The sequence below is a fragment of the Perognathus longimembris genome, chromosome 13 (assembly GCF_023159225.1).
Source record: "Perognathus longimembris pacificus isolate PPM17 chromosome 13, ASM2315922v1, whole genome shotgun sequence".
Taxonomy (NCBI): Eukaryota; Metazoa; Chordata; class Mammalia; order Rodentia; family Heteromyidae; genus Perognathus; species Perognathus longimembris.
The window spans coordinates 62390420-62456935 of NC_063173.1; the positions used below are offsets into that span (position 1 = coordinate 62390420).

The 66516-nt window shown below is 69.2% G+C and overlaps 4 protein-coding genes across 32 annotated transcripts in view; 1 reads left to right on the forward strand and 3 right to left on the reverse strand.

Annotated features, from left to right (window-relative positions):
* Positions 1–9134: 9134 nt before the first annotated feature.
* Mrpl23 (mitochondrial ribosomal protein L23) lies at positions 9135–15429 on the reverse strand. The gene is made up of 5 exons (XM_048359912.1): positions 15374–15429; positions 13801–13923; positions 12866–12948; positions 12042–12115; positions 9135–9341 (listed from the first exon to the last, which is right to left on the reverse strand). The coding sequence occupies exons 1-5, from the start codon at positions 15388–15390 to the stop codon at positions 9189–9191; spliced, it is 450 nt and encodes a 149-aa protein (XP_048215869.1). The 5' UTR covers positions 15391–15429; the 3' UTR covers positions 9135–9188.
* A 15234-nt stretch (positions 15430–30663) lies between these two features.
* Positions 30664–44069, reverse strand: Tnnt3 (troponin T3, fast skeletal type). Of its 29 annotated transcripts, none has more exons than XM_048360104.1 (17): positions 44010–44069; positions 42235–42269; positions 42077–42090; positions 41681–41698; positions 40868–40882; positions 40731–40745; positions 39154–39174; positions 38962–38976; positions 37527–37545; positions 34710–34755; positions 33599–33715; positions 33431–33508; positions 33231–33344; positions 33011–33120; positions 32799–32889; positions 32249–32289; positions 30664–30927 (listed from the first exon to the last, which is right to left on the reverse strand). In XM_048360104.1, the coding sequence occupies exons 2-17, from the start codon at positions 42249–42251 to the stop codon at positions 30873–30875; spliced, it is 786 nt and encodes a 261-aa protein (XP_048216061.1). In that variant the 5' UTR covers positions 42252–42269; positions 44010–44069; the 3' UTR covers positions 30664–30872. The 29 variants fall into 29 exon arrangements, with proteins under 29 accessions (XP_048216061.1, XP_048216060.1, XP_048216059.1 ...); XM_048360103.1 differs by lacking the exon at positions 32249–32289 and adding an exon at positions 31789–31829 and having other exon boundaries at positions 40868–40885; XM_048360102.1 differs by having other exon boundaries at positions 40868–40885.
* Positions 44070–45474: 1405 nt separating this feature from the next.
* On the forward strand, positions 45475–49555 carry Prr33 (proline rich 33). The gene is given in 4 exon segments (XM_048360213.1): positions 45475–45884; positions 48142–48394; positions 48397–48668; positions 48670–49555. Coding segments are annotated over 3 exon segments (1146 nt in total). The 5' UTR covers positions 45475–45884; positions 48142–48148; the 3' UTR covers positions 49298–49555.
* Positions 49556–50007: 452 nt separating this feature from the next.
* Positions 50008–66516, reverse strand: part of Lsp1 (lymphocyte specific protein 1) — a 20240-nt gene continuing 3731 nt past the window's right edge. The window contains exons 2-9 of the mRNA XM_048360074.1: positions 53144–53317; positions 52306–52411; positions 51823–51915; positions 51617–51660; positions 51411–51492; positions 50865–50999; positions 50391–50468; positions 50008–50099 (exon numbers count right to left, since the gene is read on the reverse strand). Coding sequence (XP_048216031.1) covers positions 50010–50099; positions 50391–50468; positions 50865–50999; positions 51411–51492; positions 51617–51660; positions 51823–51915; positions 52306–52411; positions 53144–53317 — 802 coding nt within the window. The 3' untranslated portion in view covers positions 50008–50009. The remainder of the gene's footprint in view (positions 50100–50390; positions 50469–50864; positions 51000–51410; positions 51493–51616; positions 51661–51822; positions 51916–52305; positions 52412–53143; positions 53318–66516) is intronic.

Below are 66516 nucleotides of genomic sequence, written 5' to 3' on the forward strand. Positions count from 1 at the left end.
GGGGGAGCAGACCGCAGAGGTGACCAAGCGGCGCTGGGGGCACGGGGCCAGCCGCGGATCACCCACGCCCTTTGAGGACTCTCGCACCTGGTCCCAGACCCCGCGCGGCCCCCCCGAGAATGTTCCATGACCCCACGGCCAAACATGTGGCCCGGCGTGCCAGGCCGGGCCCGCCAGGCCGGCGCCGGCTCCCGACCCTCCCGTCCCTCCCGTCCCCCCACCTGTCCCTCGGCCCGTCCTCGGGGGCACCCCCCCCCCCGGGGCCGGCTTCCTGGCGTCGAGCGCTCCCTGCCTTTCCAGTGTGTCCTTGCAGCTTCTTAGGGGGCCCTGTGTGTCCTGCGCCTCCCCGTTCCCACGCGGCCCCTCCGTATCCCAGGCCCGCCCAGGCCTCGCCCCCCCTTCCCACACCGTCACCCGCAGAGCGGGGTCCCCACCCCCACCCCGGTGAGAGATCTCCGCGAGGCGGCCTCCCCGAGGGCCTGGGATAGCCGGGGCCCCGGGTGCGAGGGCCGGCGTGAGCCCTCTCGGTCTTTTCCTGAGGGGTGCGGCCTCTCCCGGGCCCGGGGGGGACTTGGGGGTCTCCCTGCGGGCGCAGCCGGGCGCGGCCGGCCTCGTCGTGATGGACGCCGGCAGCTGCGGCCGCGCCCGGCGCCTTCCATGCGGGCCGGGGCCGGGCGGGGGGCCGAGAGGCCTGGCGTGCTCAGATGAAGGACGTGCCCGGCAGCTGTCGGCCCCCCGCTCCCAGCACAAGTGGGCACGTCTCCCCAGAGCCCCAGAGGGGCCCCGGACGCATAGCTTTCCCGTTATGTGCGGGCCGAGGGGCCGGGGCGGATTTAGCCGGGGCGAGGCGGGCAGGGGATGTTCCGGGCGGGAGGTGAGGACAGGCCAGATGGGAAGAGCAGCTGCGCCTCGCCCCAGAGGCCCCCCCCGCCCGCCCCCCCCCCCCCAGCCCCGGGCCGGGATGTATTTTTAGGAAAGTCCTTCCCGAGTCCAGACGGCCTCATCCCAAGGGCGCAGGGACGAGCTCGGAGGAACCCCTCACCACAACACCCCAGACCCGGGGGGCCCTCGTGGACTCCCCCCCCACACCCAGTGTGGAATCCAGGACCAGCAGCCCAACTCCTTGGATGCTAACGTATGAGCGAGCCTCCCTCCCCACCCATGCCCCCTCAAAGTGTGCACTCGCCACGGACTCGGATCCCCCTCCAAGCTGCTGCTGGGGAGCAGGGGTCACCGTCATGGTCGAGGTCCCCAGGCCCCCAGCCACAGATCCTGGAGGCCGAGGTGGGGGGGCGCTCTGGGAAGGGGTTGGGAGGCGGCAGGGTTTGTGTGCCCCCCCCCCCCTGGTTCCTCTCCAGGGCAGCACCAGGCTCCGCACGCTCAGGACCCCACCCAGCGCCCCCTCGCCAGGCGCCGTGCCGAGGAGGTGGGCCGAGGGGGGTGGGAGCTCCCGGGACCCCGGCCCCCCCTTTCTGGGGGTGGGGCACCCCCCACCCCGGGTCCAAGGAGACCCGCCTGCCCGGGCCGCCAGCGGTCCCGGGAGCAGAGAAGCCCCGCGGTTGGCACCGCGGGGCTCCGTGCCCGGGCGGGCCCGACGCGCCACCTCGTGGCCGGGCTCTGGGCTGGCAGGACGGCCGCCGCCGGGGCAGGTGGACAGGCAGTCCACCGCGGCCGGCCTGCCGTGTGGCCACATCCTGCCACGCCGTGGCCACGGGAGGAAGGGACAGGGACGTGCCAGGCCTTCGTGAACGCCAGGACAGAAACGCTGGCCTGGCGAGGAGGACGGAGACCGCAGGAACCCATTCCCTGCTACCAGCCGGGGCCCCGTGGGTCAGCGCCCAGCTCAGCCTTCCCGCCACGGAACCGGGGGCCTCGGGGCCTCAGGGCCGACAGCCCGGGGAAGAAACCAAGAGCCACAGCCCTCTTGGCCCAGCTGGTCACCCTCAGCCACATCTTCCTTCTAGAACCTTCCCAGTCTGCTCAAACGTGTGCCTCCAAGTAGAGAGAAGTGAGGTGCTTGGGTCCTCCGTTATCTGCCAGCCGCCGGGGGCCGGGGTGTGGAAGAGCCCCGTGTCCCTCCCCCACGGCCGGCAGACAGTTCTGGGGGTCCCCCCCCCCGCCCCCGTGAGCCCTCAGACGGGCCCCGGGAATCGGAGGCCAGGCCCGGAGGGCCGGAATGAGCGGCTGGGGCGGGAGGGGGCTGGGCCCTCTCACCCCAAGGAAAGCAGAGGCCATTTGAACTGCAGACTCCGTCTGCGCCGCCCCGGCCGGGCTCTGCCGCCCCGGCCTCGTAATGAGCGCGTGTTTCAAGGGCCCTTTGATCCGGGCCGTTAATGACCACCTCCCGCCTGCGGCCCGGGACAGACTTATTACCCAGACCCGGTGGGCCCTCGGGAGCCGGCCAGGCCAGGCTCTCGCTGAGGTCACCTGGGCACCCGGGCCTGAGACCGTGTCCCCCTGACCCTCGAGCTCGGATCCCCTGAGGCCTGCTGGGGACATCGGCGCCACGCAGATGTGACCGTGGTCGGCGGGTCCCAGGGGAGTGACCTCGTCACACGAGCGGCCCGCCCACGCTCCCGGGCCAGGGTGCGCCCCTTCCCAAACGTCCCGGCTCGGTGCACGCCGGGGTCTCCCTGCAGAAGGCTGACCACTAGGCCTGCAAACCCTGGGCACCAGATGCCAGAGCCCGCCCGCCCCCCCCCGCGACCCCGGGACGCAGGCCGTGTCCCCCGCTGCCTCTGGGGGACGCCCGCTGCCCGGGCCCCCCCCCCCCCCGCTCCCGTGGCTCCTCCCGTTGGCTCCCAGGTTCCCAGCGGGAAAGCGGGGCTGTGTGTCGGGGAGCCCCTGGGCCCGGTGGGGAGTCGGCGCTCGGCGGGCCAGCTCCGGGGGCGACCCCCTTCCCCGCCCGCGCGCCCCTCGGTCACCCGCAAGCGCACGCGCACGCTCCGGGCGGGGGCCGGGGCCTCGGCGGCGCGCCCCGACCCTTCCCCTCCCCGGCGGCGGCGGGCATGGGGTTTTATGAGTGCTACAAATCAGATATCACACAGTTTGGGGCTGACATGGTTTCTGTAAGAATTCTTTAAGGCCCCGGCCGCTGGTGAAGTCCCGGGGAGAACGGGGCCCGGCTCATCCAGCTGTCGGGGCTGCGGAATTCCAGACACTTGGGGGAAAGTGCAGGTAGCGAGGGGAGCACCTGGTTCGGCCCGGCCGCCCGCCTCACCCCTGCCCCAGGCCCGGGGGATGCTGGGAGCGCCCAGCCCAGCCGGGAGGGGTGAGAGCAGGGTTGGCCGGCGCCCGCAGCCTTCGCTCGGGGCCCCTGGAGCGGAGGAGACGGACGGATAGACAGATGACAGATAGACTCTGTCCCGCCGACGCCGGCCAGTCCCGGCGCAGGCCCCCGGGGCCTGCTCTCTGTCCGGGTCAGGGAGGCCCGGAGGCCTTTCGAGCCGGCCCCGCGGGGTCGGTGGGCGAGCCTCCCCGGGCCTGGGCGGCGACGCGGGCCGGGTCAAAGCGCCCCGCCGCGACACCGGCGACGGATCAGCCCGATGGCCCGAGAGCAGCCCGGAGAGGGTCGCTCACGCGTCCCGGAAGGACTCGGGGGCGCGTGTCCGGGGTCCCCCAGGGCCCGCACGGCTGCCGTGCGTGGCAGAGGGCACCGGGCCGAGGCGGGGGGCCCTTCAGTCCGTCCCCCACCCCGCCGGGGGCCGTGAGCCTCCGCCATGGCCACCGGGCGTGTCTGGGCATGCTCAGCACAGCGCTCCGGAGCCCTGGGAACGCGGGAAGGGCTCCAGGGTGCGGGGCCAGGGCGGCAGGCTCGGCCCCACTGGCGGAGGGAAGGCGCTCCAGACAGGGCCTCGCCCCCCAGGTGGCTCCGCAGGGGCCGGCCTGGAGCGGGGCGGGAAGGGGCCCGGGCCACCCTTCCCCGGACGGCGGGTAACGTCAGGCCTCCAGCATCCACGAGGCTGGGGCCAATCAAAGCCAGATGTGGCAGCACACGGCAAAAAGAAAGCCCCGATTATTGTGACTCGGAAAAGCCCTATTTACAAAGAAATAATGAAGTGATGGGGGGGGGGGGCTGGCGCTGGGGTGATCTCAGGCAGGGCAGCGGATGGTAAAGGCAGGTGACGCGCAGGCTGCACACACGCGTGTGCACGCGTGCGCACGTGCACACACACACACACACACACACACAGAGGAAGCCTGCTCGTTGCTGGCTATCTCCAAGGCCAGGGGCTTGCAGCACCCCGCGACGTGTCCCCGGTCTTGACCTTGCGGCTGGACTGAGCTAGCGGAAACCTTGAGTGAGGCCCCTGGAGAGGCCGCCTCGCTTTCTTCTTGGGGTGAGGAGGGGGAGGGAGGACAGGAGGAAGGCCAGAGGTTGCAATCTATCTGGGCTGTGCTCAACAAGGAAAGGTAACGCGGACGGGGGCATCCCGGGGACAGGTGAGGGCCGCGCCTTCACAGAGAGCCAGTCTTCGTCTTGAGAACCTCCCCCGCCCCGCGTCCCCCCAGGCTGCGTAGCTGGGATGGCCCCCGGCCTCGGCCCCCTCTCACAGGGGACGGGCGGGGAGGGGGCCCCAAGGCCGCGTCTGGGGAAGGAAGCCACGCCAGCAGGGCTGGAGGACATGGCGACAGCAGAAAGGGCAGGTCCTCAGGAAAGCCACTCACTTGAGGAGCCTGGGCTCACACACACAGATGCGGGGTGCCGGCGGAGGCCGGGGGGGGGGGTCCACGGCTCAGGCACCCTGGGAAGGCTTCGGCCCACACCGTGACACGGGTGGATGGCACGGTGGGGCTCACTGCCTCTCAACAGAGCTGTTTAGAGATGAGAAGCGGCTGGCCACGGTGGGGGGAAGGAGGGGCCGGTGGTCCCGCGCGGGGGGGGGGTGGGGGGCTGACAGCCTCCTCACACTCACATCACGCGTGCCCAGGGGGCGGACAGCCTCCTCACACTCACATCACGAGTGCCCAGATCCCCAGCCGGGGTCTGCAGCAGCCACTTTCTGAACAGTCCCGTTCACAGTCTGAACAGTCTCTGTCCACAGAGCCGACTGGCTGAGCACAATCGTTCTGGAATTATCCATGCATTTGTACCTGTATGCAGCACAGTTGAGGGTCATAGGAAGGCTGGAGCACGGGGGTCCCCCGCCCCCAGACCCCTTGAAAGGGCCTCATTTCTGCTTCCTTCCCCCCTTTCCTCCCTCCCTCCCTTTCTCTCTCCTTCTCTCCCTCTCTACCCCCCTGGTTCTTTCTCCAGTCCCGGGACTTGAACTCTGGGCCTGGGCACTCTCCCTGAGCCTTTGTGCCCAAGGCTAGCGCTCTACCACTTGAGCCACAGCGCCACTCCCGGCTTCTTGTGGTTCACTGGAGGGAAGAGTCTCGCGGGCTGGACTTTGTTGACCAAGCTGGCTTCAGACCTTGATCCTCAGCCTCAGCCTCCTAAGTCACTGGGATTACAGACAAGTGCGCGCCCCCAGCGCCTGGGCAGAGACCGGTTTCTTTTGCTTCCTGATGCACTGAGAGCTGGGGGAGGCCGGGAGGGGCTCGGGTTACGGGTCTGCCGTAGTGCAGCAGGCTGGAAGCCATCCCGGACACCCTCTTTCCCCCTCCTGCATGAGGACAAACTTGGGGTGACCCAGCTTCGTGCTGCAGAAGTTGTGCTGGCAGTGCAAGGCAAGGAACAGGCCTCTCTGGTCACCTACAATGGGTCACGTAGCTGGCGCCATTGGAGGGGGGCCCACGGAGCCGAGGATGTTTTGGGTGCCGAGGCAGTGCTCTGTCCCTACGGGAGGGCTGGGTTAGGCCTGCGTCTGCACTCTGGGGGGGCCTCATTCACCCCTAGGGCTACGGAGTCGGGCCTGCTGTAACCCCAACTCACGAGCAGAGGGGGCCCCAGACCCTACATCCCACCCTTCCTGGGTCCTGTGGAGTTGCCTGGGTCTCAGATTCCCTCTTGTAAACAGACACCCCCCTGCAAGCCCCACCACAGTAGAGGGGAACCTGCTTTTGCCCCCAGGGATCCACTGGCCCTGTCGCACCCCAAGAGCTGCCCAAAGCCGGGGCCCGGCACCCCCGAGGCCGTCTCTCGCGGGTCAGGGCCTCTCCTGGCCTGCCCCGCCCCGCCCTGCCCCAGGATGTCCCGGAAAGGTGGACAGCCGAGGTGGACGTGGCCCTCGTCAGCCCGGAGATGGTTATCTGTGGGACAGAGGGCTGTTTAGGTTGGACGGGAGCCTGTCCAGGCATGCGGGGAATGAGGCAGATAGGAGGGAAGGCCCCCACCCCCAGAGCACCCCGGTCTGCACGTAGAGGAGCAAACACAGGTCACGGCAGGGGCTCAGCCTGCTGGGACTAAAGGTCAGACCACCATCTCCCAGTTGTCCAAACAGGACGGGAGGACGGGGCCCGGGATGAGGAGTGGGGGCCTGTCAGGTGCCCGCCCGCCCGCCCTCTGACGCGCCGGCCTCCACAGGGGTGTCCGGCTGGCCTCCCGCGGGGCCCACTCCCCACGGGGCTCCCGGGACAACCCCCAGACAGCGTCTGGGGACCCCCTTTCCCCAGCGTCCCTCACCCCCGCTCCACTGCGAAGGCCGCCCCCTCGGTCCAGAGGGGCCGTGCCGGTGCTCGGAGACCCCCGAGGGAGCCGGGAGCTGAGGTGTGCACATTCCCTCGCCCCTCCCTCACCCAACGCGGCACCCCATTCCTAAGCCAGGCCGCCAGCCGCAGAAGCACCCTCCTTCCCTCCTGCAAGCACCTAGCCACCCGGGGCGGGGGCTCAGCCCTGTCACCCGGCTCCCTCCACCGGGGCCAGGCTAAGAAGCGGGGGCGGGGGGCCCCCCCGGCAGAAAGGCCTCCTCTTGGGGCTCTCTGATGTGAGCCAGCTCATTTCTGGGGCCAGTGAGCCCCACGGAGAGGGGAGACAAAGGAGCCGCTGAGGTCTGGGCCCAGGTTCCCTTCCCCGGGCCTGCCCTCGCGTGCGGCCAAAGTGCCCCGGCCCGGGGGGCTGTCTCCCTGTGGGGGACCCCGTGCCCTCCTCTGGCAAGCCACCTCCCCCCCCCCCGGGGGCCTCCTGGGCCTGGGGTCTCCAAAGCCGTGGGCCCCGCCTCCCTCTCGGCTGGAGCAGAAAGGCAGCCGTCCCGGCCCGCGGTGCGGGGGGCGGGGGGGGGGGCAGGTGGCGGCCGACAGGCCCCGATGGAGGGCGGCCGCGGCCCAGGCTCTGCCCAGCGCCCCTGCAGGGGCCTCCAGCGGTGCCCGGGGCTGAAGGATGGATGCCTCCTCCCCTGTCTGAGTGGGGGTCCTCGGGGCGCCAGGGCCCCATGAATTATTTCTCTAAGGAAAATACAGTTGACTCCATCTCTCCTGCCCTGCTTCCTGACCCCCGTCCTCTAAATCAACAGTGAAGGGTGTGGCTGCCCAGGCCTTCGCCGTCCGGCTGGGGCTCCCGGGCCGGGGAGGGGGGGCTCCGTGGGGGGGAGGCCTGGAGCCCCCGGCGGGCAGGGGGCGGGGGGCGGGGAGAGGCCCCGCGGCCGTGCGGGCCGCGCTGCCGGACGCCCCAGCACCCCCCGACTCACACACTCAGATCTACACTCAGGCACACAACAGACAGACCCATCACAAACCTACTCGGCCGCACACACTCGTCGCACAGACACAGATGGCTGATACACCCGACACACGGACACACACTTGGACACACGGGCGTGCGGGCGTGAGCTCGCGGCCCGCCGGCCTTCCTAGCTGCCGCGGCCCCCGTGGCTTTGCTCCTGGCGGGCGTCACGGGAGGCCCCTCATGGCCGGTCCCCCGCCCCCGGGCCCCGGCCCCTCGACTCTCGGTGTCTGCTTTCCCCCCGGGCCTCCTCAGCCCCGGCTCCTGGCCGCGGTGGGGCTGGGGTCCGTCCACCGCGATCTGTCCCTCCGTCACGCACGACCTCCCGGGCGCCTGCAGCCGCCGGGGCAAACCGCCCCGCTATCTGGTGCCGCGGCCCCTGCCTGGCCGGCCGTCTGGGCAGACCCACTTTGGCTACACAGGCGTCCTTTGGGGCGTCTGGGATCGACGGCGGGGCTGGGCCCCCACCTTACGGCCTCCTACCAGGGAGCGAAGCCCCCCGTCCTGCCGGAGCCCTGACTGGGGGGCGGGTCAGTCAGTGGGTGCCTTGGCTCCGGGACCCCACGCTGCCCGGGGGGAGGGGGGGTCTGCACACAGGGCCCTGGCACCCGCGGCCCCGTCCTCCGGCGTGGTCAGGACGGGGGCTGCGAGGCTCACGCGTGCGCCATTCCCAGTCTGGATCTCAGGCTCCCTGCTGCACGCGGGCCCGGCCCCCCCCACCCCGCTGCCGTTCCTGAAGAAAAGCGCTAAACTGAGGAGGGGTCGGCGAGGAGCTGGGGGGGGGGGGGTCTGCGGGAGCGCATCTGCCTGGCAGATGCAAAGCTCCACGTTCAAACCCCACAACACAAGCGCGCCGCCCCCAAAAGACCTGGCGCCCACAGGCCTCTGGAGGCTACTGAGGGTGCCCAACCCCCCACCCCCACTCAGGAAAGCACAGGGCCCCAGGAATGCAGGCCCAGACAGACCCCAGGTCTGACTGGACACAAGGCCATCCACGTCAGGACAGGGCCTGGGGGCCAGATGGGAGGGAAAGATCTGGAACTCCTCCAGGGTGGCTGCATTGAAGATATGATGAAAGGCAGAGCCGGAAGGGGTCAGTCCCATGGCCTCGCGGGAATGAGGTCACAGGCCAGCCCGCCGTGAGTCAGCTCGCCAAGGGGCACCGCGCAACCCCGGCCTCCCTCTGCGGGCAGGACTGCGAGGGGGGGCCGGCACGGGGGCCCCGCCCGGCCACGGCGACTCTCAGGGTGCCGGGCATCTCGGCCCGGCCGTGGCGTGGGCACCGCCCCGTGCCCCGAGGCCCCAGCCCGGCCGCCCCCGCGGGGCGCTGCTCCCCCACCCCACGCTCGGGCTTCAGGTGTGGGGGCCAAGAACAGACCCCCGTGCCGACACGGGGGGGGGGGGGGTGGGGAGGGGCCGCCTGTGCCCAGTCCACGCGGGGAGGGTCTCCAGGCGCAGCCCGCCAGGCAGCCGCGGCCCGCCGGGGTCTCGAGACGCACACCCCGGGGCGGAAGGAAACGAGGCACCCGGCCCTTTTGTCACAGGGCAGAACGTTTTATTTAGCCCCGCGCCCACCCCTGCGGGGTCACAGGCCAAACCAGGAGGGGACGCCGCCGCGCCGGGGGTCGCTGCTCTGCCTGGGCGCTGCCGCCTCCGGGAGCCCGCTCAGCCCTTCCTCCGCTGGGCTCTGCTCCTTCGCGGGAAACAGATCCGGGAACTCGAAGGTCTGCCCGTGGGCCTGGGGGAGAGAATGGAAGCTCCGCTCGCCCGCTCTCGGCCTTCCGTCCTGCCCCCCCCCACGCGGTGCGCCTGGACCCTGACCCGCGGGGCCTGAGGGGCCACCGGTGTCCCGGGCGGGGTCCCTGCCTGGAACACACACACGCCGCCCGCCTCTCCCCAGCAGCGGGGAGCCATTCCCCGCTGGGCCCCGGGGAGCCCTGCTATCTCCCGCAAGCCCGTCCGGGGCTCCGCCGGCCTCGGCTCACTGAAAGCGGCCCAGCAAAGCCCCCTTCGCCGGGCCGCACGCACGCAGCCCGGGGACCTGGGGGCAGGAACCGGGCACGGAAAACCAGGACACGAATGACGTCCGGTGCCACGCTGCAGCTTTTTCCACCCAGGACACCTACAGGCCTCAGCCACACGAAAGGCGGCCCTGCTGCGGGCCGGAGCCGGGAAACCAAACACGCGGGGCACCCGAGCCTCCACGCGCGGCAGTCCATAAATCAAGGCCGGCTTCGCAAATTAACTGGCTTTACGTCTTTCCCTGGGAGCTCGGGGTGTGTGTGAGCGCAGCCACGTTCCGGGCGGGCCCCGTGCGGGGGGGGGGGGGGGCGGCACCCGCGTGGGCCCTCGGAAGGGGGCCCGCGCACGGCCCGTCGGCGGGCGGCAGTCACCGAGCGAGAGCGACGGGCAGGGGGGCGCCCCGACCCCCGGCGACCCCCGCCTGCAGAGCACGCAGACCCTAGGGGCTTTGGGAGACGGGCGGGGGGGGGCAGTGTGGGGCGCGGGGGCCGGGAGCCGGGCTTGGCAGATTCCCTCGCACGCAAGGACTCCCTCTCCCCCTCCGTAGGGCACCGAGTGGCAAGGCTGCCCGGCGCCCCCCGCCCCCGCCCCCAGCACGGGACTGGCGTCGGCTCCGCTGGGTTTCGCGGCAGGGGAGCCCGAGTGCCGCAAGATGGCTGCCCACGGCGCGACGGCCCACAAGCCTGTGGGGTGCGAGGGGTCTCCCCTGGGAATTCTCTCTAGAGAAATCCACCCTGGGCTGCAGAACGCAAAGCCCCCCCCTCCCCCCTCCCCAGGGAGGGCTGGTGGGAGCCCAGGACAGGAAGGAAGGGAGAGAGAGGTCACAGTGCCACGCGTCACAGCCCGCTCCGCGGCAGCCACCCTCCGACGCGGCCGTCCGGGCGGGCACGCGCCCGCGCCCCGCCCGCCCGCCCGCCCGCCCGCGGTGTTTGCTCTGCAGCCGGGCGGCTGGCGGCCCGGCCCCTGTGCTGGGCTCCTTCAAACGCCCCTCTGTGTAAACACGGTCAATGCGCTTTCTGTTCTGTGGGTAACGGAGGGCTCGCGGAGGCTCCCTCCTGGACTTGGGGCCGAAGAGATGTTTATCGGGTTGTCAGAGGAAAAATGTGGGACGCCCACCGTGTGGGGCCGCGCCGCCCGGGGCCCCGGCCGCCATAAATCCCATCCTCTAACTCGTCTCCCTGCGCCTCACAAGGAGCCGTTATGAGGTGCCGGGAGGGCCCAGGAGGACACGCGGGGGCAGCACCTGCAGAAGCCGGCGGGGGAGGGGCCCGGGACCCCGGCTCTGTGTGTGCGCGGGGGGGGGGGGGGGGCACAGGGACCCAGCGCCGGCCAGTTTCTGGGCTCCGCAAAGACGTGCGGGTGCCGGTGGTGGAGGGGACACACTGCACGTTGCACCTCGGGGACAAGAGGGGCCGGGCTGGCCCTCGGTGGGACCGACCGCCTGGATTTCACAGGGGGAGAGGGACGGGGGGGGGGGCGCTGCAGATTCCAGATCTAAGCACCGCTTTCAAGAGCGAGGCGGGGCCCGGGGAACACGCCGGGTTCTGACCACTCAAAAAGCCCACGGGCGGGCACAGGGAGGGGCGGACGGACCCACTCGACGCCCGCCCGCCCGTGCCGGCTGACCCGAGGCCCCGCGTTCTTGGGGTGCAGGGCAGGGCCGCTCGGGCTCTTCCTGGGGCACATGGTGGCGGGGTGGCCGGGGCTGGGGCCGCAGGCGGCCTCCCCAGGAGCGCTACTGCCATCTAGTGGCCGCCGCCGCCGCCGGGCCCCGCGGGCTGTTGACACTGAAACTGGAGCGACGGGAGGAAGGCCCCCCGTGGGCTTCACACGGTGGGGGGCTGGTTAATGGACCTGGGCAGGCCCCCCCCCACAGGACCCCCGCCGAGGCCACGCGGTCTGAGGGCGCGGAGGTCAGGGGAGACTCCAGCCCGGAGGGGCCCCCCAGCACTGGCTGCTGGAAGTCGGGGGGCCCAAGGACATTCTGGCAAGAAGACCTGCAGGAAGGCGTGGGTCTCCCCAACAAGTCTGCGTCTCAGCGACTCGGGCCGGGGTAGGGGGCTCTCCCGGAGCCCCTGGCCGGGCACACTGTGAGGCAAAGAACCCACCCCGCTACGAAGGCCTGAGGGCACCCGCCCCCCAGGGGCTGGCTCTGACCCCCGGGCACCCAAGGAGGGAGGCCTCCAGGGGCAGCGGCCATCCCGCTGGTGTCCGCCGGAGCCCACGCTGCGGGGCCCCAGTGGGCTGCAAGCACGATGTCCTCTGCTCCAGGAGCTGACCGCCCACTTGACGGAGGTGCCAGGACCCTAGGCCCTGCCTGGCCCTCCCCCCCCACCCCCACCCGAGGTCTGGGCCTCAGCCTCGGGAACTCAGCGCTGACACCAGGCAGGAGCTGGGCTGGGCTGCCCCCACTCACCAGCTGCACGTAGGCCACCTTGTAATCGGGCTTCTTGATCCTCACGTTCCTGTAGTCCCTCTTCCTGTTGGAGCCTGAGGAACAAAGGGACACGGCCCTGACTCCAGCTCCCAGCACAGCCCCAGCCCCGAGCCGCAGGGACCCCCACCACCGGGCGGAAGGGCTCAGCCTGCACCCACCAGGCAGCAGGCGGAGCCTCCCGGCCACGGCGGCTGAAACACCGCCCTGGAGCCGGTCTGGGTGTCAGCAGACATGACACGCCAAAGTAATAAAAACAATACTGGGGGTTCTGAAAGAACGGAAGAAACGTCCGCTCTCCGCTAAGTGTGAGTGGGGCAGACGGCCATTTCCAGACGGCACCAGGGCCTGTGGCCTCGGGCTCTGCAAGGCTGGCGAGGGTTTACAGCGTGGGGAGGGACGGGCAGCTAGGGGGAACACGGGGATGAGGGGGGGTACCGGGGGACAGGGCCTGGCCGGGCCCCACCGGCCGCAGGGCGGCACTGACCAATACGGGCTAACAAGCGCTCGGGGTGACAGAGTTGCCCCGAACTTCTGCCTTAGCACCTGCACGTGTCAAGTCCAGGGAAAGAACCTGGCAGCTGTGGGCCGCAGCCCGGCATCGCGGGAGCCCCCAGAAGCCCGCGGGGCCGCAGCCCGGCATCGCGGGAGCCCCCAGAAGCCCGCGGGGCCGCAGCCCGGCATCGCGGGAGCCCCCAGAAGCCCGCGGGGCCGCAGCCCGGCATCGTGGGAGCCCCCAGAAGCCCGCGGGGCCGCAGCCCGGCATCGTGGGAGCCCCCAGAAGCCCGCGGGGCCCAGCCCCTCACCGTGCTGCACCCGGGTCCGCACGGCGGCTACCGGCACGCTGTAGATGCGCTCCAGGTAGTTCTTGAGGTCCGTCCTGGTCATCCTGGGCGAGGCGGAAAGAAAAGGAAGCCTGCGCTGGGCTAACCTAAGAAACGGACGAAAGCTGCCCGCGCGTGGGGACTGCGAGGACGAGGCAGGCCCCGACATCGCCACGGCTGACCCTGGCGCCGCCCTCTCTCCGGACGCCAGTGCCGGGGCGGCGGGGCGGCAAGGCCCCGCTCCATTGCTTTGCCTCCCCTCCGCCCCTCCCCCGTGGGGCTGCCACTGGGGACAGAGCCGCCTGTCTCGTCCCCTCCCCCCCCCAGGGCTGCGGGCCTGCCCAGCTGGGCCCCTGCAGCCGTGGCCTGGAGGTGATTCCTACAAAGGACCACGGGGGGCCTTGGGGCCCGCGAAGTCCACATTCTCATCTCAGCAGAACACAGGGCCATGATGTGCTCCCCGCCCAGGGCCCTCCGCAAGGCTGGACTCCCCCCCCCTGGAAAGGCCTCCCCGGCCCCAGCCGGTCCCGGGCCCCAGAGCCGCACCCACTCTCCCTCGCAGGGTACGTGAACAGCAGAGTACAGCAAGAACTCGGCACGCACGCCCGGGAAGCGCGGGCGCCCAGCCCAGCCCCTGGGAAGGGGATGGAGGCAGGAAGGAATTCAGCAAGGAAGCACGAGGAGGCCAGTCCCAAGCTCAGGCTTTCAGTTAAGCCTTCCCCAGGTGGAGGGCGAGCCAGGAAGCCGGCCAAGAGCAGGCTCGGCTCCGCAAACCCCAGGCCTCCTCCGAGTCTGCTGAGCCAGCAGCTCGGCCGCCGGGGGCTGTCAACGGAGGAAGGACCTGACCTTGCTGAGCCAGGAAATGTGCCCCGGTCCCAGCCCGGGGGCCCTCCACCCCAACTTCCTTCGGGGCTTACTCCATGGGGATCCGGAACTGCACAGTGTCCTCGGGCTGGGCGGTGCCAGGCCGGACCAGCTGAATGAAGAAGTTGGTTCGGAACACGCGGAGCTGGGGTCCGCCCAGCTGGTACAGGGGGTACCTGCACAGAAACACTGCAGTGGCCACACACCCCCTCCCCCCCCAAGCAGCAGACCCAGGCCAGGCCGGACGCCCACTCAGTGCGGGCCTGCTCACTGTGCGGGGCATGGGGCAGGCACGGGGAGCCCGCGCCCCGGCTGGCAGCCCCTCCATACAGAGAGACTGGCCAGGCAACAGCCCGAGAAACAAGCCGGTACCCCGGGCCTGGGGTGCAATTCTGCAAAGCTGCTTCCTGCGGGACACAGGCCACACGCAGGTTCCACCCCAGGAAGGCAGGGAGACAGGGAGAGAAGTAAGAGCTGGTGGGTGATCCCCCACGGACAGACTGGCCATGGGATCTAACTGGGAGTCAGCAAATAGGCCGCCCCCCAACCCCCCAACACACACATACACCTGGGAGCAAACTCAGCCCCGACGCTGGAGTGGGGGCAGGGGGCTGGGGTGGCCAGCAACTCCCTGCAGGCGGCAAGGCACCGAGGGGGCCCCCACTTCCTGGAGGCTGGGGCCCAGGCTGGCACTGCCCCTCCGGGTGCCCACGCGGTGGGAAGGGCAGCGGCACCCCGTGTGCGCCCCGCAGGCAGCTCCCACTGCCAACCGCGCCTCCGACTCCCCGCGCCTGCCCAGCGGCCGGTCAGGATGGGGTCGGCGGGCAGGGCCTCGGCCTCCCGGGAAGGCGAGGGCCGGGAGAGGCTCGGGGGGCCCCAGGGGACGAGGGGGAGGCTGCCCCTAGGGCGAGCTGGGGGACCCCCCGCATGGCGGGAAAGGGGTGCGAGGGAGGCCGGCCCGAGGCCCGAGGCCGCCAACTGCTCTGGGCCCCGCGGCCTTTGGTGACCCGGGCCCCCTTCACTCCGCAAGCACCCCAAACTAGGCGTGCCTCCCGCGGACCCCCCTGTCCTCGGGGGCCCCCCGGGCCCTCTCCCGGGGCGCCGAGCACGTGTTCCCGCGACGCCGCGCCGAGCCACGTGGGCCGCGCGGGAAGGGGGGGGCGGGAACCTGGCCGGGCGGGAACGGGGGGGGGGGGGCGGGAACCTGGCCGGGCGGGAACGGGGGGGGGGCGGGAACCTGGCCGGGCGGGAACGGGGGGGGGGGGCGGGAACCTGGCCGGGCGGGAACGGGGGGGGGGGGGGGGGCGGGAACCTGGCCGGGCGGGAACGGGGCCCGGGATGGGAACGGCGGGCGGGAACCTGGCCGGGCGGGAACGGGGGGGGGGGCGGGAACCTGGCCGGGCGGGAACGGGGCCCGGGATGGGAACGGCGGGCGGGAACCTGGCCGGGGCGGGGCCGGGGGGCGCGGGCGGACCCCGCGCCGACCACGTGGCCGCCGCGCCGCGCCGCGCCGCGCGGGGAGCCCCGGCCTCCTGCGGGTCCCCCCGGGCCCCCCGGCCCCGTTCCCGCCCCGGGGACCCCCGGCCCCGCCCCAGGGGCCCCGGCCGCTCGAGCCGCGCTACTCACAACACGTTTCGCGCCATGGCGGCCGCGGTTCCGCCGGCAGGAAGGAGCGGCGCCCGCCCCGCGCGGAGCCCGCGCTGGCACAGCGCCCCCTCGCTTCCGGAGGCCGCGCCGCCCCGCCCCGCCCCGCACGGCCCCGCCCCGCACGGCCCCGCCCCGCCCCGCACGGCCCCGCCCCGCCCCGTCGCGCGCGGCCTCCCCCTCACTCCTCCACTACACGTGCAAGGCACATGGCACCCGCCCCTCGGCTCGGCCCTTCCCGGCCGCCCCGCACCGGGCAGAGCCTCCCAAGCCCACAGGGCACCGCCCGCCCCGCACCTCCCGCCTGCCGCCTCCTGCAGCCCCGGCCCCCCCACCCCGTGCCCCACCTGGGTGCCACGGGGAGACCCGGGCCTGAGGCCCCGCCCCGTTCTTTCTGTCCATCCCCCCAGGTCAGCCACCAGACCCCTCCCGGGGGACACGGGCCTTCAGTCCACCCCCCCCCCCCAGGTCAGCCACCAGCCCCCTCCCGGGGGACACGGGCCTTCAGTCCACCCCCCCCAGGTCAGCCACCAGCCCCCTCCCGGGGGACACGGGCCTTCAGTCCACCCCACCCCCCACTCTGCCCAGACTCCTCAAGCTCCTGCCAATACATGACCTGGCTCAGCAGGCTCCTGTCCCCCAACTCCTGTTCCCGACTGAGCTGAGCCCCCAGAATGTCCCGCACAGAAGGCCCCCAGTGGCCTGTCCCGGGCTCCCCCCCTGCAGCGCTCGGCCCGGCCCGCTTCCCTCCCTCAGCCGCGCCTCTCGGGGCCTTGCTCCTCGATGCTTGCCCCGCTGGCCCGTCTTTGTCCTTCAGAGCTGGAGACCCTCGGGGGAGCCACAAGGGCAGCTGCGGGGTCCCGGTGGACCCCCGGGGAGCAAGGAGGAGCCCTGGCTCAGCCGGCCTGCGGGTCCGTTGGGAGGAAGCCTGCCTGGGCGGGCAGGAAGGGGGCCACGGCAAGCAGGACGGCGGGCCCGTCTAGGCTCAGGTGTCAGGGCCACCACGGCCTGAGCTGCAAGTGGCCACGGGGAGGACCCAGAAACGGACGGCTGGACAGGCCTCTGCCTAGCCCAGGGTCAGCCCAGGCGGGGAGGGGGCGGGAGAGGGGCCGAGGCGGAGGGGCGGCGTGGGGCCGGGCGGCCACGCCACACGGAGAGGCGGCCCGGGGTGGCTCAGCGTCGGGCCTGCCACGGGGGGAGGGGGGCGACGGAATCCGCGGCGGGTCAGCAGCCTAGGCCCCTCGCGCCCAGCCCCTGCTTCTAGAATCATCCTCCAGCGGGTCCTCCCATCCTCCCGGGCAAGGCTTGGAATTCCTGAGCAGAGAGCCAGGCCTCTCCGCAATGGGTGATTGCTCTGGTGGAGCTGGAGAGCCAGAGGGGCCCATTCTCCTTCCCTCCCTCTCTGCCTCCCCCCCCCCCCCCACCTCCCCTCGCACACTAATCCCAGTGTTCTTCGCTAGCCCCCTTTCCTGGGGCCCCGGGCTGAGGTTGCCAGAGAAAATACAGTAAATATGAGGCCAGTTAAATAGGAGGTTGGGCTCAGCAACTACTCATATTTTTTCCTTCTTCTTTTTAAAAATAAGCTTTATGGATGAGAACAATTGTAGGCTGGAAGAAAATTGCACAGAAAGGAGTTTCCACGGCCCACCTCCACTCGCACCCCCTATGTTAACGTCTCCCAGAAGACAACATGGGGACGTGGGTGCTGGTCCTCAGGGCCTCTCTAGGGGTGCGCTCGGGGCTTGAGTTCGGGGCCTGGCTGCCGGCCCTGGGCTCCTGTGCTCAAGGTTAGCCACTTGTGGCCTCCGGTGGTCCCCTGGAGGTCCTGAGTGGCGCCCCGGCTCCCGGGGCATCCGGTCCCATAACCCCCCATCGCCGTGTCTTGAGGAGCAAGTGCAGTGCCCCCCCTCCTCCCCGGTCACCCCTCGCTCTTTGGCCCCTCGGTTGCAGGGTACGTCTTGGTCTCTCTGGGTCTCCACTCCTCCTTTGAGGGCTGGGTGCTGCCGCGGGGACGCGCCTCTGTTTGCCCGGTGCCTCCTGTTGCCTTCTAGAGTTATCGGGTATGGGTCGGAAGGTGCGGTCCTTCTCCTCCCCTCGCCGTCGCAACCCGCCAATCACCGTGCATCCGCGACTCCCGCCTGTCATCCTAGCTGCTCCGGAGGCTGAGACCCGAGGACGGAGGTTTGAGGCCGGCCAAGTCCGTGAGACTCTTATCTCCAGCGAACCACCAGAAAGCCAGCAGTGGAGCTGTGGCTCAGGCGGTAGAGCCTTGAGTGAAAAAGTGTAAGGGCTTGCCCCCAGGCCCTGAGTTCAAGCCCCAGTACTGGCACATGCTAAATAAAGAACAAGCAAGTGGCACACTGAGCGGAGGAGCGTGCTCTGTAGCTGGAGCTTCACCGGGCCCGGAGCCTCCAGAGGTGGAGCGCTCAAGGCCCAGGGAGCGCTGTCTGTTGTTGTGCCCTAGCCGGATGACAACAGGCCGGGAGACCCGCAGGGCCTGCCTGTGCAGGCCCTCTAGTCTCCCCGTCCTCCCTCCCTCCCTCCCTCCCTCCCTCCCTTCCCTGTCTTCCTGTGTAGGGAGGAAAAGACCCTTGCAAGAACAATTGCCCCAGAATCTGTGTCCCTGGCAGCCAGGTGCCCCAGTGGCACGTGGGGCCCCCAGGGAAGGGGCAGGGCTCACGGTGGCATTTGGAGGGGGGTTGTGTTCAGCTCATAGCCCCCACCCCGGGAAGTGCTTGGTGGTCTCCTGGCTGGCTGGCAGAGGCCGCAGGGAGGGGACACCGCAGCCCTTCGGCCCACAGGCTCTGCCCCACTTGGCACTTTGGGGCCCCTGTGCCCCTTGTCGGTGGCATGGAGCCTGGCTCTCGGCCCGTGCCCGCCGGGCTCTGTGAGAAGCCGCCCGGTCTCTTGGTGGCTGCCCGCTTTGCACCCCGAGTTCTCCCAGAGTTCCTGCTGTTCTGGGGCGGGGGGGCTGGCAGTTCGGTGTGGTCAGGGTTTGGGGTTTGGGGCGCTCTCACACACAGGCGGGCGGGGGCCCCCTTGTCACAGAGACACAGGAAGCGGAGCCACCGCCGCCAGCTCTGTGAGCGTGAGACTCGGAAGGGCCGGGGCAGGGCGCGATTCTCCACCTTCGTTCATTCTGCCAAGAGGAGGGGGGAGGCAGGGCCTGAGCGGGGGGCTGCGGACTCGGGGGTGCCCAGCAAAGGACGCAGTCCCGACACCCCGCCCACCCACCGCGCCTCCCCCGGCCGGGGGCGCAAGGCAGGGGACAGATGGATGTGTGCGGGGAGCTCTCCTAGCTCAGGCTCCCCCCAAGCTCTTTGGCCTCTGGGGAGAGAGGGGGTGCCCCTGGAGGTGGGGGGGGGGACTCGTAGCGGTGGCCGAGCAGCTTGAGTTACAGGCGTGAGCCACCAGTTCCAGGCTTGGAGATGAGTCTTCTAGGAGGTGATTAATTAAGGCACAAGGGGACCCCTGGGTCCTTCTAAGAGGAGGGGATGATGAGTCAGGCGAGACCCAGGGGCAACCGGAGCGCAGTCACCGCGACACAGACGCCACCTCCGTCCGTCCGGGGCTCCGGCCTCCAGGGCGTGAGAGAGTAAGCCGACTGGGCCTTGCTTAAGTCCCTGACCTGTGGCGCCGGTTCCGGTGAATTGCAGTGGTAATGTCTTCCTCATGCATTCCCAAGTGCGTCGAAAACGCTTGCGTTACGTTACCCTCGTCTGTCGGGTTTGACTGAAAACATTTATTTCCCCGCATCTGTCCTTGGCCTTTCCGTTTTTAAGACAGCCTTTTGTTTTGAAGTGTGATTTATAGCCCCATACTCCACGTGGACACGTTTGGCGAGTCCTAACCCAGGTGAAGACCCAGGAAACCCGCGCCAGACCCCCAGATCTCTCCTGCCGCTTTGCATCCTCTCTCCCGTCCTGTGCCCCCACGAGGGACTGCCCAGGAGCCTTCTATACATGCAGTTCTGTAGCATGGACTCCTTCTCCCCCCCCTACCCCCACCCCCCTTCCTTTCCTTGCTGGCGTCTCTCCCTCGGATGGATTCTCTTCCGCGGCCCATTCCGGCTGGGCTAGGCAGAACAGGATGCCCGCTATCTGTGTGCGGACACACCACCGTGGATTGGCCCACGCCTCTCCGATGGACGCCAGGCTCTTTCCAGTTCTCCACGGTTAACATTCCACGGCCGCTCTGCATTCCCAGGCAAATCTTCCTAAGAATGTACATTTCCGGATCTCCTGGGAAAAGGTCTGCCAGAGAGGCCCCAGGCCCAGAGCTCGGCCCGCAGCCTCGGTGTTACAGCTGCTTCCGGGAGCCGGCCACCGCTTCCGTCCTCGCCCGTTGGCCTGATGGACTTCTTTTCTTTTCGTTTTAATTTTAAGTTTAATGTGGGTTCTTAGCAAGCATGCATTCTAGTAAAACAGTGCTCAAGTCGGAAGGAACGAAGGGGGGGGAGGAGGGAGAGAAACGTTTCCTCTCCCCTCGCCGGACACAGGAGTACACATTTTCAATTTAGGCTTAACGTTCACCGTATCGTAGCTGGGCTGTGCCGTCGAGAGGCTTCATTCTGCATTTTCCCAGTGACAAGTGGGCCTGGGCCTGGTCTCCTCTGCATTTATGCAGCTCGCTGAGGGGAGAACTTTCAGGTCTGAGCCCAGGCTTTGGCAGTTGGGTTGTGTGCTTTCCTATTGCTGGATTGGGAGAGATCTTTATATATTCTGGAGTGCCCCTCGATGAAGTACCCATTTGCAGAGATTTTTTTCTCTCAATCCTGGGCTGGGCTTTTTAGCCCCTCAAAAATTGCCATTTGAAGGACTTGAATTTTAAGATTACTTCTAATGGACTCACATCTGTCCGTTCAGGGACAAAGCTCTGTAGGTTTGCATCTAAGAAGTCTTTGCATGAACCACAACGTCAGCGGTCATCTCTGACTTTTTTATGGTTCTAGTCCTGCATGTGGATCTGCCAGTCTTTCTTGAGTAAATTTTTAGTTATCCTTTTCTTTGCACATGGCTTTCCCAGCAGGGCTTTCCGACATAGCGATCGTATCTACACATCTTTCCCAAGTCACCGGCCAGCAGACCTGTGAGTTCATTTCTGAGCTATTTTGCTCTTCTATTTGAATATTTACCAATACCGCTCTGTTTGGATGGGTCACTAATTCTTGGAATGTCAATCCTGTGATCTTATTGTTCCTGTTAAGGGCTGTTTTTGCCCATCTAGAACCTTCGCTGTATTCTAGAGACAGGAACAACCGGCTGGGAGGGCCACGGAGAGAAAAAACGACATTCAACAGGAGTTCACCACGCCCTGCAAGCGGACATCAGTAAAGGCCCCAGTAAAGAATGTGTGTATTTAAAAAGGTCAGGGGCAAGTTTTTAAGAGCAAAAGTACAGAGAGCTGTACGTCAGCACAGAGTCTACTGCAGGTCTGGAGATGGGGGGCCGGGCTTGGCGTCAGCGCGCGCATCTCGTCTGCATCGCCTCGGTCTTAAAGAATGCTATAGATAAACTTTACTGCAGGAATCTGTGCCTACGTGCGCGTGCGAGGGAAACAGAACGTCGGGCGAGGGCGGGAGGGCGGGCGGGCCGGCGGAATGGAGAGGAAGGCCTGGTGGGATTGGAGCACAGTCTCTGAGAAAGTATTTATCTCAGCCAGGCAGGCAGGGGCCCTTTATTGCTTCCCAGCCCTCACTTTGTTTGGGTCTGACAAGAACAATTTTATCTTAGCATCAGCAAGTTTCACCATCCATATAAATTTTACAATCAGCCTGTTAATTTCTACACGTTTAGGGAGAATGGACATCTTATCAGCCCGGAGCCTGCTGGTCTTGAAGTTCTTTGTATTCTTCTATTTACCCAGCTTTCCCTCAGTTTCCCTTGGGTGAGATTCTTACACCACTCCGTGTGTAGGCATTTCACCGTGTCTGTCAGAGTCACCATTACGTATTGCCTGTGCGCATGCGCTGTTGGCAAGTGGCATTGTGAAAAGTCAGAAGCTGGGCGGGCATCCCTGGCCATTTTATATTAGTGCAGTTGACTTTGTTTATCAATCAGGGATCCCACTACCCTGCTTAACCCTCCACAGCCCCATTTTTTCTCTTCTTTCTCTTGCCCTCTGCCACCGCATCCTCCTCCTCCTCCTCCTCCTCCTCCTCTTCATAGATTCCATCAGATTAGATGATCTTGTTATCTGTAAACAAAATAGCTTTCTACCTTCCTCTCTTATCTGGCTGGCTTTGATTTCTTCCTGGGGGCCAGAATGCTCTTGTGAGAAGCTCAGGGGCCTGCTGGACAGAGCTGGGGGGCGGGGGGGAGGGGGGCCAGATTCCAGGCCCCTCCAGAGCCCAGCCAGAGCACGCACTGACCTCACCAGCAGCCCCCAGGCTGAGAACATTCCTCTCTTGTCTTACTTTGCTGAGAGCTCTTTTTTCTTTTTTTTTTTTCTTAAGTTAGGAATGGAGGGCAGATTTCTTCAGATGCCTTTTCTGCACGTATGAAGATGAGGTTGCAAAACAAGATGACAGAGCAGCTTGCAGGCCTAAAGTCCCAGAGTCCTGGGAGGCGAAAGCTGGGGGCTTGGGGTTCAAAGCCACTTTGAGCTACTTAGCCAGACCCTGTCTCAAAAAAAAAAAAAAAAGAGATGATCCTATGCTTTTTCGTGTTCAACTGTTTATTCAGTAAACGACTCAGATTTTCAAATGTTATGACCTTATGTTCCTGAGCTAAGCCCACATGATCAGCTAGAGTGTATGGTCCTTTTTATATATGCTTGAAAGCCGCTGGCTAACGCTGTGGTTTAACATTTGCACTTAGGTTTCTAAGGAACATTGCTCTATACTTTTTTTTTTTTCTGTAAAGCCTTTGGTTTGGGTATCAGGGAAATTCTGACCTCATCAAATGAGTTGGAAAATCTTCTGTCCTCTTCTTTTTAATTTTTTGGATGGATCTGTATATAATTGCTATAATGGCGTCTTTAACTATTTGTTCAGATCTACTGGTGGGCCTGGGGATTTGGAGGAGAGGTTTTGAGATGTCGTCTTCTCCAACCTCAAGTTGCCCAGGGCAACTCGTTTTCCCCGCTGCGTCTTCACACAACGCCGGTCTTTTGAGTTTTTTTTCAAGAAATGTGTCTGTTCCACGTAACTTGTCAAGGTTCCTGGTGTACAGCTGCCCCGACGTTTCCCTCCTCTGGGTGGTGAGGCCGCCACCTCCCCTGCTCCCCAAGTCCTGAGATGGCTCCCCCCCAGCCCCCCCAGCCCCCCCCAGCCCCCCCCCCCCCCCCCCGCCACATTCCGCCAGGCTGCCTCGAAGGCTGTTCTGTTGCTGAGTTTGCTTGCGGGTTTTCTATTGCTTCCCTGCTGTGTGTGTTTTTATTTTATTTTATTTACTTTCATCAACTTCCACTTGACTTTCACTGTTTTCTTGTTCTGAACTTCCTTTGGGTTCCGTCCGCTTCTCCTTCCCGGGGCTCCGCGGGGGGGTGGGGGGGACCTCCCTCCCCCCACCCCCCACCCCCAGGTGTCACTGGAGAGGAGTCCCTCTGTGCTTGCCGTGTTTGCATTTTCACTCTGTTGAAAATGCTTCCAAACTTTCCTCTTACATTTTCGTATTTAACAGTGCACCGTTCAAGATGGGCGCTGCTGGCTCACCCCTGAAATTCTAGCTGTTCAGGAGGCTGAGATCTGAGGATCGTAGTTCAAAGCCAGCCCAGGCAGGAACGTCTGGGGGACTCTTCTTCTCTCCAATTAACCACCAAAAAGCTATACATGGAGCCGTGGCTCAAGGGGTAGAACACCAGCCTCAAGAGAAAAAACCCAAACAAGAGTGCAAGGCCCTGAGCTCAAGCCTTAGTGCCAGCGTGCACACACACACACACACACACACACACACACACGAGTGCATAATTTGGCTTCAAAGTCACAATCCTCTCACCTCCCGGTCTTGCATGCTGGGGTTTGGATTTGTCTGCTACTCCTTTCAGTTCTATCTGGTTTTGCTTTGTGATTTGGCGGGGTTCTTTTGAAAGCGTTGTTATTTCTTTTAACCCATTGTGTTTAAAGCATCTTTTTCCCCCTTTGGATCTTGTTTTTTCTTCACTGCAATCTCATGGCTCTGCTTCTTCTTCTTTTTTTTTTTTTAGTATTTATTATCAAACTGGATTACAGAGCGGTGACAGTTTCATACCTTAGGCATTGGATCCATTTCTTGTACAGTCCGTTAGCGCGTCCCTCCTCCCCCCTCCCCCTCCCCCGGCTCTGCTTCTTAACTGGGGTGCTTGGGTGTTTTTTCTCCTTAGCTGTGGGGACGGTGGCGTGCGTGTTCATACAGGCCCTCCTGCTGATCTTCCCAGACCGTGGGCCCCGTCCAGCGGCCCGCCCTCTGCTCCTGTCCTGGCCCTCGGTTGTCTTCTGCCGGCCTTGGCCCTCTCCTGCGGGCCGCCCTGGGGGTGTCCCTCTCCTCGGGTTGGGTGGCCCGTATTTGCCCTGCCCGTTGGCCCTTTGGGGTGGGGTGGGGGTCTGCAGGGGCGTCTCCGTGGTCACGCAGCGCCCACCCATCAGACTTGGTTGGGACCGGCCGCTTCCACCCCCGTGGACCACCTGTCTTGGTGTTTTTTTTCCCAGACCCTGGGCTCCCGGCCCAGGCCCCTGCCCCCCCCCCCCGTGGGCCCGCCCGAGGGGCCGTGGCGGGCTGAGCGGTGGCTCTGTGTGTGGAACTCCGGTCGCCTCGGCCCCCCGGCTGCGCTCAGGCCATCGGCGGACTCCACCTCGGCACCCCCTTCCTGCGGGAGGCCTGGGAACTCCTGGGAGGAAGTGGCGCGGCCTCGGGGCTGTTTCCCACCCTCGGGAGCATTGTCCTCCCACCCCTGTGCCTGTGCGGGGACCGAGACGCCAGGGTTCCCCCCGCCGTGGGCCTGGCCAGGCGGCCGGATAAAGCCTGTCTCCGACTCCATCTTAGCCACAAGTGGAAATCTGCATTTTCCTTGAGGTAGACCGGTGTTCTTTCTTCTTTGATACACAGCACCTTGAAAAGCACACTGGAGTCATGGACCATCCTGAGCTTTCTCTTTCCCTCCACGATGCCTCCATTGTTTTTAGGCAGGGAGAATTGTTCTCTACGTGAACACACACACACACACACACACACGTGCTCACACATGCACACCTAAATGTCTCTGGCTTTATTTTTAGCTGATTGATTTTTTTCCCCACCTTGATTCTCAGGGAACTTGTGCAGTGAAAACGCCATTCCCTCTTCTGTATTTGATTTCCTTTCCTTTCCTCTTCTCCTTTTGACTTGTGGCTTGTTTTTGAGACAAGATCTCCCTCTGGAGGCCGAGTCAGCCTCGAACTCACCACCGCACCAGGGGCTCAGATGAGCTCTCTCACATACACACCCCCATCTGCTATATAAATGCCCCCCCCGCGTTGATGGTGGGGCCCCTTGGTTACTCTGTGCACACAGTGTCGCGTGGATACGTACTGTGAAAATGGAAGACACTGTGTAACCTACGGAGGCGGCGGCGTGGCGTCTGGGGGAGCCGGCCTCACCTTGCCAGCCGTGGCCGGGTGATCTTGGGGTGGGGTGGGGGGGGGGAATCCTTCACGGCACGGGTTTCCCAGCCATCCCTGTGTGCGGTTCACATCCATTCTGCCCTCCCCCCCCCCCCCCCGAGAAATCTAATGAGGATTTTGCTTGAAAAACGCGGGTCCCTGTGTAGGTGACTTCCGGAGAGACGGCTTTTCTTTTAGGCTTCAAACGACGATTGGCCCTCGTGAATCGTGCGTGGGGCTGAGCGTCTCACCGGGCCACCGGAGTGGCCGCGCTCACCCCTCCGTCGGGCTCCCGAGCCCCCGGACGCCTCCGTAACACAATGGCAGCCGGTTCCACGGCTCCATTTCCAAACATGCCCATAAATTACGTTGACCTGATTCATTCTTAGGTGAATGAGACCTCCCTTCCCGACTCCAACCAAAAGAAGAAAACGACAGCAAAGCCCCTCCGTTTCCGTGAGCCACGCTTTCCGCTCCGCGGCATAGCATGGTTTGTTTTCTGGTTTCACGTTTTATTCTCTGTTTCAGCAAAAGCTGCCATTTTCTTGCCACAAACCCTGCACCGCTTTCTGAAGAGCCTTGGCGCTGAGGCCCTCCGGGCTGACGCTGCTGGGCTCACGGGATTTTTGTTTTGCTTTATTTTGAGACTGATTTTTTTTTTTAATTCCACTTTATTTTCAGACTAGCCGTCGGTGGAAAAGCGATAAAAATACATGGAGTTAAATATGTATTTTTGCATGTGTCGCCTCCCGGGTACCCAGGCTCTGTCCCCGGCTCTCTGGGGGCCCGTCGGAATGCGGCCGCCCGCCCCTCCTTTCCAGAACTTATATATCTCGTTTCCGTCCAACATCTCCTGCATTGTCCTCCATTTCCAGATTGGGGAAGAGCAGTCCTGCTGAAAGCAGCCCTCTCCTCTGCTTCCCGCCCTGGCTGGTCACAGGCGGAGATAAAGGAAGTGCTTATTTATAGATCGCTGTGCTTTGTGGGGCTCCTGCTTTGTTTTGCTTTCCGAAATAAAGATGGCCCCTCGGCAACCACGCGTTTCCCGCGCGGGGCTCGGGCCGGCTCAGGAACTGTCGGGGCAGCGCCAGAAGGCCTCCGTGAAAACAGGAAGAGGCGCCGGCCCCGGCCCGCGGCCCTGGGAAGAGCCCATCCTCGTGACCGCGGCTCTGGGGAAGTGCTGTCATTCTCTCGGACCCCTCCGCCAGCTGTAGGTCAGGGACTCAAAGCGGACCCATCCATCACAGCTGACACGTGACCGGCCCGCCCAGCGTCCCCCCCCTGCCTGCGGGCCGGCCACGGGGCCCACCCGCCCCGGCTGCCCTCGGGTCCACACCTGGCGGTGGCTCGCGGTGGCTGGGGGGAGGTGGGGCGGCAGGCCGCCCCGGGGCGGACTCGGGGCAGACTCCAGGTGGTCGGATGCTTCGTGGGAAACGTCCCTCGGGAAAAGCCTTGCCCCTCTTTAGGTGTCTTTTGAGTTTTCTCAGCGTGGGCGACACGAAAGCCCATTGGTATTTGTCTCGGTCTGGCTTCGTAAGTGGTCACACGAGCAGAGCCTCGAGGCCGGGCGTGCTGACCCCCCTCCCCCCCCCAAGAGTTTCTCCCCGTGATCTACAATCCCTGCCTGGGTGAACTGCCTTCCCAGGGCTACCGGGGGCCGTCCGGTCTCCAGGGAGCCGAGCCCAGCCCTCCCGGGCTCTGTCACCGACGCCTCTCCCCGCTCACAGCTACACAGGAAGCAGGCCTCCCCGGGCCCTGCGTCTCTCCCGAGCACCCGCCTCACTCCTGCAGAGCTGCTTGCTGTCGGTCCTCCGCCCCCCTTCCCCCCTCCTGCTCCCCTGCTCCCCTCTGCCTCTTCCCAATGGGGTCCTGGCGGGTGGGTGGACCGTAAACGCGACTTCTTTCCACCAAGGTGCTCTGCTTGCCTGCAGAATCTCTTCCTGGGCCCCTGGGCTACTCTCTTGAAGGAAAAACAAAATCCAGTTTTAGAAAGATCCACTCACTAGCCAGGGGCTGGCGGCTCCCGCTGTCATCCTCGCTACTCGGGAGGCTGAGATCTGAGGATCGTGGTTCAAAGCCAGCCCGGGCAGGGAAGTCTGTGAGACTCTCCTCTCCAATGAACCACCAGAAAACTGGAAATGGCGCTGTGGCTCAAAGTGGGAGAGCGCTAGCCTTGAGTAAAAAGAGCTCAGGGACAGCGCCCAGGCTCCGTGTTCAAGCCCCGTGACAGACAAAAACAAAACGAAGAGGGAGGAGGAGGAGGAAGGCCCTCACTGTGGGCTTAGCAAGGCCCACACCGGTTCCCGCTGCCCCGTGTCCCGCCGGGCTTCTCTTTCCCCACCTCGGCCCGCTGCGTGGCCCCAGCCGCCTCCCGCTACAGCCCCGCCGGGTCACCTTCACCCAGCTCCACTGCCTTCCCAGAATGCACTTCTCCCCGGCGTGAGGCCCCCTGCAGGGTCCCCACGGCGGGCCCCAGGGCCACCAGAGCCCCCGCGGGCCGGGCCACAGGGCTCGACGCCCGCCCGCAGCCCCCCACGGGGCCTCGCTGGGGTTCCTCTGTCATCATGGCGCCCGCCTCCCGGTGGGCTTCTTCCCGCTATCACACCGTGCTCCGTGCGGTCTCCCCACGTTTGGGAACCCTATGAACTGTGCGGACGTGAGGATGTGAGCCCCAGTAAGTCCCTCAAGGCTGAGCCCGTGCCCTTTGATCTGAACGTTTATCTCCCGCCATCGTTCCGCAATTCTCTTAGGCTCCGGGAGGAGAAGATCTGCTGATAAGCGTCCTGTGTGGAAGACAAACAGCCCTCAAACAGGCAGTGCCTTCTTCTTATCATCTAGAAAAAACAGCCAGGGAGCTCAAAAGATCTCCAGCTAGGCCAGGGGTCCCTGCTCTGTCCTAACGCTGAACTGATAAAAAAAAATCTCCCCCGGAACTCGTCCCGGGGCCCAGGACGGAGATGATGTGACCCAGGGCAGACCCCTGACTGCACTCGGGGCTCCCAAGCTCGGGCTTCTTTCCCCCGAGGTCAGCGTGTGTCCGCCTGACGCCAAGCCCCGCAGGCCCGGGACGCGGCCCGCGGCCTCCTTTCTCTCCCTCCACCACATCTCCTTATTTGGCGGCACTTGGGACTCCTGGGCTTTGGGCCTGGGGTCTAGCAGCCTAGCTTCTAGAAGTTTCAGTGTGCTAGTCCCAGGCTGAATAGAATGCACGTGGCTCCTAGTTTTGCCTCCAGGGCTCTCTTTCTGGTCCCCCTTACGTCTTTATATTTTTAATTGTGTACCGTTGCTCCCCTTGGAAATAACCGTACAGTGATGAAGAAGCTGATTTTTTTTTTTTTTGCCTTCCCCCCCAGTGCCTCTGTAAAAGAAAATCCTTTTTCTTGTTTCAAAGCTCTGGCTAGGACACCTGGTCAGTTTGAAGTAGGAACCTTCCAGACAAGACCTCATTGCTACTTTCCACCACCGAGCAACACCTCCAGCGCTCAAGGTTTTTTTTTTTTTTTTTTTTTTTGGTAGCCTTTAAAGTCTTTATGTGTTATGAACATACAACACTACATCATTCATTTTTCTGATGTAAAACTGTCTTTCTCTTACACAGAGAGCCCTTGGTCTTGGCCATGATGTAACTTAAAAAAAACTCACAGCGGTTTTTGGTGAGAATGATTTAACCGCTGGTTCAACGTCTTTCAAATGAATCAGTCTATTCACGGTTGCCACTTGACCTTGACCCGATTCTGTGAGTTATATTTCTCCTGGGAATGGGCTGTTTTATCCCGTGTTCAAATATATCGCCATCAGGTTGTTTATAAACGTGTTCTTTTAGTACAAACGGAGCCTCCTCCTAGCCATGCCTGTGTCTTCTCCCAGGTCTACTTAATTGTCATGTCAGATGTTGGACTATTTATTCTTCTGGTCTTTTCCAAGAACCATTTCCTTGTTACTCTCTGGGTCTCCATTCATCTTGGGTTTTTATGTTATTACCATCTTTCCTGTTCCTTATTATCTCGGTGCTTCTCTGTTTCTGGTCCGTTGTTGTTGTTGTCAGTTGTTACTTTGTTGAGTTTTATGTGAAACTCAATAAAGTGGGAGACGTTTTTCCCTTTCCTGGTGTAAACCGAAGCCTCCGCGGGCTTCCTTGCCTCCCTCCCCGTCCCCGCGACGGCCATGACCCATTATCCTACATCCCTAAGTGCTTCCTGCCTTCCTCCGTGACTTCCCTTTGGATCCACAGCTATTCAGTGTGTTTTTATATCTCTAAACATATGTTAAAATAGTCACCCCCGGCCGGCCGAGGGCTGGGCCGGGATCTTCCAGTCGTTTCCCACCCTGCTGGAATTTGCTTTCTGTACACATCTGAGGTCGGGCTTCACGCGCGCTCCCCTTCCCGCGCGTGTGCCGCTCCGTGTGCCTCTGCTTCGCACACGTGTCACCTGTGCTCCCCCTCCGGCTGGGCGGCCGGGGCACGGGGGGGGCCTCCCGGGGATGGGGCACGGGGGGGGGGAGGCCTCCCGGGGATGGGGCACGGGGGGGGGGCCCTCCCGGGGATGGGGGCTGTGCTGTCCCCTGAGGAGGCAGTTCTGTGCTGCTCAGCTGCCTTTGGAACAAGGCAGGGAGTCTCAGGGGTGGTTTCCACCCTTGCACGCTTGGGGGAAGTGTCCTTGGTCACGCTTAGCATTTGACATATAGGAGGGCCCAAGGGCACACGGGCCTAGGCGTGCGCGCGTGAGAGACAGGGTGGGGACGGACAGCCCCCGCGTGGCCGCACTTCACTCCCGAGGCCCATGGGGTCCGCGTCCGTTCTCACAAAGAGCCGGCCACGCCGCCCGCCGGAGGCCCTCACCCAACGCCCCCACCCCGTCTGCTCCGTGAGGTCCGCAAGAGGCCCTCGGGCCGCCCTGCCCGGCCGTCCTCGCGGTCACCGGCCAGTCCCTGCGCCGCAGCTCGGCCTCCCTCCCCCCTGCAGTGCGGGGTCCCGGCCGGGGCCACGGGTCTCCCCACGGGGTCCCCACCACCGAGCCCTGCGCCCCCGGGGCCCCGCGTCTCCCCACGGGGGACCCCACCACCGAGCCCTGCTTGGTGTTGGGGTGCACACTCCCATGTGGGGGTTTCTAGGCGTCCCATGAGTCCCCCACCCCCCTGGGCCCCTGGGGCCTGGCGGCTCGCAGCCTGCGGGGCCTGCGGGAGAGGCGTCTCCCCCCCCCCCCCTCACCCCAGTGCCTTCCTGCACTAGGCTCCGGGTCTTGATCCAATTTTCATGATTTATACTTTCCATAATTCCGTGTGGTCACGACTTCCAAGTTCATTACGCAGCCCCGTGCTGGGTGCTCGCTCGACGGAGAAAAATGGTCTGCTGGGAGCCAGCGCTCGCCGCCTGCCCTCCCCCGCGCTCCCCGCCAGAGAGGGGGCCCCGGAGCCCCTTGGGAGCCGAGGCCGCCTGCCTTCCCTTTTGGGGTGTCTGTGTGGTTCCCAGGTGGCCCGCCCTGACCCTCCGCCCCTAGGGGACTCGGGGCTGGCCCCAGCGGTGGGGGCTTCTCGGGAGGGGGGAGGCTCTTTGAAGCAGCGGGGGGGGGGGGGTTGAAGAGGAGCAGCTGCTGGCAGAGTCTGAGCCCGGCACCCACGCGGCCAGCCAGGGCCCTGAGCTCCGGGGCTCCTTTGTGCATTGTGTCCCCATGGCGCCCGCCCTCCGATCCCCCTACACAGCACGGCACGCAGCCCGTCGAGGGGAGCCCGGAACCTTTATTCACAGACCCCAGGGGGTGGGGACAAGGAGGGCAGAGACCACGGGGTAGCTTCTGTGCCCCCAGAAACACCTCTGAGCCCGAGGAGACCCAGCACGGAGCCACGCAGTGATGATGGCGGAGCAGGCGGCGATGGCGGGGCGCGCTGGCCCCGCGTGTCCCTGCCGCAGGACGCCTCCTGGCCCCTCTACTTCCAGCGCCCGCCGACCTTGCCCTTGGCCGTGGCGCCGGCCTTCTTGCTGCTGTAAGCGGGGAACACGTTGCGCTTGAGGTTGGGGTGTCTGGGGCGGCCGGAGCAGAGGCTGGCAGAGCCTCCACGCTGCCCTCCCCCCCCCCCCCCCGGCTCTGCGGGGCGAGCCTCTGCCCTCCCCCCCCCCGGCTCTGCGGGGCCAGCTTCTGCCCCCCCCCCACGTCCCTTCCCCGTGCACGGTGCTCACGGTGCTCACGCCAGTTCACGCAGCGTCCACTCACCTGCAGCCGGCCGGGGGCCCCGCCCGCCCCGCCCGGGCGACCGGGGGCGGACCCCGACTCCGGGAGCTGCCCCAAAGCCACGGCCGCTGCCCCCGACCCACCTCCGGGCCGGGCGCCGGGGGCCGCTCTCGGGCTGGCGCCTTCTCACACGTGTTCCGAGCGTGCTCACACGCGTGCACACACACATGCACACACACAGGCACACGGCACACACCGGACAGGCTGCTGGCCCAGCCTGCCAGGACGCCTGACCCGCGCCGCGGGGGGGGGGGGCCTCCTCGCCCACCCCGTCCCGAGAGGGCCTCCCGCGGGGGGACGGGGGGGGGGACGGGTGCCGGGAAGGCGGAGCCCAGACCCCTGGGCCGGGAGCGGCCGCCGCCCTGGGCCCCCGTGGCACCCCGGGGGGGGGGCGTACCCGCACGTCCCCTGCACAGGTGGGAAGGGGGGGGAGGCCCGCAGCTCCCGAGGTGCGCGGCCCGCAGGGGCTGCCCGGCCGAGCCCCGGCTGGGTTAGTGTGGTTACGGCGCGTGGACGGCACCGGCCCGGCCCGGGGGGGGGGGGTGTGTGTGTGGGGGGGGGCGGCCCCCGGGGAGCCTGCCACCCAGCGGCGCGAGCGGGGCCAAGCTACTCACTGCTTCTGGGCCTGGTCAATGCGACTCCTGAGGGTGGTGATCTGTGAACAACACAGGCGGCTCACCGTGAGCGGGGACCCGGGAGGGCCACGCAGCCCCCCGCTGCGGGGGGGGGCACCTCGGCCTGGGCGCCGGCTCCCTTACTGTCTGCCGGCGGCCGCTCCCGCGCCGGGCCCGGGGTGGCGGCTGACTCACGGGCCACGCCACACAGCAGCAGCTCGCAGCTGGCCACTTACCTTCGGCGGCGGCGGGACGGAGGGCGAGGCAGGGCCGGGGGGGGGGGGGGGGGGGGGGGAGAGGCCCGGCGGACCCCTCCCTCCCCCGGCCGCCGCCCGCCCTGGCCCCGGCCGCCCGGCCGCCCCGCCGCGCGCGCCCTGAGCCGCCACGACCCGGCCATGCGCGAGGCACAGATTCCACATGACACACCCACGCGCGCGGCGGGCCGGCGCCAGCTACTCACAACTTGGCCAGCATCTCCACCCTGGCCCGGGCCGTCATGATCTAGAAGGACCGAGATGGTTACCAGGCCGGGCGGGCTCCGTCGGCCCCTGGGGACCTGGCCCGGGCGGGCTCTTGGGTCCCGGGTCCCAGATGAGGGACGGGGCCGGCTCCCGGGGAGGGCTAGATCCCCCACCTCTGCGGGAGAGGAGCACCGGAGGCTCAGACGGGGGTGCCCAGGGCCCGCGAGGTGGCCCCCCTCGCCCTTCCGCCGCCAGCCCGCGTCGCGGGGCGGCTGGAGGCGGCCCGGAGGACCACGTGCACCTGCCTGCTGGCACGGAGCGGAGGGCCCCGGGCCTGGCACCCGCCCCTGGGCCCTCGACGGGCGGGCGGTGCGGCCCCCACCCCGGCGCCCGGGCCTCCGCCTCACCCGGGCGGCTGCCCCCGCGTCGCCCCCACATCGCCCTCGGGGGGCTCGAGTTCTCCCCCCGCCCCCCCCGGCGGGCACCGCCTCCCGAGCGGAGACCCGACGAAGCCCCGGGGCCCGGCAGGGGGCCGGCGTCCGCACTCACGTCATACTTCTGGCGCTTCAGCTTCTCCCCAAACTCGAACTTGTCCGTCTCGAGTTGGTACAGCGTATCCCAGAGTTCCTTGGCCTTGTCCCTAAGGTGGGGGGGGGGGCGGGGGAGGTGACGTGGGTGGCCCAGAGCGCAGCGGCAGGGCGAGCGGAGAGGAGGAGCGGGCGGCGGGGGGGGGGGGGGGGCGGCACAGGGGTCCCCCCCACCTCAGCTTGTCGTCACTGAGGTGGTCGATGTTGAGCGGCTTGCGTCTCTCGGCCAGGATCTTCTTCTTCATCTCGCGGGCCGTCTGCTTCTTGCCTCTCTTCTGGTCAGCCTGAGGAAGGGCCGGGTGGAGGGGCCGGGTCTCAGGGAGGACTCAGGGGAGCGCTGCCCCCCTCCCCCGGGCCCCGGCCCTCCCCCCCGGGCCCCGGGCCCCGGCCTCACCTTGGCCAGGTAGCTGCTGTAGTTGGCGCCCATGGAGGACAGGGCCTTCTTCTTCTTCATGTCGTCCTCGGCTCTCCTCTTGGCGTCCTCCTCCTCTCTCCTGGCCTTCTCCTCCTGTGGAGACCCCACCATCCCCAGGTCCTCAGGGCGGCCCTGGACTCCGGGGGGCCCCCGCCCCGGCCGGGCCGCTCGCTGCTCACCGCCAGCCTGTTCTGGCGTTCCCGCTCCTTCTCGGCGCGGATCCTCTGCTGCTCGGCCCGCTCCGCGCGGCGCTTCTCCTGCGGCCGAGGGGCGGTTCAGACGGGCCCCGTGCCGGCCCCGCCGGTGCCCGCCCTGCGGGGCCCACCCTGCGGGGCAGCCCCACTCACGATCCTCTCCTTGAGCGCGATCAGCTCCTCCTCCTCCTTCTTCCTGGCCTCGAAGTGGCTGTCGATGAGGGCCTGAAGCTCCATGAGGTCTTTGTTCTGCCGCTTCTTCTGGATGTCCTGAGGCGGGGGCGGGGGCGGGAGCGCTCAGGTACCCCCCTCCTCTCTAGGCCGGGCCCTCCCGGCAGCGAGGAGCACCTGCTGCCCAGCAGAGTCCTCCTCCTCCACCGCCATCGTGGTGGCAGTGCCGTTCGACTCGACGGGACCCCAAGCCCCACGGCGGCCCAGCTGCCCCTGCTGTGGAGACGGCACCCCCAGCCCAGCCGCCGAGCCAGAGGCCCCCCGGGACAGACTGGCTCGGACTCGGTTCTGCCATCGCCAGAGATGTCTAGGATGGTGTGCTCGAGCAGAGGCTCGTGGGAGATGAGTCTGTCGCACCGATGGGTGGGCGGGCATGCGAGTGGGTGGGGTGGCGTGTCAAAGCACGGTGGGTGTGTGAACAGGCGAGCGGATAGACGTGCGGGTGGATTGCTGGCAGAGGATGGCGGAAGGATGGGAGGGTGGACGGGTGGAGGATGGCGACCGGGGGAAGGGCAGATCCGCGAGCTGGGGAATGAGCGAATAGACAGTAGAGGGTGCATATGGGCGACCGGATGGGTAAACGTAGGGCCAACAGACGGGTGGGTAGGTGAAGGCGTGGCAAGATGGCTGGCTGGCTGGACAGATGGCCGGGTGGATGGGTGTAGATGTGTTTGGGATGCTGGACAGGTGGGTGGCGGGCGGGCGGACGGACGGACGGACGGACGGACGCATGGGGGATGGGTGAGTGAGTGGATGGATGGAGACACGGATCACAGATGGGTTGGATAAATGAATGGAAAGGGTGGGTGGGTGTAGGCGAGCATAGAACCACGGACGGGTGGATGGATGAGAAGGGAAGAAGGAACTGTCCTTGGAGGAGTTTCCTCACGTCTAGGAATAAGTTCTGGAAGGGTGGCCTGGAATCAGGAAGTCCCGGCTCTGGGAGAGACGCGCTCCCGAGACCCCGTTTGGGGCACCGAGGGTGGGGGGTGGGGACAGGGCGTGGGTGTTGGTCTGGGCCCCATCAACTCACATCAAAGTCTACTTTCTCCCCTTCCGGGATCTTAGGAGCCGTCAGTCTGAGGAAGAGAGAGGTTGGTTATGAGCAGGTACAGTCGAGACCTCTGTGTGTGTTGGGGGGGGGCGTCCTGAACCCGCCCCAGCCCAGCCCCGGGTTGGCCCTCGCCCTGCGCACCTGGCCGCAGAGGGCATCTTGCCTAACGGCACGCTCGCCCGGGCTTTGTTCTTATCTGATTTATAACCCACATTCCGAGAGGGCCTTGACCCCTGAGAGAAGCTTCCAAGATTCTGCCTCCCTGAGGGGCGGGGGGGACCCTCAAGTTCTTTCTCAACGCCCCTGAAACATGGCCAGGTCCCTTCGGAAGACAGGACGTCCCCGCGGGCCCTCGGGGGGCAGCGGGAGTCACTGGGCGCCGGGGTCGGGACTGATCGCGGGTCCTGCTCGTGTCTCTGGCCTCTCTCTCATCTTCCTTTCTGGAGGCCCAGAGGAAGGAGAAGAGGGGCCCCCATGAAGAAGTGTGAGGAGAAAGGAGCCCCCAGTGTGCTGGCCGTACAGCCCCCCTCCCCCCGACAATCCGTTCCAGATGGAGCCGAGAGTTACGACAAGAACGGCTTTCAAAACCAAGGCGCAGAAGGAAGGGGGGGGGCTGAATATCGATCAAAACCTGGAGCGGAAGGCTGTTCTCAGCTCCGGAGCCTCCTCCAAGGAAAAGACGTGCAGATGACACCGCACAAATGAAAAACTCATGTACGTTTAAAAAAAAAAAAAGAGAGAGCAAAAACTGTAGCACAGGCGGAAAAAAAAACACCCAGACTTAAAAAAATATATATTCAGCAAGCACAGAGAAGACTTATACCCCTATGCAAACGAATCACTAAGAAAACAGAGAGAAATGTCGGCCATAAGATAAATGAGCAGAGGCGCGGGCTGCCAGTTCTCCAAGAAGAAAGACGCGCAGTTAGCCAGCACGGGAAGGCTGGCCTCGCACCATGCGAGGAATGCAAAGGAAAACAAGATGCTGTTCTCCATCCATCACTGGTGGGGATGAAAAGCACGTTTCTGTCTCCGGGTGGAGGGTGTGGGGCTCGGCCCACGTCGGAGGCCCCGTGGGCCAGGTCTTTGTGGAAAGCAATCTGGCAATAAATGTCAACGTCTTAAGAACATTCACACTCTTTGACCCAGTAATTCCAGTTCTGGGAAGGCAGCCTAGGGAAATAGCCCCAAAGATGGAAAATGCCTCGCCGCCGTTATTTATGATAGTAAAATATTGGGGGGAAGCCTGCAATAGAGGAGTGGTTAGGAACAGTATGGTTTGCTCAATTGACGGAATATTATGTGGCCATTCAAAATATTTAAGAAGACTATGTAAAAACATGGAAAAATACTTATGAATAGTGCTAACTTTTTTTTTTTTTCAAAGAAAGCAAAATTCAAGGCTGTATAGACAGTCTCATGTTTGAAAACCAGCGAAGCGGAGGTCTTTTTTTTTTTTTTTTTTTCCAAGCCCTTCTCGTGGAAAAAGAGTAGGAAGAAATAACGACTTTGATTCCTTTCGGCTCCCTTCCGCGGGCGGGCGGGCGGACGGGAGAATTATGGATCCTTTTCTTTCTTTCTTTCTTTTTTTTCTTTTTCCTCTTCATTTGACTTTTACGTATTTTCCAAATTTTCTTTAATGAGGTGTTTTATTTTCATAATGAAAACACAAACAGTGTTCCCAAAATGAGAAAGTATCTCACGACCCTTGCCTTACTTTAAATAAAGCGGGAGGCTGCGGGGGACACACCAGCCAGACCGTTAGCCTATCTTTGCGCTCCTCTGCGGTAGGAAGCGAAGGGGGCGCCCTCCTGCACCCCGAGATCCCGCTACGGTTCTGAGTGAGGTGCAGGGAGGGGAGAGCTCCGGACCGTGAGGAGAGAGGCCCGGTGCCAGACACGCGGGATTTAAAAAAGCGAATAAAGTGGGGACGAGAGGGAGAAGCCGGGAGAGGCAGGGAAGGGGCGACGCTGTCCAAAAAGAAAGGTCCTCATTGCCTGACTTACGTCCCAGTGACCCCCCTGCACGTCAGGCTTGTAACGACAGCGTTTAAAAAATATACCAACTGAGATGTCTGAGTCACTCACCAGCGGGTGAGTGGAGGGTACGCCCTTTACACAGTCAGGGCTGCCCCGGGGGCCTAGCGCGCGCACACACACACGCACGCACACACACACACGCACGCACACACACACACGCACACACGCACACGCACACGCACACACACGCACGCACACGCACACACACACGCACACACGCACGCGCACACACGCGCGCGCACACACGCACACACACGCGCACACGCGCACGCGCACGCGCACGCACACGCACACACACACGCACACACGCACGCGCACACACACGCGCGCACACATGCACACACACACACGCACACACACAGCCCATGCAAAGTGGGTTTCTGGGGCAGGACATTTCCACTTCCCGTTTTCCATCCCACATCTCATACCCGGGGCCCTCAGAGAGCCCCCCACCCCAGCCCCATCCTAGCTGGGGTGCTGTGGCCCGGACAGGTGAAGGGAGTTGAGGCACCTGGAGCTCTGGGCGGCCCAGCCCCCCCCCCCCCGCCCTACCCCCGTCCGCCTCTGCCACCCTGCCTGGCATCTCTTCCTTCCCCACGGGGGGGAGCAGGACAGGCCCTCTCCCCCTCTCCTGTTCATCCCAGAGGTGGCCTCGCACCCCACTGCCCTATGCACTGGGGCCTTTCTTCCAGGGTGAGAGCCACGCCTCTGGCCGGCCCCCCGTGTCCACCCAGCCCTTCCTGGACACCGTACTCACTTGGGCCTGGGCTTCTCCTCTGGTCACCACGGGGCCAGCGTGGGGGAAGAGGAAAGAGAACCGGGTGAGCCAGGGCCCTCGCTCGAGCCCGGGGGCCCGCGGGCTGGTCGGCAGAGCCGGTCGCCTCTCCGGCTGAGCCCACCCCTACTCGTCTTGCCCCCCCCCATTGCAGGGCCACGCAAGGCCCAAGGGGCCTGAGGAAGGTGGGGAGTGCGGCATGAAGGGAACAAAGGAGAGATCCCAGCAGGAAGTGTGCGTCCTTGGAGGGCCGGGGAAGGAAGAGGGCAGGAGACCAAGTGGGGGGCAGGGGAGCGGAGGAGGGTCCCCAAGGGGCTGGGAGCTGCTGTCTGGGGTCCTCCCCACGGGGTAACCACCTTTGTGGGGGCAGAAGCTCAAACTCCATGGCAGGTGCCGTGCAAAGCGGTGAGGCCCGGCCGTCCCGCCCCCCTCACCCCCGACCCCCGACCCCCGACCCCCGACGACCCCCGGGCCCGGCCACGGAGAAAGGCAGGGCGGACGGCGGGGAGATGGAGCCCCCGGGTGGGTGGGTCTTCTCCGTCTCGAGTGGGCGGAGCCGGGGGCGCAGCCGGCGGCGGGCGGAACAGCGGGGAGACCCTCACCTTCCTCGTCCTCCTCCCTCTGGTCCTCGGCGGCTTCTTCATGGCGGAGGCGCAAGCACACATGCAAGAGAGAAGCCAGCGGCTGCCGGGAGCACGGGCCGCGGGGCACAGCAGCAGCGGGCAGCGGCCCGGGGGGGCCGACGGCAGCGGGGAGCGCCTCTGCCCCCCCCGGGAGCTCCAGCCACACTCGGGGTGCCGCCCTGGGGGTGCCCGGGGAGGCCCGCCGGGGCTGCGCGCGAGGCACCTGGGCCTCCGGCGTCTTCGGCGCCCGGAGGTGGCTGGCGGGCCTCGCCGAGGCTGTCCCGGTTTAGGCCCCGCAGCCCCCTGGAGGGGCAGAGCCGTGGGGGTGCCGGGGTGGCGCCCGGCCGCGCCCCTGGGGCCCCGAGGAGAAGCTCAGCGTAGCAGCCGCGCGGCCAGGCAGCGAAGCTTCCCGCGGGCCCGGCTTCCCGGCCCCCCCCCTCCGTCCACCTCTCTCTACGCCCGCCTCAGCGCGGGGGGCCCGGGGGGCCCTGGGGTCCCCACGGGGTGGCTCCCGGTGCTCTGCCCCGCTCCCCTGTCCGCTCTCCTCTGGCCCGCCCCGGGGGGGACCCCCGCACCCCCCCCCCACCTTCCTCCGGCGTGGCGGCTCAGGATGGGCCTCGCCGTCCCTGCCTGAGTCGCGCTGGCTCCACCCGGGCCCCGGCTCCCGGCACCCTCGTCCGGAGCGGCCAGCCCCGGGGCCAGGACGCGGAGGGGAGGGCACCGTGAGGGCGGGTGGGGGGGCAGAGGGTGTAGAGGCCTCGGGGGGCCCCGGGGGGGGGACGCGGGGGGCCTACCTTCCTGGACTTCCTCTGTGAGCCGCAACCCAGGTGGGGGAGAGGGAGGGAGGGAGGAGAGAGCCAGTGAGCGGAGGCCGGGTGGAGGGGACGGGGGGGGGGGGGAGGGGGGCAGGGGCAGCCCGTGCTCGCACGGCACACCGAGTGTGAGTGGGTTACGCGTCCGGGGGGCCCCGCGGTCCTGCCACCTACCTGGTTCATGAACCTCGGGGGCTAGGGAGGGCCGCGGCACAACAGGCAAAGCCGGGAGTCAGAGGTCAGAGGTCAGGAGTCAGAGGAGAAAGGACGCCGCCCCCGGCCCCTCGAGGCCGGGGGTGGGGCGCATGCGGGGAGCCAGCGAGACAGGGTGGGAGTTAGTCGGGGCCTCGTCGCCCTCACCCCTGCACCTCACGGCCCTCGGCCCTCTCGGAACTGGGGCGCGGGAGAGGCCCTGAGACCTGAGCCCGCCCCCCGCCCCACGAGTGGGGAAACTGAGGCTGGGACTGGGCAGGCGGCTCCAGAGGCCCCAAAAGAGGGCACCACCAGGACACCCCGCTTCCTGCTATCCCAAGGGCGAGGGCCACGCCTGCCTTTGCCTCTTGCTTGGCCTGGGGATTGGGGGGAACCCCGGAGAGCCAGCGGCGGGGTGTGGGCCGGGTGGGCTGGGGACGGGAGGCCCTGGAGGGCCAGTGGTGGGGTGCTGGAGGGGTGGGCTGGGGCTGGGGGCCCTGGAGGGCCAGTGGCGGGATGCTGATCGGGTGGGCTGGGGACGGGGGACCCCGGAGGGCCAGTGTCGGGGTGCTGATCGGGTGGGCTGAGGATGGGGGACCCCGGAGGGCCAGTGGTGGGATGCTGGCGGGGTGGACTGGGGCTGGGGGACTCCGGAGGGCCAGCGGCGGGATGCTGTGGGGGTGGGCTGGGGACGGGGGACCCTGGAGGGCCAGCGGTGGGGTGGGTTGGGGATGGGGGGCCCCGGAGAGCCAGTGGCGGGGTGCTGATCGGGTGGGCTGAGGATGGGGGACCCCGGAGGGCCAGTGGTGGGATGCTGGCGGGGTGGGCTGGGGACGGGGGACCCCGGAGGGCCAGCGGCGGGATGCTGGGGGGGGTGGGCTGGGGACGGGGGACCCCGGAGGGCCAGTGGTGGGATGCTGGTGGGGTGGGCTGGGGATGGGGGGACCCCGGAGGGCCAGCGGCGGGATGCTGGTGGGGTGGGCTGGGGACGGGGGACCCCGGAGGGCCAGCGGCGGGATGCTGGGGGGGTGGGCTGGGGACGGGGGACCCCGGAGGGCCAGCGGCGGGATGCTGGCGGGGTGGGCTGGGGACGGGGGACCCCGGAGGGCCAGCGGCGGGATGCTGGCGGGGTGGGCTGGGGACGGGGGACCCCGGAGGGCCAGCGGCGGGATGCTGGGGGGGTGGTCCTGGGCCTCCCTTGCCTCCGTCAGGCTGCGGAGCCTCTGCCTTGGCCTGCCCCGCCCCGTGTCGGGAGCCAGCCTGACACCCAGCCTGGGGGTCCTGGCCCAGCCTAGTGGTCAGCCCATGCCGGGCCCCCCGCCTCCCCGCCGCCCTGGGCTACCCTCTGGGCCTCGGGGACTTGGAGTGGGGGCCCCGCAGGGCTGCCCGTGGGACCCCCTCTGGTCAAGCGCTGGCCTTGGTTAGTGGGTTACGTGGGGCCCCATGTGAGGTCCCTCGGCTGGCTGGCGCCCGGCTGCTCCCCCGCCCGCCCCCCCCCCCGCCGGCTCCAGCCAGATGCCGGGCCCCGCATGGGGACGAGAAGTCCAGTGTCCGCGTACCTTCCTCCTGGACTTCTGCGGCCGGAGCGTGCCGGGGGCGCGGGGCGGGAGGGAGAGAGGACAGGATGAGACGGGAGCACACGCAAGGCCTTGGAGGTGGAGGCCGGGGTGGGGGCCGGGGTGCGGGACCCACTTACCTTCCTCCTGGACCTCTTCTGGGGGCGGGGAAAGCCAGCAGCCGGGGGAGGCAGGCGGGAGAGAGAAAAGGAACGAGGACGGCCATTAGAGGGAGGCTCGGGTGGGCGCGGAGGCCCGGCGGGGAGAGGTGGCCGGTCCCGGGCTCCCGTCGGGCAGTGGCGGGGAGAGCCGGCCCTTCGACACCCCGGGGGCTCGCGGGGGGCTGGGGAGGAAGGAGGCGAGGCCCGGGAGCGAAGGCAGCGTGTGGGGACCGGGCTGGGCCCTGGCAGGTGCACGGGGCGGGGGGGGGGGGAAGGGGAGGGAGGGGCCTCGAGGAAATCGGCCCCCTCCCCACCCCGGCCGTCTTGGGGAACGCGGCAGCCGGCTCCCCGCCTTTCGGCGGCGGAAGGAGGGCTCCGCCCTCGCCGTGAGGGCGGCAAGTGTTTTCAAAGTCTTGCCCTAAGCAGCACCCCCAGCCTCACGGGTCGTATTAGTGAGTGAGGTTCCTCACCCCCCCCCCCCCAGCCACGCACACCACGCTCAGGGCGAATGTCAGGCATTCGTGAAGGATTAACGGGTAACGAGGGGAAGTTAATGACGGTCTGATTAATGATCGAGCCACTGATCATTAATCGAACGGTTACATGATTAATCATGAACTAAGTTAATGACAACGGCGGCCGTTAATGCCGAATTAAGGATGAGGAAGGTGAACAGTTAATCGACAGCTCAGGGAGGACCCTCGAGCAGGCCTTCGCCACGCAGAGGGGGCTGCAGGAAGAGGGGGGGGGGCCTGGGGCGAGGCCGGGGGGCCTCCAGGCCTCCAGAATTACCTTCCTCTTCGTACTGCTCTGCATTGGGATAGAACAGAAGACAGGAGCCTCGTTAGGGGGGGGGGGGGAGGGCCCCGGCGCCCCAATCCTCCACAGCCTGGCATCTCTGCCGGCCAGGGGCGGAGACCCTGTGGCCCGGAGGAGGGAGCCGCTCAGCCCCAGGGTGACCTTGGGTGTCCTCGCGTGGCTGGTGTGGGGGGGGGGGGGCGACACCAGAGGCACCGCGGGGTCCTCGGAGCCACGTGGCCCCCAGCGGGTGCAGGACCCCCCAGGTTGACACGAGGCCCTCAGCTCACCCACGGGTGGGCTTGCTGCCCACCACGGCCAAAGTCCCTCCCCGGGGGAACTTGCCCACCGGAGGACGGAGGAAGGACGGGAAACGGCCACGGTGCTCACCTTCACCCTGCTCACTGTCGTCGAGAGGTGGGGAGAGGAGAGAGAGAGGAGAGAGGAGAGAGGAGTGGCGGGGTGTTGCCAGCCGGCCCCCAGCCCCGGCACCCCGGTCGGGGGTCCCGCCCGATGCCGGGAGCCCCCTCGAAGGCCGCGGTACTCACACTTCCTCGTCAGACATGGCGGCGGCGGGGTGCTTCTGCGGGGGGGGGGGAGAGGGCGGTTAGGAGTTGGGGGTTGGGGGCCCTGGAGCCCAGAGGCTGGGAGCGGTCAGCAGCCACGTCGGGGGCGGACGGCTCCACACTCCCGTCCCCTCCGCGTGGACTCTGCGCCTCTCCTTCCGCCCCGGTGCCCTCTGGCTCCGGAGCCCCCGAGTGGGGTGGGGTGGGGGACACTGGGCGATGGCCTCCTGGGAGGGCCACCCAGAGCGCGGGGCTCTGTCCCCGCCGGGAAGCTGCCGAGGTTTGAGCCGACCCCCGCCGCGTGCTGGACCGGGAGCCCGAGGACTGCCCGGCCCGGGCCCTCCCCACGGGGGGGGGGCTTCCCTCTCCACTCTCTCAGTCCCCGTGGAGCAGGGCACCCCACCCTTCCTTCACCCGGGGCGATGCCCCCCCCCCCCGGGAGGGAGGGCCGGTGAGGGGGTGGAGCCAGGGCCCTCTGCCGGTTCACCTCGCTCCCCTCAGAGCCCACACCTGTCAGCCACCAGAGGGGGGCAAGTGGCCGGTGCCCGGGGGGGGTGGGGCACTTATAAGGAGCCAGTGGCAGCTGAGGTGTCCAGAAATAGCCCTTAAAATGAGCAAGACGCCTCTGTCCAGAAACCCAAGATGGCGTGGGGGAGGGGGCGAGTGGGGGGGGCGGGAGTGCAGGGGGTCACCCGGTGCTCCCGGCCCCGTCCCCAGCTCCCGCACGCACCCAGCAGCACCCCATCCGCATGGGGACACTGGGGCCCTGGGCCCCCTGCGGAGCCACCGGGGGTGGGAGGGGGAGGGCAGGCGGGGCTGGGGAGGGTGCGGGCAGGTGCCAGGGGTGGGGAGGACATCCCCCCCTCCGAGCAGGACCGCAGTTGCTCCGGGGTGGCGGGCATGGAAATAGCCGGTGAGGTCAGCTCCTTGGGGACTCGGCCAGGAGGGCAAGGAGGCGCGGGGGGCTCTGCCCCGGCCACGCCCTGTCCCCAGCCTGCTCCCCTCCGCCTGCCTCTGTCTCCACCCAGCACTCCCCAGAACCTTCCAGAAAGCTTGGGAGGACCCAGAGGGCGAGAGGGCCCACCTGGGGGGGGGCGGGCTTTGGGGAGACCCTGAGGGGCACCTGCAAGGTGGCCGGGAGGGGCAGGGCCGGGCCTCCCTCCGTGCCCTCCATTCCTTCCATCCCGCCCTGGACTGGACGCCAGGCCGGGCCCCAGGACCGCTCTCCCCGAAGGCTCTCCAGGGTGTCCACCGTGGCCAGTGACCCCGCAGCATGGAGAGGGAGCTCGGGTCCGGGGCGCTGGCTTCTGAGAGGGGCTGCTCTGCCCCAATCCTGCCCGCGGGGCGCCCCCACCCAGTCCCCGGGGGCCCCGGCGCCCCCTCCCCGCCGCACGGAAGCGGGCAGCCTCCACGCTCTGCCCGGGGCCCTTGGCACGGTCGGGCTGGGTTCCCCGCCCCCCCGTGGCTCCTGCCCCCTCAGTCCTCGCGCCCCGGCCCCCACGACCCCTGCGCTCGAGCGGGGCCCACGCGTGGAGCCCCCCCGCCGCGCCTCGAGGCTCAGGGCGCATCAGAGCTCCGTGTCGGGATCCCCGACGCGACGCGGGCCCCCGGTGGCCTCCCGGCTCTTGCCACCACGCTCCCCGTCGAAGACCCGGGCCGCACGCCGCCCCGACCCAGGCCCCGGGGCCCGAGCGCCCCTCGGACGCCCGTCCCTGCTGCGGCACGGCCCGGGCGGGCTGCGCGTGCCCTCCACCCACCTGCGGCGGAGTCCGAGAGGGGCTGAGCTCCTGCGCTCGGGACCGGCTGCGGGCGAAGCTCGCCCGTCACGGCCTCGTGTTATAGGGACATTCGATCTTCCCTGGCAGCCCATTGGCCCGGGGCTGGGCGGGGGGGGGGGGGCGGCTGTCCACCCAGGCCCCTGACCAAGTATAGGAATGGCCGCAGGAGGAGGCCGAAGGAGGCGCGCTGGGGGAGACGTGCCCGGAGAAGGAGGCAAGGTCCCCCCCCCCCCCCAGAAGGTGTCAGCTGCTATTTTTACCGCCCGCGGCGGGGGCGTTCTCCACGGGCCGAGCGTGGCAGCAAGTGTTCATTAGGTGCCTCCGGGATGGGGCGAAAGCTGCCCTGGGCCAGGCTGCCGTGGGGGTCCCCAAAGCCGGGCTTCGGGGTCCATGGCACCTGTGCCCTGACAAGCCCTCTTCCCTTCACCCGGACGGCCCGGGAGGGCCCCACTGTCTCCACCGGAGGAGCCCACGACACCCAGAGAATGGTGGCTTGGGAGGCCTTGGTCCCAAGACACCCCAAGCCCTTCGAGGCATCCCTGACTCCCCATGCGGACGCCCAGCGCACACCCCGCCCCCCAAGGGCAGGAGAAACCGTGGCCCAAGTCCTTCAGTGGCCCATGACCGGGGCCTCGTCCCCCGCAGCTGGGGGCTCCTGGGGCTGGGGCCCGGGCACTGCCATCGCTCGGTGAAGGGGTCCCGGCCCCCGGAGGCCCTGCTTCTCTTTCTCCCGTCCGTGCTCAGCCCTGAGCGGGTTGGGCCGCACGCCCTGGAGCCCGGCCGCAGAGCCCGGTCCGTCTTTCCCCAGGACTCCAGGGGGCACTCTCCAACCAGCAGATCCTTCTAGACCTCTGGTAGTCCCCACGTCTGCTATTGGGCCCACAAACCCAGATAACCCTGCCTTTGGGGAAACAGAGGCACTGGTGGAGGGTGAGCACACAGGCAGGTGGCTTCACTTCCCGGTCCTCCTAGTCCGGACAGGGCTGGCGGGGTCCACGGAGCTGCCCGATTCAGGGCAGAAGTGTGGGTCTACTGTGAGCCAGTCCCCAGGGCAGGGCACGCCTTGGGGGACACACACGGGGGTCCGGCCCTTGAGAGTCCTAGTGCCAGAGACGTGGAGATGGCCCGGAAGAGCCGCCCTGGCGCTGGGCCCCACAGCTGGCTCGCAGGCTCTACACGGCGGTGATTGGCGCTCACCAAACGCTACCTGTTGGGGATGGGGCCGCGGAGGCCAGGGCCGGGCGGGGCCAGCTGGGGGGCAAAGGGAGGGAGCCCTCTGGTCTGCCAACCGTCACGTGGCGCCCCGCCCGGCCCGTGTCCTCCCTGAGTCCCCAGCTCTGGAAACCCCTGGGAGTTGGAGCTGCGCCCCCCTCCCCACCCCCCGTCCCCCCCACCCCCGCTCAGAGCCAGTGCCTCCCACTCCACCTGTCTGTGGCTTCAGGTGGGCGCCTAGCCACCCCGGAGCTCGCTGCGAAGCCTCTCCCGAGAGAGCCTGGAGCGGCACCTGCCCTCCTCCGCCCTCCTCCGCCCCCCTCCCTCGGGCTCCCGGGGGCCCGGAGGCCACCACGCCCGGCCCTCCGCCGAGACGGGCACCGAGCCGTCATGGGGGCCTTCTTCTGGCAGAGGCTCCTTGGAGCTTGGAGCCCCCTCGGCCAGGCGGGCAGGACGGGGTCCTCAGAGGCCCCACCGGGGCCCTGCAGTAGCCCTGCCCGGCCGGCAGGGGAGGGTGGCCGTCCACTGGGGGGGGGCCCGTGAGGTCAGCGGACGGGAGGGCCCGCCTCCTCAGGGCACCGGGCCCGGGGCTCCGCGGGACGGCTCGCAGCGGGCACCGCCGGCCACCCGGACCCGCGGCAGGTAACGCGGCCCGGCTCCCCGCGGGCCCGGCTGAGGCTGGGCGTGGGGGAGGGGCTGGGAGTGAGCGTGGGCGCGTGCGTGTGCGTGTACAGGGGGACTGGACACCCTGGCGGAGGTGGGCGGCTGGAGGCGGCCCGGGCCAGTTGGAAGGGAGGCTGGCTTCCGCCCCAGAGGAGCCCGGGCCCCCCGCGTACTGGGGGAGGGGCCCGGGGAGCCGGCCGTCTTGTGGGGGCACCGGCAGGATGGCAGGGCTGTGCTCTCGCCCGGCACCCCCGGCCCCGGTGGACGCCGAGCCTCGCCCGGTGCCCTGGGCTGACCCGCCGCCGCCGCCGCCAGGCCCCGGAGCGGAGCCGCTGACGGGGCACTTGAGACCCGGCCACTGTGACGCGGCCGCCCAGCGCCCGGGGGGGGGGGGCTCCTGGCCTCGCAGACGGGCGGTGGGGGGCGTCCGCCCGCGCCCCGCCCTCACACGGCAGTCCCCCCCCCCCCGGCGGGGCGGGGCGGTGGGGCACGCCCCCGCGGGGGGAAGGCGCGGGTTCGAGGCGTGGGGCCGGCCGGCCCTCCTGCCGGGCGGCCTTCCACCCCTCCATCTACCCACCTGTGCATCTACCCATCTGCCGATCCAGCCACCCATCCGACCCACTTGTCCCTCTGTCCATCCATCCCCTCATCCTCCCATTCACTGACCCATCTGCCCATCGTCTGTCCACCCATTTTCCCCCCCACTCACCCACCCATCTACTCAGCCAGCCGGCCATTTACCGATCTGTCCTTCCATCTATACGACCGCAAAGCCTGGCCCGAGCACCCCTGGGGCAGGGGTTGGGTGCCCAGTTGCCTCTCCTCCTGACTGGGCACACAGGGAGGCAAAGACCGGAGCACAGGGTGAAGCTTGTATTGGACCAAAGAGGAGGATGCACAAGCATTCTGGACAGAAAAAGCAGGGGTACCCACGCCTTTGAGCTTGAGGTGCAGCACCGACAAGTCACAGAACAGACGGCCTGAATCTGTGACCGTGTCCCAAGAGAGGACACAGCGGAGCCGGTGAGGGCACAGTCCAGGAGCTCCGGTACACAAAATGGGGGGCGTGGGGGGTCTGAAAGCGGGGGCAGGGAGAGGCAGAGTTCTGAGCATCCGTCGTGGGTACAGGTGCCCCTCGGACCACTTGGGGCGCCCAACCCCTCTCGGAAGGCCTCCGTCTCGAGCCGTCCCTGGGGCTGCTGGCCCGTCGAGCAAGGGGCTTCTTCAGCCGACCGTCGGGTTTCTTTCTTCTCCTCGATGCAGGAGCGGGGTGGGGAGGCGATCGGGGGCTGCACGGTTCAGGAGTCCCAGGACACGGCCGGGCAGGGGAGCGTGGGGGCCTCGGCCCGGCACCTGCAGAGGTGCCGGCACAGGGGGGCTGAGGAGGGTGCTGCCCAGCCTGACCCTCGGTCCTCCCCGCCGCCCTGCCCACCGTCCAGAGCCGTCTCCGCCGCAGCCCCCGGCCGCGAGGCCCCCTCCCCGAGTGACTCCCGGCCCCCGGGCCTGGCTCTGCTCGGGACCCGCTGGTGGGGGGGGGCTGCTGCCCACCCCCCACCGGTCCCCCGGGGCCAGCCCGCTGTGGAGCCCCGGCCCATGCCTCCCGCCCCCGCCGCACAGCACCAGGCCTCCTTCCTGCCCCAGCCAGGCAGCCCCCAGCTCCGCCCAGACGCCATTTGTCAACGTCCTTGCACACACGGGGCGCCCAGAGACGAAGGCAGGAGGCCTAGCCAGGGCCGGCCGGGCCTGGCGCCCAGACACGAAGGCAGATGGCCCGGCCAGGACCACCCGGGCCCGGAGGTCTGGCGGGGGGGGGATATCCGATTCAGCCGAGCTCAGCGAAAATCGCTCCCCCCTTCCCGGCCGTCCACCGCGGCCCGGGCTCCCCGGAGCCGCTCCGCCGGCCCTCGGGGACGCGTCGTGGCCGGGCCGGCTGCGGCCCGCGCCCCTCACGTGTCGGGGGGGCCGCCCCTTCTCCCCGCCCGCCGCTGCCGGGCGCGGGCGTGTCTCGGCGGTCGCCGGGGTCCCGGGGGTGGCCGGCTTCCGGCCGGGCCGGGAAGGAGGACGCGTCCTCCATTAGGCGCCTGGCTGAGGGCCCGTGGGCCTCTGTGAGGATCGACTCACCCGGGGAAGGTTCCGGGGCCAGGGCGGCCCCTCTCCCCCGACCGGAGGACCTCGGGGCCCCCACCGCGCGGAGGGGGCACCGGCCGGCCTGACGGCCCTGTCCCCCTTCCTGCAGCGCCAGGATGCTCACCCCGGGCCCCCCGCCGCCCCTGCTCCCCAAGCCGGGGAAGGACAACCTGCGGCTGCAGAAGCTTCTGAGGAGAGCCGCCCGGAGCAAGACGGCGGGGGCCGCGCCCGGCGCCTTCCGGGCCTCCCTGTCCCCCGTGAGCGAGGCCAGCCAGGACCCGGAGAGCAGCCCCCCACGGGCCGCGGGGGGCCCCCCGCCCCGCGCCCCGCCCCCGCCCCCGTCCCCCACCCCGAGTCCTCCGCCCGGCAGAGGCCGCCGTCCGCCCGCGTCCAGGCCCCGTCCAGGCCCGCGGCCTCGGCGTCGGGCCCCGCGCGGGGCCCCGGGGGCCGTGCCCCCCCCGGCGGCGCCCCGGCAGCCGCGGGCACCCACGTCACGCAGGTGCACATCCGGCTGGCCTCGCCCCCGCGGGCCGGGACCCCTGGGCCGCCCACGGCCGCCCGTCCTCTCGGCACCCAGCCTCGGGTCCCGGTGGCCCACATCCGCCCCCTGCCCGCCGGGGCTGAGGCGGGCCGGCCGGGGGGGGCCGCCGGTGGCGAGGCCCGCGCCCCGCGTCCCGGCCCCCGCGCCCCGGGAGGCCGGCGCCAGGGTGGTCGTGCCGATCGCCCCCACCTACCGCTCCCCGGGGCCCTCCCCTCTCAGCCCGGCCCCCGGGAGCCCCGAGACCGCGTGCCCGGAGGAGCCGACCCGGGCCGGCCCCCCCGGAGCCCCGCTCCCGCCCCGGCCCTCGGGCCCCGCCCCGGGCCCCGCCCCCCGAGTCGCCCCCGAGCCCCCGCTGGGCGGCTGGGCGCGCCTCAAGAAGCGGCTGACGGAGGAGGCCGAGCAGCCCCCCTTCCCAGAGCCGCGGGGGAGCCCCGAGCCCCCCCCGCCCGCGCCCCGGGCCCCGGCCGGCCCGCGCCCGCCCGCCTCCCGGGCCTCCGGGCTGTGGGACGCCGCGCTGTACCGGGTGTGGGTGGCCGAGTCGCGGGGCCCCACGGCGCGGCCCGCGGGCGGCCCCGGCCGCCTGCCCTTCCTCTGCCGGCCCCGCTTCGACGCCCGGAAGCTGCGGGAGGCCGCCCGCCCCCCGCCCGCCCCCCACGACGCCCCGGAGCCGAGCCCCCACCCCAAGAACTTCAACCGGACGGCGGCCGGCTGGAGGCTGCCCTGAGGAGCGCGCGCCGGGCGGGGGGCCGGGCCGGGGGGCCCCCCTCGCTGCCGTCACTCCGTGCGGCGTGGACAGGGCGGCCAGGCTGAAGACGCCCCGCGATCGCCCGGTGCTCACGGCCACCTGCTCCCAGGACAGGACCGCGGGGCGCCGGGACCCGACGGGAGGAAGGAGGGCACAGGCCTGCTGGCCGCTCAGGGCGTGCCGGGGGTGAGGACGGAGCCGGGATGGGGGCTGCGAATAAACACACATCCACCCGCACGGGCCGTCTCTGTCTCCACCGCGGCGCAGAGGGCCAGGCCCGGTCCTCCCGGTCGGGAGTCCTCCTCCGCCTCCCCCACCGCCCGCCCGCCCGCCGGCGCAGAGGGCCAGGCCCGGTCCTCCCGGTCGGGAGTCCTCCTCCGCCTCCCCCACCGCCCGCCCGCCCGCCGGCGCAGAGGGCCAGGCCCGGTCCTCCCGGTCGGGAGTCCTCCTCCGCCTCCCCCACCGCCCGCCCGCCGGCCGCGCCGGGAGAGCCTCCGGGAGTCGGGGCCGGCGGGAGAGGAGGGGCTCAGGGCTGCCCCGCTCCGGGAAGGCCTTGCCGGGCCTGGGCCGCGGCCTGCGTGTCCCGCCCCACGCCAGCCCCGCACGCCGTCCCGGGGTGGGAATGCGCGGCGCGGCGCGCTGGTCACCCCGACTCACCCCGGCGGGCGGGCGGGCGGGCGGCCCACACGGCCTAGGGCGCCGAGTCCTCGTCCACAAACACCTTCTCGTACTTGCCGTGTCCCGCGGCCACAAACCTGTACCTCCGCCCGGCCGGCGTGCTCTGTGCGGAACGGGGTGCGGGCAGGCTGTGGAGGGCAGCCCTCCCCCCCCCCCCACCAGGGGCAGCCCCTCCTGCCCTGCCCCGGCCCCTCCTGCCCTGCCCCGGCCCGTCCTGCCCTGCCCCGGCCCCTCCTGCCCTGCCCCGGCCCCTCCTGCCCTGCCCCGGCCCCGGCCCGTCCTGCCCTGCCCCGGCCCCTCCTGCCCTGCCCCGGCCCGTCCTGCCCTGCCCCGGCCCCTCCTGCCCTGCCCCGGCCCCTCCTGCCCTGCCCCGGCCCCGGGCACGGACGTCTACCTTGATGGTGGAGGAGGTCTTGCCGCCTCCGCTCCCCTCCCAGAGGCTTCTCTTGCTCATGTCTCCAGCCACAATGTCCTTCAGCAGAGCAGGGGCGAGGCGGGGGCTGCAGGCCTGGCCCTCCCTCCTACCTGACCCTCCCCAGCCGCCTCTCGCCCGACAGGGAGGCTCCCAAGGGGGGGGGGAGGGGGCACTGCGCCTCTGTCCCCTGAGGGTGCAGCCTCCCCTCGGCCCTCCCCCACAACCCCCTCCCCTCAGCCCTCCCCACTGTGCCCTCCCCCACGGCCCTCCCCCACGGCCCCCTCCCCTCGGCCCTCCCCACTCGGCCCTCCCCACTCGGCCCTCCCCCACGGCCCCCTCCCCTTCGGCCCTCCCCCTCGGCCCCCTCCCCTCAGCCCTCCCCCACGGCCCCCCTCGGCCCTCTGTCCACCCCTGCTTCCCGTCGGTGGCCGATGGCCTGCCAGGGAGCCCCACCTTGCAGGGGGGCGTCTTGGGAGCAGGAGGCGTGTGCCCCTCTCCCGTCTCCCACAGGCTCCTGGCGCTGGCCACGGCCGTGCCGGGCAGGTCTATGGAGGTCTGGCGGGACGGCCTCAGGGCCCGGCCCGCAGCCTGCGGAGGACACGCAGCCCCGAGGGTCACGGGCCGCTCTCGTGGGGGACGTGGCAGTGTCCCCCCAAGCCCCTCTGGACCCCGCGTTTCCCCCTCGGGGGCCTTCGCCCGTGGCGGAGCCGGGGCCTGGCTGGCTAGAGGGGCACGGGGGGCCGAGGAGGGCGTGGCCCGGGGGCGAGCGGGGGGACGGCCCTGCGCGGACGGGCGTAGGGACGCTAGCTAAGGACGGGAGTCGAGGTCAGATCGGCGGGGGGCCGCGTGGGTAGAGGGGCTCCGGGGGGGTGGGCGGGGGGGGGATGGCGGTGCCGGCTGGTGGGGTGGGAGGACCAAGGCCGGCGGTGATGAGCCGGTGCCGTCTGGGTGGTGACCGGCGCGGGGAGGGGGCGGCGTGGGGGGGGGGGCCGGGCGCACCTCGGCCGCCTGGGCGTACCGCTGCAGGCGCGCGTCAATGGCGGAGACCGGCGGGGCGGGCGGGGACCTCTTCACGCGGTCGCTGGAGGGTGCGGGAAAGGCGGAGTCCCCGTCAGACCCCATCGCCCCCTCGGGGGGCCCCGAGCTCCCCCCTCCGGCGGTCTCCCCTCGGCCCTCGGCGAAGGCCGGGGGGCACGCAGACCCACCTCTTCTCGACGGAGCGGTTCGGGGACTCCGTCCGGTCGGCCAGCTGCGGGCGGAGGGCGGGTCTCGGGCAGCGGAACGAGGCCCACGCCCCAGGCCCTGGAGGTCCACGCCGGCCGCCCAGCCACCCGTGTCCCGGTCACCACGCCCGGGAGGGCAGGGCAGGGAGGCCGCGCCCGGGAGAGGGGCGGCCCGGGGCTTCACCTACTTTGATGGAGGGGCTCGTGGGAGGTGAGCCGGGCTCTGTGGTCCCCCCCCGGAGCAGAGGGCTGGGGGTCCCGCACCCTCCACCTGCCCAGTGCTGGAGAGAAGAGAGCCGCAGGGCTGGGGTGAGCCGGCCGCACACCCTGACCGCGGGCAGCCCCTCTGCCCCCTCGTCCACTTGCTCATAGGGCCACCAGGCTCGGGGCCCCCCAACCACGGGGTCTGGAGGGACAGGGCCGGGGCCACCGGCTCTTCCAGGCCGGTTGGAGAGGCCCATAGAGTGGTGCAGGAAGAAAATGGACCCCATTGGGGGTTGGGGGGTGCCACCCTCCCCCGCTGGCCCCAGGACCCCCCCCGGCCACCTCCACTGTGGGGATTGGGGGTGCCACCCTCCCCCGCTGGCCCCAGGACCCCCCCCGGCCACCTCCACTGTGGGGATTGGGGGTGCCACCCTCCCCGCTGGCCCCAGGACCCCCCCCCCGGCCACCTCCACTGGGTCTGGCCCCTCCTGGCTCAGGTGCAGGTCCTCCGGGTGGACGTGGGGTCGGGACGGCCCGTGGCTGCCCGTGCGTTCCCAGGCGTGCTGGCCGGGCCTAGGGGTGGAGGAGGAGGAGGCCCAGCCAGCTGAAGGCCACGCGGCGGCCTGTTCCCGTCGGGGCCTCCGTTTCCTGGTCTGCGAGCTGGGAGGGGGCGAGGGCGTCTGCGCCCCTGCGTCCGTGGGGAAGGAGACCCAGCCGCCCTGGAGCCGGCCCTACCGCACCGCCGCGGGCGCCGAGCCTAGACCTCCCTGCAGCCCCTCCACGGGCAAGGCCGGCTTCCAGGGGCCGCCCCGGGCCTCGCTGCCCGGCTCCGTGGGTGGGCGAGTGGATCAGAGGGGCAGGCCGGTGGGGGGAGGGGGGGCAGGGTGGCGGAGGGCAGGGTCTGCACCGGTGACAGGGGGGCGCGGGAGCGGGAAGGGCAGGGGGCCCAGCCGGCCGCGGGCGGGGCTGTGTGCTGGGGAACGGGCCTGGAGGACTAGGCGGTGGATTCTTTCAGTTTCCATGATTTCAGGCCCCTGGGTGAACGTGCCAGCCGAGACCCGGACCCACCGCCGGCCCCACGGGGGGGTCATCGAGGGCCACCTCACTGTCTAGCGCTCTTCCTTCCCGTCCCGTCCGGCCTCCCTCCCTCCCGTCTCCCCCCACCGTAGCCTTTGGGCTTGGGGGGGGGGGGCTGGCTAGGAAAGGGGCGCAGAGATCTTGATGACGTGATTGCGGCACTGGTGGGGAGCTGGGGGGGGGGGGGAGCGGGAGCTGTGCCCGGCCGCCCGGCCTCGGGGTGCTGACCGCGCTTGCCCGGCCTCCGCCGGCGCCCCCTCTGGGCTCTTGCTCCGCGGGGGCTCTGCGCCGCCATCCACGGTCCCCTCGGCGCCCCGGCGTGGCTGCCACGGTGCCGGCTTTTGGGACCAGTCGCCAAAACCTTCGTCCTCGTCCACTTCGGGGCCCTCCGAGGACTTTGGGCTGAAAGGATGGGGGCGGAGGGGGAGTCAGGGAGGGCCCCCCGGGCTGCAGCCACGTCCTCCACCTCGCCTCCCCGGCGCTCCGACTACGGGAGACCCCGGGTACCCCGAGGGGCTCCCCGTGGCCAGGCCTGTCCATCGCCCAGGACTTGCAGAGGCAGAGCCGAGCCCCCCCCTCCGGCTCGACCCCCGCTCCCCCCACGGGGAGGGCTGTGCTTCTGCATGCGGTTTGAGGGTCCCATAAGAACAGGGCTGTCCCCCCTTCCGTCGAGGGCCCCCCGCGGCCAGGCTGCGTCCCCTCTTCCGCCGAGGACTCCCCAGGGGCAGGGCCGCCCTTCCCCCACCCGCCCGAGTGCTCTAAGACGGTGCTCTGTCTCCCCCTTCAGTCCAGGCTCCCCAAGAGCGCCGCGGGGTCTCCTTCAGTCTGGGGTTTCTCAAACACGGGGCCCGGGCCTCCCTGCCGCTGCGGGGGCTCCCCAAAGATGGGGCCGTGCTCCTCTCGTGTGGGGCTCCCCAGAGACAGGGCTGTGTCCCCCCCCTTCCGGTTGAGGTAATGCACTGTCAGAGCTATGTCTCTCTCGTCAGCCCGGAGCTCTTCAAAGGAGAGGCTGGGCCCCTCTTTATTTGGGGGTCCCCAAGAACACAGCTGAGCCTCTCTCTCTCTCTCTAGTGTGGGGCTCCCCAAAGACAGAGCCACGTGCCCCCCCAATCCGCGGTTTCCTGGGGCTGCCGGGGCCCCGGACACCTCCTTTCCTCCCAGCTCTGTTGGAGAAGCGGGGCACGCGGCTGGCGGGCAGGGGCCGGGGTCCCTGAAGGTCTGGGGGCGCCGAGGGCTGGCGGAGAGGTCATGACCCCTCCGGCACCCCACCCCGCCCGAAGCCGCTGACTCGGGGAAAACGGCAGCGAGCCGGGCCGGGAGGAAGGGGCGCGTTATTGGAAAAACAGCCCAGCCCAGCCGGGAGGCCTCGGGGACCCGGGGAGGAAGCGCCGGGCCGGGCGGCCAACTTGGACGCGGGCTGCGTGAGTCACGGGCGGGGGGCTCGGGGCCCCGGGGGGCTCTGGGGCCGGGGCCCAGCAGCCGGGGTCAACGCCGGTCCAGGCGAGGCCGGGGGCCAGGCCTGAGTCAGAGCCCCCCGGGGGCCGGCGGGGAGGGGGGGGCGGCCTCGGCTCCCCCCGCGGGGTCACCCGAGGCCGCCGGCCCCCCGGCCCCGCACGCCGCGCCCCGCGTCCGGGCCGGCCTCCCCCGCCGACGCGCGTCCCGGGACCCCCGTGTACGACGGGTGTCGCGACGCCTCGGTCGTGCCCCGGCTGGACTCGAACTCGGGGCCGGCGCCGGGCTCGGCTTGCGGGTTCTTCGCTGGCCCGCGGGCAGCTCGCGGGCGTCCGGCTTCCTCTAGAGGAGCCGCGGCCGACGCACCCACGGGAGGGCGCGGGCCGTGTGGGCATCTGGCACCCGCGTGCCCGCAGGTGCGTGGGGTGGGGTGGGGGGCGGGAGCCAGAGACGCCCCGTCCCCCCTCCCCCCTCCCCGGACGAGCTCCGCGCGGGAGCCCCGAGGGTCAGAGACGAGGTGACACCGCCGTGTCGCACCCCCCGGCCCCAGCGACCCCCGGGGTCCCCCCCCCCCCCCCCGCCCCGCAGCCCACCGCCCCGGGTCTAGGGCGGCGTCCAGAGCCGGGCCTCCGCACCGGGGTGTCCGCTGGGTGACCCCACCCCCCGCTCCCCGCCGGGCCTCCGTCCCCGGCCAGGCGGCCCCGCCAGCGCATGATCTAATCTCTCCAGGTCTCCCCAAGCCTGTCAGACGAAAGCCAGGCCTCTCCGCAGGCTCCGGCCCGCGGCGCCCCCTCCCCGCCCGCGGCGCCCCCGCCCCCGAGAGCCCCTTAATTCCCCACACCTGGCTCCCATCACCGCAGAGGGGGGGCCGCCTCCCGCTCCAAGGCCCCGCGGCGGGGCTGCCAGGCCCGGCACTACCTGGGGCCCCAGCCCCCCCCCCCCCGGCGACCGCGGGAGGAAGGCGCCCCCTGCCTGCCGCTGCTGGGACGGCTCCCCACTCCCGAGACCGTCCCCCCCCCCCCGCCGGGCCTCATCCAGTCCCTGCTGGTGGGGGTGCGCACCACCGTGCTCACACGAGTGTGTCAGCCAGAGCCTCAGTTCCTCCTTGGGGTCCCTCATGGATCCCCACGGGGGGTGCCCCTCAGAGCCCCCACCAAGCACCCGCGGCCCCATCCGCACGAAGCCCAGGGGAGGCCCCGCCGCGCCCGTGCCCTCCACGGCCCACACCCGCACACACGCGCGTGCCCGCGCCCTGCTCCCACACCCGCACTCGACAGACGCTCACACCCATGCTCACACACGTTCTCAAGCACACGCGCGGGGGCCCTTGCACACGTGCGCCCACATACATGCCACACATCCACACGTGCTCCTCCACACACGCCATGTCCACACTCATCCACACGTGCTCACACTCATCCACACACGCCCACACTCATCCACACACATGCCCACATGTGCTCACACTCATCCACACACATGCCCACACGTGCTCACGCTCATCCACACACATGCCCACACGTGCTCACGCTCATCCACACACATGCGCCCACACGTGCTCACGCTCATCCACACACATGCCCACACGTGCTCACGCTCATCCACACACATGCCCACACGTGCTCACGCTCATCCACACACATGCGCCCACACGTGCTCACGCTCATCCACACACATGCCCACACGTGCTCACGCTCATCCACACACGCTCACACACATCCACACACGCTCACACACATGCCCACACTCATCCACACACATCCACACGTGCTCACACTAATCCACACACATCTACACACGCCCACACTCACCCACACACATGCCCACACTCATCCACACACGCTCACACACATGCCCACACATCCACACGTGCTCACACTCATCCACACACACACGCCCACACTCACCCACGCACACGCATGCTCACACTCATCCACACTCATCCACACACACATGCCCACACTCATCCACACTCATCCACACACACTCACACACACGCCCACACTCACCCACGCACACGCGTGCTCACACTCATCCGCACACACAGACGTCCTCAGGCTCACACTCATGTGCAGGCCCTCACGGACACGTGTCCGCACATGTGTACAGGGGACACACTTGGGCACGTGCAGCTAGGACTCGGGAAGAGGGGCTCGCAGGACGGCCAGTCCCGGCCCCCCGGCTCCCTCTGGGATCCCCCTGCCTCTATTGACTGTTTTCCTCCGCGTCACCTTGACAACGTGCCGGGGGCTTGGCAGGAGGCCACGGGGTGTGTTCCGGGAACCTCGGCTCTGAGAAGCTGCCCCTCACGTCACCCCACTTTGCTCCCCTGGAAAAGGGCTCAGAGGCCGTGGAGGTACAGGGCAGGGGGTCTCTTGGAGCCCCCGGCCGCCCCTGTGCGGGGAGAAAGCCCCGCCCGCCCCGTTCCCGCCCCGCAGCCGGGGACGGGAGGCCCCCCCCCCCGCCCCGGGCCCCTTCCCGCCTCCTCCCCGCCCGCCCGCCCGCCCGCCCGCCCGCCCGCGGCCCTCGGATGTGAGTCATGCGGCCCCCTCCCCATGACCTCACCCCCCTCCACAGCTGGGCTCCGTGCTGGGAACCGGGGTGGGGTGGGAGCCTCTGGCCTGGGAAAGGCGCCCCGGCCGGCAGCAGGCCCCTTGGCAGGCTGCGCGCTGTCGGGCCGCCGCGGGGCCCGGCCGGCCAGCTGCACGGGATTTGCCGTCCTGAACGCTGCAATCAGCCATTTCCTGCGTCGGCCCCGGCGCCGAGGCCCGGGGCTCAGCCCGGGGGGCCGGGGAGGGGGCCGCCCCCCCACGCGATCCCGGGCTCCGGAGCCCGGTCCCAGCCAGGTGTGCCGGGGTGCCTGCACCCCAGTCAGCACCCCCATTCTGAGCAAGGACCCCCAAACCAGGATGTCCTCAAGGTCACTGGCCACACACCAGCTGGGCGCCGCTCTTCTTCCTGCGGGGGCCCCCCACCCCCACCCCGCCCCGCTGCCTGACCCCACGAGAGCCCCGCGCGGCCCTCCCGTGCCCGGGCCCGCAGCTGCCCGCCCCCCTCCCCCAGGGACGGGCAGTTCCTGAAGGGCCTCAGTCCCATCCCGATGCTGCCCCCTGCAGGCGGCCCCTCCCCCAGAGCCTGGAGGGAGGGGCAGGGAGCCCACAGGAGGGAGGGAGCCCCAAAGTGCGGAGCCCATCGCGGAGCTGGGGGCCGGGAGCCTGGGGCCCCAGGACCGCGAGGAGGGAGGGGCGGGTGGCCGGGGGCAGTCTGGTGCCGCGGCCGAGCTCTCCTGCCCCTGGGGGCGCAGGCCCACGCCCACACCCACCATGGGGGCGCCATTCTCGGTGCTCCTCCCCCCGTGGTCCGCCACTCAGCCTGGGAAAGGCAGCCGGGCGGGGCGGGCAGGAGGGCACCTGGGTTCTGCAAGAGGGCAGAGGAGCCCCCTCTCCACACACACGCACGCACGCACACGCACGCACGCACACACACACCTGGCTCTGGGCCGGGCTGCCCTCCCTGGCCCGCCTGGCTGGGCCTCTGTCCTTCTAGGGGTGGACAGGTTGAGGTGACCCCTTTCCCTGCTGTCGCAAGCCAGTGAGCGAGGGCTGGCCCCCCTGCCGCCCAGGGAGAAGTCGCGGATGGGCAGGGGCGACCCGGCACGTGGCCTGAAGGATGAGCGGGGGCCGGGGGCCCAACAGAGGGGCGGAGCGGAGACCTCAGAGAGCCCGGAGAACCACGGGGGAGCCCGCTGCCCCTCCCGGGGCGGAGACAGCCGGACTCGCAGCCGATGAGGAGGCCCAGTCGTACTGGGGAGACTGGCAGGGAGGACCGGGAGGAGGGACGGAGGACCAGCGGGGAGGACCAGCGGGGAGGATCGGGAGGAGGGATGGAGGACCAGCGGGGAGGACCAGGAGGAGGGACGGAGGACCAGCGGGGAGGACCGGGAGGAGGGACGGAGGACCAGCGGGGAGGACCGGGAGGAGGGATGGAGGATGAGCGGGGAGGACCAGGAGGAGGGACGGAGGACCAGCGGGGAGGACCAGCGGGGAGGACCGGGAGGAGGGACGGAGGACCAGTGGGGAGGACCAGCGGGGAGGACCAGGAGGAGGGACGGAGGACCAGCGGGGAGGACCAGGAGGAGGGACAGAGGACCAGCAGGGAGGACCAGGAGGAAGGACGAGGACCAGTGGGGAGGACCAGCGGGGAGGACCAGGAGGAGGGACGGAGGACCAGCGGGGAGGACCAGGAGGAAGGACGAGGACCAGTGGGGAGGACCAGCGGGGAGGTTCAGGAGGAGGGACGGAGGACCAGCGGGGAGGACCAGGAGTGGGGACTGGAAGGAGTCCGCCAGGCTGTCTACACTAGGACTGCCCATCCTGTGTGAGACAGGACGTAGGGCCTGAGCCCCGCTTGGGCAGCGCGGAGCGTGGAGGTGGCAGGGGGGTCCTCACCGGGCACTTGTTTTTTGCCGGTCCTGGGGCTTGAACTCAGGGTCTGAGCACGGTCCCTGGCTTCTTTCTGCTAGCACCTCTAGGCTACCGCTGTGCCACTTGAGCCACGGCGCCACCTCTGGCTTGTTGTGTGTATGTGGTGCTGAGGAATCGAACCCAGGGCCTCCCTCTAGCACCAGGCCGCGCTCCCAGGCCGCACTGGGCGCTTCTGCAGGTCCCCCAGACCTCGGACGGCAGCCTGGGAGGAGCCTCAGGGCAGCGGAGGTGACGGGGGGCCGGGCTGGAAGGCCCGGGGACACCCCTCTCCCGTCTCGTCTCCCTGGAGCCAGGGCGCCCCTCCCCAGGGTGCTGCCCAACGCCTGCTGCTCTCCCTGCGAGCTGCGCCCAGGTCCCGGCGGGCTCCGACAGCGCGGGCCCCGCCCGCCTCCCCCGCCCCGCGCACTGGCCGCCCCTCCGGGCCTCCGTGTCCCCTCTCGTCAGCACCCGGCCTGCAGAGTCTCCGTCCGCCCCGCCCCGCGCACCAGGGCGCCGCGGGTTCGAGTGACGCTCACGGCGCCCCGAGCCCGAAGCCGCGGGCTGCGCTGCTCTCCTTGGGGTGACCTGGGGTCTTGGGGGGGCCGGGATGACGCTTAGTGCCGGGCTGGCACCGCCCCTGGAGGCAGCGGCGTGGGAGGGCGCCCCTCCCCCCGGGAGCATCAGAGAACGGGGCCCCGCTCCGCTGGCGGTGACCCCAGGCCCAGCCTCTGGCTTCCGCCCCGTAGCCTCACCCTCCTGGCCTCTGTCCCCCGGCACCCCGGGAGCGCCGCAGGCGGGGCCCGGCCTGGCGTCCCGGGACCCCTGCGCCCTGCCCTTGAGAGCCTGCGGACCTGCAATCGCGGGGTACGGGGGGGCCCCGCGGAGGCCCTAGCCCAGGTCGCATCCAGAAGGAGGCTGTGGGCTGGGCTCCGGCCTGCCTCACTCCGGGAGGAGGCGCTCTGCCCCTCTGGATCCTTCCACGGAAGGCCTGCGGGGTGGGGCGCGAGGCGGGGGCCAGGCAGCCCCTCTCTGAAGACAGAAGCGCGATTGTCGGGGCGTCCCCGTCCCCCCCGTCCCCCCTGCCCCCTCCCCGGGCAGCCTTCGCTTCCCGCGCCTGCTTCCTCCCACCATGGCCTTGGCTCAGGCGACCTTAGCTGCTTCTACCCGACCCCCAGAGCCGGGGCCTTGGGGGGCCCCCGCCCCACGCTCTTCCCCGCTGGCTTCTGAGGGGCTCCAGCCCCCCCCCCCGGGTCACCAGCGCCCCCCGACCAGCCTCGATCCCCGCTCAGCCCTCGGCCACCTGAGTGCTGTCTGGGCTGCCCGTCCAGGCCCCCCCCCCCCGCCCGGCAGGGACTCCCCGAGGTCTCGGCCCTGAGTGGCGGAGCCCCGGGGCTCCCTGGACGTTGCTCCTGGGGAGTCCCTGGCTGGGAAGAGTGAGTCTGGCCCCGGGGTCTCACCCCCCCCCCCGACGTCCCCGGCTTTCTTGGCTGAGCGCCCTGCTCCCCTCCCCGGGGACGGCCCGGGCCCCCCCCCCGTTCCCGAGCCCCGTGGTGCCGGTGCAGGCCTGGGACGGAGCCCCTAACTCTCTCCTCCCGCAGCCCCGTCCCCGCGCCCCGCAGTCCTCCCGGCGCCGCCTTCCCCCAGGTGCCAGGGGCTCCATCCTGGGTGACCGCGGCCAGCGCTCCCCAGACCCACGCCGCGCCCCGGCCTGCCGGCCCAGGGCCCCCCACTTGCTGAGGCAGGCATGGGGGGCCTGGCCCCGGGAAGGCGGGAGGCCCCCAAACACCGAGGGCAGGCGGCAGGACTCACAGGGACGGGGGGGGGCACGGCGTGGGGTGCAGGAGCCGGGCGGGGCCCCCCGCGGGGCCCTCGCTTCCCTTTCCTCCAGAGGCGCAGCTCTCCCGCCCTGCACGCCCCGAGCCACGGAGCACGGGGGCGCCCCCGCCCCCCCACCCCTCTGGGGGGTTCTCGGATGGGCTCCGCTCTCTGCATTCTCCGCCCCACCCGGCCGGTGCCAAAGCTGCCCCGTCTCCCCCCTGGGCGTGGTGCCTGGGACCCACCGGAGCCCCACCCCACCCCCTCCCTCTGGGGGAGGCGGTGGCAACGCCCTGGGGACCACACCGCCTTTGGGGGGACCCTGGCCTGCCCACCGCGCCACCCAGCCAGCGGAGCAGACCCCACGTCCACCCGCACGCCCTCAGAAGGGCACCCGTGGGCCGGTGTGCACCCCGGCCGTGGGGTGCCCGGTCCCCCCCCCAACATCCCCAGCAGGAGGGCGCACGGCTGGGCCCTGCAGAGCCTGGAGCCGCAAGACGTGGCGAGAGCAGACACAGCGATGGCCGCCCCTGCTGTCTCTGCGCCGCGGCCGGGGCCGGGGCGGGGGGGGGGCTCCACTGCGCCCCACGGTGCTCTGTGGGGGGAGTCGGCGGCTCAGAGCGGCAGGCGGCCCCGGCAGACTCGCTGCGTGGGAGACGCCAGGCCCTGGCGCGCCCCCCGACGGGAGGGCGGCTGGCGGCGACTCCATCCGCCACCCGGCACCCAGACCCACCCCACCCCGAGGGCCTCGCGCCCCACAGAGCCCACAGAGCCTCGCGAAGCCTCCCGCCGCTCAGACGCCCCCCGGGGTAGGAGCCGCGGGGGGAAGCCAGGCCGTCGCCCCACCTGTCCTGCCGCGTCCTTGTACCTCCGTGCTCCCCGTCTGCCCACCGGAGAGCAGGAGCCGCGGGGGACCCTGCGCCCCGGGGGGGGGGGCTTCCCTCATCCCCCACCCTGAGCCCTGAACCGCTGCACTTGCAACACGACCAGGAGTCAGAGCACAGCCAGGTCTCCCGCTGGCGGACCACGGGCCCACGCGAAGGCTGGGGGCCAGGCCCCCCCCGGAGGCCAACACGTCCCTGCCCTCCCCACCGCCCTCCCCACTGCCCTCCACGGGACGCCCCTGCCCTCCCCACTGCCCTCCACACACCCCTGCCCTCCCCACCCGCCCTCCCCCCCACCCTCTACGGGACACCCCTGCCCTCCCCACCGCCCTCCCCCACCCTCTATGGGACACCCCTGCCCCCCCACCAACCTCCACAGGACACCCCTGCCCCCACCAACCTCCACAGGACACCCCTGCCCTCCCCACCGCCCTCCACAGGACGCCCCTGCCCTCCCCACTGCCCTCCACAGGATACCCCTGCCCTCCCCACTGCCCTCCACACACCCCTGCCCTCCCCACCCGCCCTCTCCCCCACCCTCTATGGGACACCCCTGCCCCCCCCACCCTCCACAGGACACCCCTGCCCTCCCCACCGCCCTCCACAGGATACCCCTGCCCTCCCCACTGCCCTCCACACACCCCTGCCCTCCCCACCATGCCCTGGCCCTCACCTCCCACGCTGAGGCTTTCTCAGCCGCTCACCCCCACTTCTCTTCCCGGGGGACCCTCACAGCTCCAGAGACCACACCCCAAACCTCCCCCCCAGGGCCAGACCGGGCCCTTGCCTCAAAACCTGCCCTGCCCAATGCGGGCAGCACCTGCATGCACGGCCCCCTCCTCACCCCCTCCTGCCCCCCTCCTATCCCCCTCCTGCCCCCTCCTCACCCCCTCCTGCCCCCTCCTGCCCCCCAGGACAGCAGCCCACAAGCAGGATCTGTGGGTGGGGCCTGAACCGGAACCCCCTCGGCTTGGACCCCTCCCCCGGCCAGGGGCCACCGGGTGTTTCTGACCCCCCGCTCCCCCTCCCCCCTCCGTGTTTGCACCCACCTGCTGTGTGGTTCCGAGGGCTCAGCCCCTGCCCCGTTCTCTGCTGGGCTGCCCCCTGACCCCCCCGGGGCCCTCCCCGTCCGGCCTCCCCCCGCACCCTGGCGCCCCATCCTGCCGGCTGCCCGGCCTGCCCCGCTCCGGTTCGCGGGCTGGGCTGGAGCCGGAACCTCGGTGCTCGGGGCTCTGGCCCTGTGCCCTGCCCCGGGGCTGGGCCGCTCGGTCCCTGTGCCCCGCGACTGGCTGGGTCAGACGCTGGGGCCGGCGGGCTCCGGCTGACAGACCCCCCCCCCCGCCCGCCGGGGTGCTGCTGTCCCCACGCCCAGCCCTGCCCGGGGGGGGGGCGCCCCACCCTGGGGATCCCGGCCCGGATGGGCCGCTGGCCACTCCCCTTGGACACTGCGGTTTGGAGTCTGCCTCCCCTCCCCGGGGCCAGCCCGGCCGACGACCGGCCCGTCTCCCCCGCCCATCACTCCCGGCCAGGTGCCCGGGACGGGGCCCTCACGGCCCCCCGGAGGGCCACCGCGCAGCGACGGCGTTACCGGTGTGCCCAACACCCACCGGACGGAGGCCCCGACACCGCCGCGGGGGCCCCAGCCAGGGCGACCTCGGCCCGGCCTCCGAGCTCCGTGCCAGCCCCGGGCAGAGCCGGCCCAGGCCTGCAGGGCTGGGGACCCCGGGGCGAGGAGGGGCGCCCCGGCCACCCCGGGGCCTGGCCTGCGGTGGCTCGCGGCGGGGCTGGGTCCACGGGGGGGGGGGGGCGGGAAGGCCAGAGGCAGGAAGGGACGCCGCCACCTCCCTCGAGGGCGGCTGAGAGCGTAGGGTTCCGGGGTGCGCCGCCCCAGGGGGGGCCCTGCCAGCCTTCAGGAGGGCCTGAGCCAGCCGAGGCGGGCGCAGAGGCCGGGGGAGCCCTGGGGGCCTCGGGCCACGCTCCCGGCTCTCACCCAGAGTGAGGCTCGGGCGGGGGGGGGGGCACGGTGCTCTCCGGGCCCCCGGGGTCCCTGTCCACAGCTTAAGAGGGAGCCCACGCGCACCCTGACCGCGGCCCGTGCCCGCTGCCCGTCCAGACGTCCTCCCGGGAGCCACGCTGCCTCAGGCCCGGGGCGGGCGAAGGGCGCGGGGAGCCGGGGAGCACATGGACACGTGCGCGCGTGTTTTTGTGCACGTGTGCACGTGCAGGTGCATGGACGGGTATATTTCCAGGTGTGCACGTGCTTGAGCGTGTGTGCCTGCGTGGAGGTGTGTGAGTGTGTGCAGTGCGCATGTTCTGTGCACACGCGTGTGTGTCTCCCGTCTCCCTCCCGGTCCTCGCGGCCCCGTGCGGGCCGGAGCCCGCCCGCCCGTCCGTCCGTCCGTCCGCGTCGGTCCTCCACGCCGCGCCCCTCTGCGGAGCCCCCCCCCCCCCCCGCGGCCGGTCCCCACGCCGGGCCGGGAGGGCGGGGACCCCAGGGCCTCCCTCCAGCTCAGGCCCCGCGTTTGCGCTCCGGGTTCCGGAGCTCGGGATCTGCAAGGCGGAGGGCGGCTGGGGTCCCGGGACCCAGCGAGGCAGCGGGGAGAGGGCGCAGGAGACGCCCCGGTCCTGGAGACGCCCCGAAGGCTGGGCAGAGGCCGGGCTCGCTGCTGACGCGTGCGCGTGGGGGGCAGTGCCGGGCACCGGGCCGCGGTCGGCGGGCAGCAGCGGGCTTGCGGCCCTGGCGGGGGGCACCCACCTCCTCGGCGCCGCCAGACCCCCGGCGGGGGTCCCCCTCACACGCCAGCTCAGCCAGGCCGGCCCGGCCTGCCTCCCCCTCCCCCTCCCCCAGGACGCGGCCGGGGCGGCGGAGGCTCACCCTGGGCCCTGGGGTGGCTCCTCTGCCCCCCCCCCCCACTCTCCACTTCCATCCTCCCCCTCCCTGCCTCTCTCCCCCTCCCCTCCACCCCCCATCTCTGGTCCTCTCTCCAGTGTCCCTGGCCTCCCCTCCTCTGACGGCCTTGTGAGGAGCACCTGTCCGTCCGTCCGTCTGTCTGTGTCGGCCCCTCTGTCCCGGCCCCCTCCCCCTCTCCTTCCTGGGGACACGCTCCCGCTGCTTCCCTTTCGTCCCCAGCCCCTTCTCCGCCCCCCCACGACCCCCCCTCCTCCTGCGGAGCCCAGGGAACATGGCAGCGAAGCCCTCCCAGCCCGGCTGCCCGGTGTGGCCACCCCGTCCCTCCCTCCCTCCCTCCCTCCCTCTGCCCCCCTCAGGCTACCTCAGCAGCAGCTATGACCCCCTCCCGACCCCCTTACCCACTGCCCTCCCTCCCGGGTGCCTGGCCACTGGGCTCCCATCCTCCCGCCCGCCCCTGCGGCCCAGACCTGTCTCCCTCCAGGACGTTGGCCTTCCCCCCTCCCCTTCACCCCTCCATCACCCTCCTTCCCTCTGGGGTCTCCCTCCCTCCCCCCCTCGGGCCTCCATCGCTCCCCTTGTCCCGCCTCCAGGAGGAGGCTGGGCACCCCGAGATCCCCGCTGGAAAGGCCTCTGCCCCCCCCCCCCAGGCGCTAACACCCCGCAGACCCAGGAGGCCTGCAGAGGCGAAGCCTGCGCACACAGACGTCTCCCTGCGTGACCGAGGCCGCGGCCCGCACTGACCGTGGGCACCAGGTCAGGGGGGGCCCTCACCAGCTGCCCCCCGCCCCCGCCCCGGCTGGCCAAGGCCCAGGACCAGCAGCCCAGCCCATTGTTTCTCTGGTTGGGCTTAGTCACAGTGGCACGCCCGCGTGGACGGGAGGAAGGGAGGGAGGGAGGGAGGGAGGGAGGGAGGGAGGCCCTCACCACAGCCACGGAGGGGGTGCCACTGCACCCACGTGCCACAGGAGAAACCAAGGCTCAGCCGGCTGCACCGCGTCCCAGGTGATAGAGCCAGCCACCCACGGGGCCAGGACCACAGCCGGCTGCACCGCGTCCCAGGTGATAGAGCCAGCCACCCACGGGGCCAGGACCACAGCCAGCTGCACCGCGTCCCAGGTGATAGAGCCAGCCACCCACGGGGCCAGGACCACAGCCGGCTGCACCGCGTCCCAGGTGATAGAGCCAGAGAACCCCCCCCCCCCAGGGCCGCTGCCACACCAGCAGCACTGTATCCTAGGTGTGAGAGCCAGAGCCACCTCTGGGAGCCCTGCGTCCCAGGTGATAGAGCCAGAGACCCGCAGGGCCGGGACCACAGATGGGCCTGCTGGCCGCACGGCCCTGGCACGGTCCTGGCCCCTCTCCGTGTGTGCAGCCAGCCAGGCCCCTGCTGCCCCCGCCCAGGGGGAGGCCCGTGCGCCCCCCGGCCTTCCGGGTCACCGCGGGACGCGCTGAAGGGACCGGAAGCGAGGCTGTCAGGCCGAGGCGCGGGGTGCACCTAAGAGAGTCCCCACGGCGGAGGTGGGAACCACAGTCAGGGAAACTCCACGCAGGTCCACAGCTCAGACCGGAGTCTGCACCCCAACTTCCCTTTTAGGGCTGGCGGAGCCCAGAGCCAGCCCTCCTGGGGTGCTCGCGGCATTTCCGGCCCCCGTCCTCGCGGCCATCTCCTGGCCTCTGGCTCCTGGAACAGCCACGGCTCACCCGACGTGGAGCGCTGGGCTCAATGAAGGAAGAGTGTCCCCCGGGGGGAAGGCTGCCTTGAGATGCAGGAGCCCCCCCTGCCCCATCACCCAGCCTGGACCACTGCCAGAAATGTTGACAGGCCGGAGCAGGGTGAGGGACAAGACTCGAGGCTTTCCAACGCGATGCTACCTAGTAGGTACAGCAGGAGTATTTGATGCCAGCTTTGCTATTATTCTTTATCCATCTTCCCATCTATCTAGCCATCTTTTTATCTATTTATTGATACGTCTATCCAACCATCTATACACTTGTTCATTCATCCTTTCATATTCCCATCCATCCATCTATCCACCTACCCATCAATCTACCCATTCATCCTCCCATCTATCCGTC

Coding starts and splice junctions, on each gene's coding strand:
- Mrpl23 (XM_048359912.1), bottom strand. Junction 12,949..13,800: donor CAGTTCCGGATCCCCATGGA/GTAAGCCCCGAA, acceptor CGCCTCGCCCAG/GATGACCAGGACGGACCTCA. Junction 9,342..12,041: donor AGGTGGCCTACGTGCAGCTG/GTGAGTGGGGGC, acceptor TCTCTCCCCCAG/GCCCACGGGCAGACCTTCGA.
- Tnnt3 (XM_048360103.1), bottom strand. Junction 31,830..32,798: donor TGAAGCGCCAGAAGTATGAC/GTGAGTGCGGAC, acceptor TGTTGTTCACAG/ATCACCACCCTCAGGAGTCG. Junction 30,928..31,788: donor ATTGACCAGGCCCAGAAGCA/GTGAGTAGCTTG, acceptor CCCCGCTTACAG/CAGCAAGAAGGCCGGCGCCA.